At 46.5% G+C, this 60,948-nt stretch overlaps 1 long non-coding RNA gene across 1 annotated transcript; it reads left to right on the top strand.

The window, feature by feature from the left end:
- The first annotated feature begins 20,596 nt into the window (after positions 1-20,596).
- Positions 20,597-25,774, top strand: LOC106974171 (uncharacterized). Its single transcript, XR_001430114.3, has 3 exons — positions 20,597-20,739; positions 21,813-21,996; positions 24,344-25,774. It is a non-coding gene; the product is annotated as an uncharacterized LOC106974171 (long non-coding RNA).
- Positions 25,775-60,948: the final 35,174 nt, after the last annotated feature.

Raw genomic sequence — 60,948 nt, 5'->3', positions numbered from 1 at the left:
AAAGTAAGAGTTTGTGTTACTCTGTGCCAGGTGCTGGTCAAAGCTGTTCTCACTTTTTTTGGGAGGGGGAGGGGGTTGGGGGACGGGGGGGGGAAGAGAGAGAGAGAGAGAGAGAGAGAGAGAGAGAGAGAGGGAGAGAGAATCTAAATCAGGCTCCATGCTCAATGTAGAGCTTGGCGTGGGAATCAATACTGTGACCCTGGGATCGTGACCTGAGATCAAGAGTCAGATGCTCACGACTGAGCCACCCAGGCGCCCCACTTCTCACATTTTCTCTAATTCTCACAACAACCTCATGGGGTACTATTGTGGGTTGAATTTTGTCTCCCTAAAAGATACGTTGGAGTCCTAATCCCAAGTACCTGTGAATGGGTCCTTCTTTGGAAGCAATGTCTTTGCAGATGTAATTAGTTAAGATGAAGTCATACTGGATTAGGGTGAGCCCTAAATCCAATGACTGTTGTCTTTATAAGAAGAGGAAGAAAGGACACAGACGTAGGGCGAATGCCATGTGAGGACCGAGGAGGAGACGGGGCAACGTGTCCAGGAGCCAAGGAGCACCAAAGATGACGGGCAAACCCCAGAAGCTGGAAGACAAGGAAGGCCCTTCCCTTAGAGCCTCAGAGGAAGCACAGCCCTGCTGACACCTTGATTGTAGACTTAGAGCCTCCAGAACTGCAAGACAATGTGTTTCTGTTGTTCCGAGTCACCAGATTTGTGATAACTTGATACAGCAGTCCTAGGAAACTAATACAGATGCCATTTTGACAGAGGCAGAGATGGAGACCCAGAACAGGTATGGAGCCCGACAGAGTTCTCGCTCTGGTGCAGCTGGTGAGCTAGCTAGGGTTTGAAACCGGGCTGATGCTGAAGTCTGTGCTCTTAATACTGGATAATATTCAGTTGAGTTCTGGGTAACTTCATTGGTTTTTTTGGGTGGGGGGAACACCAAAGTTTTTATTTTCAATGTTTGCATTTTGATATATATTTCACTGTCCACTGTCCCAAGAGGCATCATTCTGTGATATGAGTGGTTTCATCACCTGGTTATCTGAAGCCTGTCCTCATTATCCCAGCTGAGTCTAAGTTCAAGTTATACAATTTTCACGAGCTTCACATAGCAGGGGCCCCGAGCCCCGCTGGGGACGGCAAGCTGGTGCTGAGGTGCTTCCTCCGTGGCTCTTGGGGAGAATGTTCCGACAGCTAGGCTCCCTGGACCAGGATGGAAGCAAGCCGGCACACGCACAACACATGACAGCCACTTCCGGAGGGCCTTACTGACTTGGAGAGAGAACGAGGAAGCGAATAAGTGACATCTGAATTACCCCTCCAATTCCATTTTGTCCCCCAAATTGACCTTCTTCTCCCATCAAAATGATGTTGCAATTTGCAAATATTAGAAGGATTTTCAGGCTGGGGTATCATCTTCGTTTATTCCATTGCCTCTCTTTCCCTCTCTCTCTCCCTCGCCCCGTCTCTGTCTCTGTCTCTGTCTCTGTCTCTGAAGATATTCAAGGAAATGCATGCCTGACAGAGACGACCTGCAAAGTAGAGGCAATCCAAGACTGCATTTCCAGCGCTGGCGCGAACTTGGCTTTGTGTCATCGGTCATACCTCCGGAGAACCGAAAGCTTACTGGGTCGCCGCCCTCTACCTCCCTGGTTCTTTTTACCCCATGACCTGCAGCTTTACCAAGAGCCTCCCCAACCTGGTTCCGCAGCAAATGTAGCCATACAGTCTATCCGGGAGCTCCCGTTCTTGGTTTTCAGAGGCAGGGCCGAGAGAAACCTCTTCATCCACCTCCGTGGGCTCTAGGCTACTGCAGGTCGTTATTCAGGTTGATAAAAACTTCCGTCCCTGGGGGAAACGCCTCCATCCTGGCAACCATGACCCTGACTCAAGAGTGTAAGCTGAGCCCAGGCACACCTGTACATCTGATAGATGAGCCAGGCACAGAAAAGCCTCTGCTGACAAGCTGATCAGACAGCAGACACCTGCAAAGGGGCCCACACCTTTCCTTCGTGAAGGCTCCAACAGCAGTTTCGATCCAACAGGTCTGCGTGCATGGTCAAAGAGAGACTACTTGGAGATTCACAAAGGGGATGGATTATGCCAAGCCTGAACGTCATGCTTGGAAGGAAATACAACCACCCGTTCCTGACGCGGGCCCTGTTTGATGGGATTCGTTGTACGCCCCTCCCTGGTTTTAGTCCAAATAAAATCCTATCTTTGTCTAGTGAGATAAAAGTGAAGGCAGAGGCCAGTTGCACATATGAAGACGACAGTCTGTCTCCACGGGAGCGGGAGCCGAATATTTAGTATCTGTTCAATACTCCGAAGGACCGAGGTGACGAAAGTGCCGTCACCCCGTATCCCGATTTTACAGACAGGAAAACTGAACTTAGGGATGTTAAGTCACTCCATGACACCAGGCATCTGATTAGCGGCCAGGCAGCACCCGAAAAAGGGCCCTTCCAGGGTTTCATGGCCACTAGAAGCTATTCCCAAGCAAATCAACCCAGGGAATCTGAGGCCCCGGGGCTTGGGAGCAATTAATTCTGTTTGGGGGCCTTTGTCTGGGGAGCTCGTACTGTTATGCATCCGCTCTATGGCGGGTCGAACCGCAGGCATGACCCTGTCACCAGAACTCGGGGCAGAGGTACCCAACATCCTGGGATGACTGACAGGGTAAGCCTTCCGACCCTGTGCAAGTCTGAACTAGAGGTGAGCGGTCCCACTCTGTCAATTTAGAGGCACATCCGTTCAGACTTCGGAACGGTGCTTCTCGCCTGGGGGCAATTTCGTCAATAACTGGAGATATTTTTGTTGGCGCAGACGTGAGGGGCTGCCGCCGAGCATCTTACAAGGCACGGGCCAGCCCCACGAGAAAGAATGATCTGGCACAACGTGGCTGTAAGTACGAAGGTTGAGAAGCTGCTCTGAAATCTTATCACCCCCATACGTGTGAAGTTCTTGGCACACAGGCTGGCAGCAAACGGTCGTTTATTTGTCACCCAACCTCTGTTTCCAAGTGTGGCTATGCGACGGCCGAGTCTGTGATCCCGGGTAGGTGATCCCTGGGGGTTCAGGAGGACCCGATCCTTCCTCCTCTGGGTGACCGCGCAGGGCACTGCGAACCAGCACACGCGAGAATCTGGCCAATGGGTTCGTTCTCTAACGCCAGGTCTCTCGTTAGCATCTATGCTCCTCATAAACTGACGTCTTCACGGGAGGTTTTTTTTGTGTGCGTGCTGGGTTTCTAAATAGAGGAGGCGAGGTATGTGACTGGCAGTGGGGGGCAAGGACTGGTCTCTAAAAAGCCACTTACGGAGTCTGAACTCTGAGACCGGTGGGCCCGGAGACTGTGCAAGGCAGCACCGCTAAGAGGAGAGAGCACGATCGTTTGGAGTCCAAACTGGCTTTTGACTCCTAGCTCAACCCCCTTCTCAGAGCTGCCATTTCCTCATGTGCGAAACAAGAGTGATAATTCTTACCCTCAAGGGTCGGTGTGAGGATTCATTGACATGATAAACGTAAAGTGCCTAACCCAGCAGGTGGCATGATAGACACTTCCACGGTACCCGTGGTCGTTGGGAAAAGATTAGGACAGGCTGGCCCTCGAGGTTTGCCCCGAGGCGTGGCCCACTGGTTAAAATCGTGGCCTGAAGGCTGTTCGGAGGGCTTTGCCCGCCTTCCTGCTGGTCCCCACATACCCAGGCACTCGCCTGCCACACTTTGGTTGGCCCCGTGGGTGGGGATGGCATCAGGACCACCTGGGAACTCTTCAGCAGGGGAGTTGAGTCAGCTTTTGCTGAGACAGGTCTTGAGGCTTGAGGAAAATTCTAGACCACCCGAGGGAGCGTTCAAGACGTTGTGGGCCATGACCGCGTCCCCCGACTACCTGTCCTGGGAGGCAACGGGGGTGTAAGAGATGGTGTGTGACTCTCAGCTGCACCCACACACTGTGCGACCCTAGGTGGGTGACACTTACTGTTGGAACCTCGATTTTCTTCCCTCCACCATGGAGAATATTGGCTACTTGGCGATAGTTGCATAAGGGATTCCCTGGTGGCCCTGGAGGCAATGTTGACAAGGGGGAATAATTGAAATGAAAGCGTCTGGCTCTACTGGAAATTTGATAGAAGTTAATATATCTGTTCTTCTTTGATTATCTTTTTCTTCTCAAGGAATAGCTCCATTCCTCATGCAGGTGAGGAGCTGCCCCCGTGGGTCTATGCACCGGCCTAAACATCCCTTCATTACTTATGCCCACGGTCCTTCTGCCCGATGTGGGCCCCCAGGCGCCTCTCTCTCTCCGCACATCCATTCTCACTGCCAACTCTATGCCTTGGCCAGTAGCGGGCGTCTCAGAGTAGCCTTCTCTCTCTCCTCATCCAAACCCCTTCCTCTCTGGAAGCACAGCTCCGCTCTCGTCTCTCCTGGTCACCCCATCAGCTTCCGGTCACCACCTCCTGAGCACCAGAGAGTGACCGCTATGCCAAGGAGGACCGCCTTGCCTCACGTGGCCACCGTTAAGGGTCGGGGTAAAGAATCTATTAGCCTTCCGCTTCGTTCAGAATGTTTGCCTCTGGGGGTTTCTATCAAACAGAGAAAGCTGGCGCTCCCCCCTCACCTCCTGTAGCCTGTAATTCCTCTTTGCCCAACAACTAACACTTCTTGCTGTAAAATACCACTTCACAGAATTCAGTGCGCCTACATAGCTCTTTCCTCCCCCTCCGCCACCCCACCTGAGCCTCAGGGGCCAGGTGATATTTGACTTTGTATCTCCGGACTTTAACAAACAGTCAGAAATAGGGCAGGCAAACTCAGCAAACGCTGAGGGACGACGGAACCATTGCAAGATTTTTGTGCTCGCAACCTCCCTCCCCTCTCTGCCACCAAATTACCCACCTCATCAATGTCCATACAGATGACCAAAGGTGTGGATGGGCAGACATTCAGGCTTCCTCACCACGTTCCTGAGGATCACACTTGAATTTCCGACATCTACGCGCCCCCCCCCCCACCCCCCCAGCAGAACCCTGATCACAGACACATCTCCCTATTTTCACAAGAGGTGGGGAACTGGGGCATTTTTTTTCCTTCTGTTCTCCCGAGCCTTCCTTCCACACACGCATTTTATTTTTGGCCCCAGCCAATCTACAGGCCATTGTCCAAATTAAGTGTCCCACAATGCCTCCGACGACCTCCGGGGACACGTTCTGGTGGCCCCAGCCTATCCGTTTTAATCGCTCACCTATTCAGCTGAGGGCTTCATGCTGGCTTTCATTATCCTCCAAGTGGCTTTGTGTATTTGTCCTTTGTTTTGGTTTACTTTCTCCGCTCTTCTTTGAAGAGCATGCTCCCTGCTTGAGGCTACTTTCTCCGAAGGCGTTCACTGAACCTGTCACTGTCTTCTTGAGAGCACAACACCCGGCCCGGGCTATTCACCTGGCAAGTGTTGCCGGATCCTGTGGAATCCAACAGACTACTACCTTCCTCCCTTCTCTTCCCCCACGCTTAGCCTGGTGGCGAAGGCCAGAACCTGATGAAGTCACCCTGGGTGGGGATGTTCAAAAGGAAAAGACAATCACGGGAACTGAAGAGCGGAGGATGGAAACACCGAGACCGACAACCACCCCACCTGCCCCTTCAGCTCCCGGTGAAAAGAGACCGATGTCATTCGATTCACTTCAGTTGCTCTCAGGGCCTGAAATGGCTCCCTCCCCCAGGCCTGTAGGAAAATTCAATTAAAGGGTCCATCTGCGAGGCAGCAGCTGAAGAGGGATGACTGTGGGGAGGCCCACGTTTTCATCAAAAAGACCCAGTGTCCTTCTAGAACGCCCCTCCCCTCCGTGCCCTATCCCCCCTTACTTATTAGGCCCAGGCCGCACCTCGCCACCACAATTCTGTCCAATTAGGCTCAGAGAAGCAGCTTCCATCTGCTTCTTTCAAATGCATGCATGTTAAAGACGTGGTATATCCCACAGACGCGGGACCTGCTGGGAGAGAGTGAGAAAACCCACAAAACGCCCACAGAGGTTGGGGATCGAAAGCCTCCTGGCCCAATTAATCCCATTGCAACAGCCGGCTTAGTGGCTGGTGCATCTCGGTGCCTGAGTTCTGCAGAAGCCTCCGAGCCGAAAGGCAGGATGCACTCAAGACAAGGATCACCACCGGGGCGCCTGGGTGTCTCAGTCGGTTAAGCATCCAGCTTCGGCTCAGGTCATGACCTCGTGGTCTGTGAGTCCAAGTCTCCCGCTGGGCTCTGTTGCTGACCGCTCAGAGCCTGGAGCCTGCTTTGGATTCTGTGTCTCCCTCTCTCTCTGCCCCTCCCCAGCTTGCTCTCTGTCTCAAAAAAGAAATAAATTTAAAAAAAAAGAAAAAGAAAAAGAAAAAGAAAAGAAAAGAAAAGAAAAGAAAAGAAAAGAAAAGAAAAGAAAGAATCACCACCAGGAGAACTTTCTGGGGTTCTGTGAAAAGCAAAGGGAAAGGCAGAAGGGAAGGGTTAAATGGAGGAAACTTCCAGAACGAGCCTTGACCCTTCGGAGCCCCCTGGCTCTAAGGCCTGGGGCATCCTCCCTGCCTTCGTGTTTGTTTTGGGTGAGGGGAATGGGCCGCCCCACTGGCTGCAGACAGGGTGGAGTTTGGTGGCCAAGGGGCAGGTGGAAACCCCGCCATCCGCTGGCTAAGTGCTGTTCTGCCAGCGTTCGCTGAGGCTCTCTGAACATGAAGGATGGTCCCTGCAGGGACCCCACGCCTCTTCCTTCTGCCCACGTTTCCTTCCAAGTGAGCAACGCTCATGCCAGGGTCTGTGGGGCAAGGCTGAGCACAGACCCCCACAAAGGCTCCTCAGCCCCGCATCCAACCGTGTCCCCCGGAGGACTCCTCGTTTATCTTGGGGTCTTCTTGGACTTCTCTCCCGCCTCCCTTCTGCAGCTCCATGATTATTTTTGATCAGACAACCCAGGGATAAGGGAGGCTCGCCGCTTTCCTCTGTCAACTCCAGTGAGAAAGGGTGGAGTCATTTTGGTAAGGGGGAGAGTTGGCTTATTAACGCAGGCTTGGTGTGAGGCCGGGCACTGGGGGTCCCCACGCGTGGTCGGGAAATGGTTTTCTGGAGCCGCCCTCACAAAGTACCACCGGCCAGGGGCTTAAACGATGGCAAGGGATTGTCTCTCGTTCCAGAGGCTCAGCCAGAGATCACGGTGCCAGAGGGCTGGTTGGGTTCTCCTGAGACCGCCCTCCTTGGCTTACAGATGGCCGCCTTCTCCCTGTGTCTTCTTGTGGCCTTTTCTCTGTGCACGTCTCGTGTTCCGATCTCCTCCTTGTACGAGGACACCAGTCGTATGGGATGAGGCCCACCCTACTGGCTTCTTTTTGACTTAATTACCTCTTTAAAGACCCTGTCTCTCGATATGGGCACATTCTGAGGTAGGGGGGCGGGGTTAGGACTCCAACATAAGAACTTGCTGGCGGGGCTGGGGGGACATGGTCCAGTCCATAACATATACCTTTGTAGTTCCGCCTGAAATTGATTTGTTATTGGCCAGGTTCATTGTTTCATCTCAGGACTTTTAGGACTTTGAGAAGACATCAGCTTCACAAAGGAATTGGAGCTGTCTCAGGAAAGGCCTTCCATAGTGGGTATTAGTGCCCTCCTACTTTATTAAGTGCAACATAGAGTCTGGGACGCGATTTCTGACGGTGATGTAAAATTGGACTGGACAGCTTCCACTGATGACCAGCATTCATTTGGTCAGGACAGAGTCTGGAAGATCCGTTTCCTACTCTGAAGTGGTTGGCACAGCTCACACGTACACACAAGTGGAGCCAACGGCCTTCCCTCCCGTTCCGGGCTCCTACCCGTCAGGCCCCACTAACCTCACCAGACCCCCGGCCTCGCTCGACGTTCCTGAATCCAAGCCTCTGTACGGGTTGCTCCCTCTTCTGGAAACGCCCCTTGCCTTCTTCAACCGTGGAGTATTGCGGAAGGAAAGGAGAGGACAAATTAGTTTTACATTCTCTGACCTCCCTACCAGGAGAAATGGTGTCTAGACAAATAGAAGCTGTTGGATGCCGCTGGTTCATGTTCCTTCCCCCACTCGCTGTCCCCTCCTCCTCACCCCCAGTCACAAATGACTCACTCTTGAGTGGAAAGACGTACATCACCATGCCGTAGATACATGTGCTGCATTGTGCGTGTTCTTAGTCACTGTCTTCTGAGCACAGCTCTTCCCAGGGGTCTGAGTAAAGCTCTTCTGCTTCCAACTTCTTTTAAGAGCCCAAACCACACACATGCGTTAACTCAAGTTAAACACGTTTGTCCAGTTGTTGGCTATAGTTTCGATTAGATGTTGCGTTGGACAGACTTGAACCCTTTTCTTCTTCTGGGAGTGTGAGTGTCCTAAGGTTCCAGGGAACGCCTGGCCCATGCTTTCCCATGTGATCTTCTCTCCTTTGGGTGAGGGGGTGTATGCAGACAGGCCTCTGATGACTGTGAACCTCAGTCACCCCACTCCTCCCACATGCTGGGCCTCAGGCTCCCCGGAGCTTGGCTCCTGCTGTGAGACAGGACAGTAAAATAGCTAAAAACTTAGGCTATTTCTGAGTCTTTCTGAGTGTCTGGGTTCAAACCCGATTCGACACTGTTCAATTGCATGACCTTACTCATTCACTCACCAGCCTGGACCTCCGTTACTTGTCTGTAAGACGGGGATCGTGAGAACCCACCTCGTGTAAGAATAGAGCACGCGTTCTCTGCCTTCTCATTGCTGTCGTTAAGTGTTCAGTGACATTTAAAGCTCCTAGGTCTCAAGGGACTTCAAGACCTTTTGAACTTCAACGCATCATGATTTGGAATGTTTGGGGACGGCATCCGGAAAGAAGCAGTCTTCAAAGCTGTCTGATGTCATGTTCTATTCATTTACCTTCGAGCAAAGCAAGTCAGGAAACCCTTTCCCCTCATGAGATCAGACGGCTACCTTCAGCGCTGCTTTCAGGAAACAGCCAGAAGCCCCACGTACAGCAAAGTCCTAGCGGTGCCCACTGAGATTTAGTTATTCTGTTATTTGTTTGAATCCTTTGGGAGGGCATCTGATGGGAGAGGGGGGGCACAGAGAGAGGAGAGAGGGGCTGTGCGGTCATGTGATTTGTATGAGACAAGGACACCCAGGAGAAGCATGGCCTCTGTTCCTTACACAGTACCTGGCCTAGTTTGGGGACCTGATGAGGGGAGGGGACAGAAGCCGAAGGAACTGTTTTCATGCAGGTCTGGAGGCTTTGGAAACAGCCCGGAGTTGGGAGGGAAACCATTCTTGCCACTTTTGCGCAGACTCTGGTGTTCTCGCTGCTCAGAGGTGATCAGCTATGAGGACACGAGGGCACTGAAGCATTGACAAGGACGTCATCCGACGATGGTCATGGTGTGGTGGGTGGGGATGACCCCCTGCGACGCGCAGCCTGGGAGTCAGGCCGAGCAGACAGGCTGGCTCATCAGGGACTCCCAGGGGTATGTGGTGAGCACGAGGAAGTATCAGATAAAACCCTGTCCGGTTGGGCAGCAGGTCAGAGCTTTCAGTGAGCAAACCTTAACATGTTCCAAGCCTAGAAACTCTGGCTTCCGAGGGACACTTGAGTTACATGTGTTTCTGTTGACACCGTGTTTTCTTTCAACCTCCACATCAGAGACATGTCCAGGAGGGGTCGCGTGTTATGCCTGAGAATCTAGAATGAGAAGAAAGGAGGAGGGGTGCGGGCTGCTTACTTCGTCACCCCGAGAATGCCATTCCCAAGTGCTCCTTGGTGTGTGTGTCCGTGAGCCTGACCTTCTGTGTCCATCACTCTGCTCTTGGCTAATCTTCCCTCCTTCCCTCTGGAGCAGGAGAACCAAAGGACGCATCAAAGGCAAGGGGGTGGGGCTCTCACTGCCATTTAGGGCCACCATTTTACCTGATCGAAAATGAGACACAGAGATCCCATTTCTTTCCCTCCGGCATCTTGGGTTACCTACAAAATGGCTTCACAAGGCAATAGGTAACGAAAATACACCACTGAATCTCAAACGTGGCTTGAGCCCTGGTTCCGTAATCTCGCGTTCAACCTCCACCCACCCACTCTACTCTTAACTTGCAAATCAGTCATTCCAGGAGACACAGAGTGAGTGCCTGCTGGATGCCAGGAGCTGTGTTAAACTTTTTTTTTTTTTTTTTTTTTTTTTAGCAAACAACTTGTTTAACTAAAGTTGAGTTTCTCCATTAGTAGCTGCCATTGTGGTCTACCCAGCAGAAGCATGAATACATGCATTGTGGTGGAGAGGTAGATATTGAGTTTATAAAATGTAGAAGAAAGACATACACACATAAAACAAGAGATCTGGATTGCCTGTGGCAAGCTCATGAACCCCCAAGTAAGTGAGAGTTGATGGTGGTTTTTTTTTTTTAATGTTTATTTATTTATCTGTGAGAGAGAGAGAGAGAGAGAGCACAAGTGGGGGAGGGGCAGAGAGAGAGAGAGGAAGACACAGAATCTGAAGCAGGCTCCAGGCTCTGAGCTGTCGGCAAAGAGCCCGACGTGGGGCTCAAACCCACCATCCGTATGACCTGAGCCGAAGTCGGACGCTTAACCCAGGTGCCCCTCTTTTTTTTTTTTTTAATGCTTATTTATTTTTGAGAGAGCGAGCGGGGGAGGGGCAGAGAGAGACAGGGACACAGGATCCAAAGCGGACTCTGAGCTGACAGCATGGGGCTTGAATTCATGAACCGCAAGACCATGACCTGAACCGAAGTCGGATGCTCACCCACCTGAGCCCCCCCAGGTGCCCAGATGGTGTTTTCTTAATTGAAGGTATAATTGACATGGAGTAAAAGGTACCGATCTTAAGGGTGGAAGGACATGAGTTTTGACCAATGACACGCCTGTGTAGCCCACACCCCTATCAAGCTATTGAGCACTCTGTCACCACAGGAAGTTTCCCTGGGCCCTTCCTCAACCAGCGCCCACCCGTGTTCATTTGTAAGACTTCTAAAGTGTCTTTATACAGGCATATCCCAGAGATATTGTGGGTTTGGTTCCAGGCCACGGCGAGCATTGCGATAAAGCGAGTATTGCAATAAAGTGAGTCGGATGAATGTTTTTGTTTCCCAGGGCATATAAAAGTTATAGTTATACTCTCCCATTGTCTGGTGAGTGTGCAATAGCATTATGTCTGAAAAACACTGGACACACCTTAATTAAAGAATTCTTTCTTGCTACAAAATGCGGAACATCACCTGAGCTTTCTGTGAGTCACGTCACTGGTCACAGGTCAGCCTAACAAAGGTGATGGTAATGAAAAAGTTCAAAATGTTGCAAGAGTTACCAAAACGTGATACAGAGACCTGCAGTGAGCAAAGAGTGTTGGGAAAACGAAGCTGACGGATGTGCTTAACGCAAGACTGCCGCAAACCTTCAACGGGCGAATAAAAAATGCACCATCTGCAAAGCACCATAAAGCAAAGTGCAATAAAATGAGGGAAGTCTTGGGGCGCCTGGGTGGCTCAGTCAGTTAGGCCTCCGACTTCGGCTCTGGTCACGATCTCATGGTCCGTGAGTTCGAGCCCCGCATCCGGCTCTGTGCTGACAGCTCGGAGCCTGGAGCCTGCTTCGGATTCTGTGTCTCCCTCTCTCTGACCCTCCTCTGTTCACGCTCTGTCTCTCTCTGTCTCAAAAATAAATAAACACTAAAAATAAATAAATACATGCATACATACATACATACATACATACATACATACAAAAAAAGAGCTAAGTCTGTATTTTGGCCGAGAAGTAGCCTGGACACCTGGGACACTTTCAAAGTGACCCTAAGATTGTGTATGTTTGCTTGGTGGGTTGTGCTAAGATGGCTGTCCAACACCTGCTTTGGATATTCAGGAGACTTTCACTAAGGGCTGCTAGACATTTCTCCTCAGGGAGGGATTCACAAAATTGACCCGTTGAATTAGGAGGAAACCGTCTTTCTCCTCTCAGGTTTACCCAGCAATAGTCCCTCAGCTGGCCTGGAAAACTATCAACTCAAAGACAGGGACGCATTTTGCCACTGCTGAATTCTGGCCCTCGGGCCTGCTCCTCTCTTATTTGTGAAAAAGGTGAAAACTTAACAGGCGGCTATTGGCAGACACTTCAGCGTAGGTCGCTCACGTTTCTGCATGTTTTGCAAACAGAGGCACTCGCAGATTTTGTTCCAGAGTCACTTCCAAGATATTTGCAGAGCAGACCACGGTAGAAGATAGAGGTAGTGTCGCGTTCCCAAACGAAAGGCAGATCCGTCCAGGAAGATAAAGAAAACGTCTTTCCCTCCACCCCCAGGGCAGAGAACAGGACTCTGGAGACCAATATCACACTATAGGTTAACTAACTAGAATTTAAGTAAAAACTGGAAACAAAACAAAACACAAAATACAAGAGAAGGGTCAGGTTTTCTAAGTTGAAAGTCCGCTCCTCCGATGCCGCCTGCTGACCGTGCTGTTGTCCTCTGGCCCTCTGTGCCTTATCCTGTGGGCACCAGGGCTCGGGGAACCGGCACGAGAAAATGATGATCCCCGGGATATCAGAGAAACCCACTCTTCCTCTGACTCAGGGGTCTCGTGTCTTCTGCCAGCATTCCGGAATCTGTCGTAGGCTACCCGGCTCGTTTGCAGGTAAAATCTCAGACTCCTTGCAGCTCTGACAGCTACAAGTCAAAACTGTGTCTCTGCCGTGTTCTGTTGTAGTCAAATCAGAACTTGATCGTAACAGTTGGCCAGAGGGGATGCTCGCGGGCTAAGAGCATTCACTTTCAGTCCAAGTCTCGGCACAGGTGTGCGTGTTCTTGTTCCCAAAGCAGAAAGAAGCCGAGGGCTTGGCTGCGGAGATAAGGAGTAAAGGGCCTGGGTGGGGGGTTAGCCTCAGCTGACCCAAGCTCTATCTCCCCTGTCTGACTTGCCCTCTGCTATCTTGCTTTGCTTCTTCTTCTTCTTCTTCTTCTTTTTTTCAGTGCTTTAAAAAGTTTTTACTTATTTATTTTGGGAGAGACAGGAGAGGGGCAGAGGGAAAGAGGGAGGTAGAGAATCCCAGGCGGGCTCTGCAGGGTCAGCACAGAGCCGGACGTGGGGCTCGAACTCATGAAACCGTCAGATCGTGACCTGAGCCAAAATCAAGAGTCGGACACTTAACCGACAGAGCCACCCGGGCGCCCCGATCCTGCTTTGCTTCTGATCAAAACTGATGCCACCCCTCGCTTGGCTTCTCCACTCTTCTCCACTTGGTCTGCAGGAAGGCAACGCTGAGACCACGAGTAGAATTTTTAATTCTCACTACAGCTTCTGGAGCTTTATTGTTTTGTATACTTGCGAACGTAACACATGATGATGGTAAAACAGTTATGATTGAGAAAAATCACGGGAAGAGTAATATGGAATGTTCATCATCACACTCCACAGGAAGCCCTGTGAACATTTCGGTGATATCTTCCTAGGCATTTTTCTACACACGTACATATTGCGTTTTTATTTGGGGTGTATTTTCTTCACTTTCTTTGGTCTTTTTCTAAGTAGAACTTTCTTTTCTCTTTTAACGGCGTAGTGTGGGGATCTTGCCCTTTTAACCGTCTAAAATGTGACATTAGTTTGAATGAATATGTAATGTAGGCGTATCCTTAGTTATTTAACCAATGTCTTTGATGTGGAAATGGAAGTTGTTCCTCATTTTTCAGTATCATAAATAATGCTTTTATAACCTCTGCGTGTGTGTCTCCCTACCTCTATCTATCATCTATCTAACTACCTATCTATCCACACTAGCTTGAACATTTCCTTAGGATTTATTCGCAGGAATGGAACTACCCAGTCAATTGCCTCCAAAATTTTCCTTGTCCCAGGTTTATTTGCCTTCGACTCCAATAATCTTTCCTTCTGATTACAAGGTTGTGATGATTTGTCTGGAGAAAACAAATAGGTATATTTCTTCATTCTTGGGTAGGTTTTGTTCGGTTCAAAGTGTAGAAACAAGCTCATGTTAATTTATGAAATGAAGAAAGTATGAGCCGAATCCCAGTCTACTCCTTTGACCTGACAAAAGGACACGTCTGAGCTTTAGAAAAAAACAAAACAAAACACAGAAGGGAGGGGTCCAATGCCACGAGACTCTTCTAACCACACATCTCCACTCCTCTTGATTTTGGAGGACTGGCTCGTTCTACAAGTGGTGAACATGGAAACAAATGGTCCCCAAGTTTTACATTGTATGGCCCCAGTTTTGAAAATCCTGGGCAAGTTGCTCATTGGCCTTGCTTGATTCCACCACCCACCCCTCGCCCAATCAACCTTGGCCTGGGGTCAGTCACATTGCTCTAACACAGCAGATCTATAGGGATCTCTAGGGCAACTATAGGAATCAGGGAGGGAAATATTCTCAGAAAAAACCTGCTGGGCAGACAGCTCCTTAGGTATCTGCTAAATCTATGGACATGTGTAAAACTAAGATGTAGTTGAAGATCAGGGGTGGCCTGAGTGGCTTAGTCGGCTGAGCGTCCAACTCTTGATCTCGGCTCAGGTCATGATCTCGTGGTTTGTGAGATCAAGCCCCACGTCAGGCTCTGCACTGATAGCATGGAGCCTGCTTGGGAATCTCTCTCTCCCTCTCTCTCTGCTCCTCTCCTCTCCCCCGCCTCTCAAAAATAAAAAAAAAATGTAGTTAAAGATCTATTTAGATTTCTTTTCCCGGCCACCTTTCTCAAATTGGAAGCTACTTTTCAAGTGAAAAATTTCAAGTGAGAAAATCTAAAAAGTCACATCTGAGACTATAGCCGAATGAGCTAAGAGAAGAGAAAGTGTAGGGACGAACATTGTGTTGACATGTATGAAATAACATGTATAGCTAGGCGGATGAAATAACACCTATAGTTACATGTATCAAATAACTCTTTTCTTCCTTTTCAAGGATGTCACCTGCCATTCTCCTGAAAAAAAAAAAAAAAAAAATCTCACTCCCAGGAAGCGCCCTAGTCTGTGAAGAGATCTTGTTTATGCTGCCTCTCTATCCTTATTTTAGAAAGTAATTTGTCCCCTCTTTTCTGGAGACTGCACGGGTTTGGGGATTATAAAGACCGAAACTTTACTCCCAGTTCTGCCATTAAACGGGCACCCTTGGCTGGTGCTTATATACCCTAAACCCGTTTCATGAACTGAACGTATCAAGGGTCTTGCCCTTTCCCTCGTTATTTGTTCCAGATTGTTCAAAATTCACCTCCCCTTACCACCTCACTCTGATGGTGTTCCTGTCCCCACCATTCGAATCTATTCCACACCTGTCATCTCTGTTACTCATTTAGAAGCTAAAGTTTATTGCTTTGCCTCCAGGGTGATGGTAAAAAATATTTAACAGCCTGTACTTCATGGTCACTGACCAATTACAATGGACGGGGTGGTGATGGACAGGGTTCTGGAGGAAACTGCAGATCCCAGAGTGAGGGAGAGGTCTGGAGCCCAGGGGAGGAGCCAGGAACACCGAGTAAGGGGAGGGGGCCCTCAGGATGCTTAAGGCAGTTCAGAGGAAAGTAATTCAATAATTTAACAACCAGTATGATGATAACTGTTTAAACAAATATAAGTTCTATTGATTTCTTATGGGTACGTTATTCTTCTTTCCATTTGGATTAGAAATTCCTCGAGGTCTAAAAGGACATCTGTAGGGGTTCCTGGGTGGCTCAGTTGGTTAAACGTCCGACTTCAGCTCAGGTCATGATCTCACGGTTCATGGGTTGGAGCCCCACCTCAGGCTCCACACTCTCTCTCTACCCCTCCCCCACTCGCTCTTTTTCTCTTCTCAAAATAAATAAGTAAAACTTAAAAAAGTAAGAGTATGTCTGAAATTTCTTGGTATCCATGGGATCCAGCCCACAGTCATCTTTTGAGTAAAGATGGCATTTCTGAGCCACATCGTTCAGGAGATGTCAGGGTGGGGAAAACACTTGGTGCTGAGAGACGGGTAGTACTTGACTAAGAAAATCAGAACTTAAGGGGCACCTGGATGGCTCAGTCAGTTAAGCGTCTGACTTCAGCCCAGATCATGGTCTTATGGTTTGTGAGTTTGAGCCTCACGTTGGGCTTTTTGCGGTCTGCACAGAGCCCTCTTCGGATCCTCTGTCCCCTCCTCTCTCTCTGCCCCTCCCACTGCTTCTGTCTCTCTCCCTCTCTCTCTCTCTCAAAATAAATAAACTAGAAAGAAAGAAAAGAAGAAAGAGAGAAAGAAAGAAAGAAAGAAAGAAAGAAAGAAAGAAAGAAAGATCAGAACTTAAGGTTGACCCTTCCCATACCCAACACCTATAAGGGTTAATTTTTGTATTCCCTTTGAGATCTGAGCCTTTGTGGGACTGACTACCTGACCAGCGACTTACTTCAGAACACCTGAAGTGTGAAAAACCCAGCGGGGATGCCTCGTTAACGCAGAATCGGACTGGGAGGAGTTTGTATTATTACGATTCCAGTGGAAAGTTGAGTTGCTGGTGTCCAGAAATAACCCTCACGCATCCTATTCCCCGCTTTTCCCCATTTGTGGTGGTGACGGTAAAGTCACGGAGGAAGGGGGAAAGGTGTGTTTAGAATAGAAACCTGTCATGCGAGGTGGAGACCGGGAATGCATCCTTCATACATGGGTTTGAGGAAGCAGTTGAAAGGGCATCAGTAGCACTTCGGGTATATTATGGGAATTGTATTATACTTTTACGCAGCTGGCCTGGCAACTTTGCCTCGATGCAGAACATGACTTTCTCAGCTGCCTGCTCTCTAAAAGCAAGATGTCGGACTTAATTTCAGTTCCCTGTTGCTGTGTTACCAGCCACCTCAAAAGTCAGCAGCTTTACGCCGACCCCCATTTATTTATTCATAATTCTGCAGTTGAGCCGGGCTTAGCTGGGCGGTTCTTCTGCTGGTCTCACTGCTGCCTACTCATGTAGATGCCACCTCCTGGCAGCCCAGTTGAGGCTGGGTAGACCGAGGTGACCTTATGCCCATGTCAGCCAGGATGCCTCAGTTCTGTCTCATGTGGGCTTTCCAGCAGAATGTTCTGAGTTTTTGACGTGGGGCAGCACCGTTCGGAAAGGAACATGGCCCAACACCGGAGCACTTATCAAGCCCGGTGACGAATGACGTGAGTAACGCATCGCGTTTGCTGGTGTCCTGGTGGCTAAAGCCAGATCCCTGGCTGAGCCCAGAGTCAACGTGGAAGGCAACTACACAGGGTGTAAGTCATGGAGGCCATTAAAGTCACAATCCATCACAGACTCCATCATCTCTAAGGCTCTTTCCGCTACAACATTCCGTCTCCCTGGGGATGTGAGTTCTCATTTCGAAACATCAAATTTGGAAACATACTGCTGGAGCCCAAGCAGCCTGAAAATTCCCTACTCTCACCAAGACGACAAAATGGGAGTGATTTTTCCTTTTCGTACATATCAGCACTTTTAAAAATATTAAATCTCCGGCTCTTTCAGATTGGGCTACCCATTCATTTTTGTTAGCTGTCACTTGGGCAAAACTGTAGCAGGAAGTGAAGAGTTAAAGAACGAAGCCAGAACCCGTGTGGTTAGGAAATGTTTGCACCTCATTCTGTACTCCGAGTGTATTCACAAAATCACAGAATCTATATTTTCTCATTCATGATAGCAGGCTGAACTCATGCGTATGCTTGTCCTCTCTTACCAGATCTTATTGAAATTACAAAAAACAAAAACAAAACCATATTTTAAAATAAGAAAGGCAGAAGTGCTTTCTGAGGAACAGGAAAGAGCACACTCAAATAGAAAGTGGGTGGGATTCGATCAGGGTTTCTCCAACTCGGCCCTATGGACATTTCGGACCGGATAATTCTTGGTTGTGGGGACTGTCCTGTGCATTTCAGGATGATCATCGGCCCTTCTGGCCTCCACCTGCTACAGAGTCGTGACACCCCCCCAGCCCATGACGACTAAATGTCTCCAATTGCTAAATGCCCCCCGGTGGAAGGAGTATAAAATTGCCCCCAGTTAAGGATCACTTGATGGGCTGGGTTGGGAGAACTAGAGTCCAGAACACGTGAAAGAGGAGGTCGTTTCAGAGGTAGGAGACTTTCAGAAATCACAGTCAACTCCAGCCAGAGCAGGAGTAGTCTTGTGAGTGACCTACACGGTGAGTAACAAAAGGAGGCCTGTCTCCAGGGCAGCAGGGACAATCACTGCCTTCTCCCTCATGGCCCCCAGAGGCTGGCTAGCTTCAAGGGAGTTGCTCCCAAACCGAAACCGCCCCCCCCAACCCTTACCCCCAGAGCTACTCTTCAAATAAATGGAAGGACCTAGTTTAGTGGTTGAGGCTGGAGAGCAAAGCTGGGACTCAAATGTTCACAACAGCATGGAAGAGAAAACACGGAAAGAAAGGCAACTCGGCTCAGAAGTCAAACAAAGACCCTTCTTGCCTTGGAAATGGTGAAGCCACTAGGCTGTACCAGCCCCCACCACATGCTCCTCGTTTCCACCCAAGCCCTCCAGTTCAGGGGAAAGACTCACTGACGAAAGGAAGATTAAATGAAATGCAATCCAGTCACTGATACGGCTGCATTTATTAATTGGTTCCGGAGGAGGAATGTTCAGTAAGACTGTCAGACATTTGATGACACCAACACATACAAAAGAGAAAAAAGGTAAATGAAAATGAATACTAATAAAAAGCGGTTGTTTTTTTTTTTACCTTATTACTAATCAGATGAATGCAAATTAGAACATCTCTTTTTATGTATTACGGAGGCAGACAATAAAAAGAGTGATAACATCCAGTGTTGGTGAATCTATGAGGAAATAGGGGCGCCTGGGGGGCTCCGTCGGTTAAGCGTCCGACTTCGGCTCAGGTCACGATCTCATGGCTTGTGAGTAAGAGCCCCACGTGGGGCTCTGTGCTGTCGGTTCAGAGCGTGAAGCCTGCTTCGGATTCTGTGTCTCCCTCTCTCTCTCTCTCTGCCCCTTCCCTGCTTGTCCTCTGTCTCTCAAAAATAAATAAACATTACAAAAAAAAAAATTGTGTGAAGAAAGAGACACTCTCAGATACTGTCAGTGAGAGGGCAAAGCCCCTTAAAAAGTTCATTTGAAAGTACCCATCAGTGGACGCCTGGGTGTCTCAGTCAGTTGAGTGTCTGACTCTTGGTTTCAACTCAGGTCATGATCTGAGGGGTGTGAGATCGAGCCTCAAGTTGGGCTCTACTCTGAGTGTGGAATCTGCTTAAAATTCTCTCTCCCTTGGGCTTTCCCTTTCTCTCTAAAATAAAAATAAAATAAAATAAAATAAAATAATAAAATAGTACCATCAAAATTAAAAGTACACAAAGTCTTTGCCCCAGATATTTTTCATCCAGAAACTGTCTTACAAAAGTATTTATATACATGCTCCAAGATGTATGTGCAAGGATGTTTGCAGAAGCACTATGTGTAATATCAAAAAAAAAAAAAAATAAGGTCCAACGTAGATGGCTTTTTAATAGAGGAACAACTGTGATACAATGCCCATTCATAGGATGACATACATCTGAATGTACTGATAAGGAAAGATGCCAGGTATTAAGTGAAAAGAGTAAAGCTCGAACAATACGTATGTTATAATGCCTTTTATGTCCCCAAAAGATTCCCGTGTGTTCACACGTGCACACATACTCACACGGCATATAGAAGTGCATAAGGGGTCTGGCAGGAAGAGGTAATAGGGAGAGGTCATTTTTATAAGGGGCATATGATACCTCCGTAAGCTTAGAAACAACTTTTACAAAGAGAAGTAAACACTGCAGGTTAAATCCTACACATTTCATAAAGATCACATCGGCTCCCTTTAATTTAAGACAAGGAAACTAAAGATTCCTTGAATGAGAACACCAGTGTTCTGGTTTCTACTCTTATACTCTTTGAATTTATCACGTTCCTTCAAAAAAATCTTTTTAATGTTTATTTTAGAGAGGGAGAGAGAGCACGCCTGTGTGCATGAGCGGGGGAGGGGCAGAGAGAGAGGGAGACACAGAATCCGATGCAGGCTCCAGGCTCTGAGCTGTCAGCACTGAGCCCAACGTGGGGCTCGAACCCACAAACCGTGAGATCACGACCTGAGCCGAAGTCAGAAGCTTAACTGACTGAGCCACCCAGGCGTCGCTCTCCTGTTCCTTTTAAGTGTCTAAGTATTTTATTGTTTATGTGAAGCCATTTACCACAGCTGTTATCTTAATCGTAGTTTTGCTTATTTAACAACCACTGTTGCTTATAATGTATTTATCTAATACAGTTTATAGAATCACCATGCCCTTTACAGAGATTTGAGTATTATCCAAAAAAATCCTTACCTAATATTTTTCTCCAAGCATAAAATTTTCACGCGATTTTTAGTCGCTTTTCTACCACAGCCGATCAAACAGTATACGTATTTCCGTGACTAGCACAAACACGCAGCGAGAGAGGTGGACAAGAACCGTGTGGGGCAGCTGGGGATAGAGTCCTGTTCTGGATGCCCCGGGGAGACCCAGGCTGCTGAGATCACATTCTAGAAACAGTGGGTGACGTGTACGTTTGAGAAAAAAACATCTCAAAGAGTCATCCAACCCCAAGGACGATTAAGGACAAACAAATATAATCCTGTCTGAGAACGTAGGAGATAACGGTGGGCAAGGTGGATATTTCACTTCAAGGGTCCAGGATATATATTTAGAACTGGCTTCCAGGTAGGTAAAATTTGAGCCAGACTTAAAAGGGGTAGAAGCGACTTCAGGGTGATAGAGGCTCTTCTTCTCCTGGAAGAATGTCAGATCGTTCGGACAAGATCTCAGATCACATTTCATTTGCCTCATCTTTATTTATTCAACATGGCTGATCCCAGAAGCCTTGTGAATTTCAGCAGAAACAAACAAACAAACGCGAAAACCACGGCTGACCCACTTTGAAAATATGGAAACTTAACGTTTTTTTTCCCTAAGGCTTTGACCAAAGTTTTTTTAAGTCTAAAAATGGACTCTCTTCAGGCTTGAAAACCATTACTCAATATTTTAAAGTGGGTGCAATTTCACAAAATTACTTAGGATTTGACCAAAACGTCTAATACTTATTTACTACCTTTGATCTGGTGTGAAAATTACCTTTCCCTTTTTCAAATCGGAGTCAATCAGAAGGACTCAAAGACAGGCCAGAGGTGGGTGAATTTCAGAGGCACTCGCCTCTTCCAGTGAGCATTTCTGCTCTCCATCCTGTTCAGAGCTTGGTGTAAATGCAGACAAAATGTGCTCATGCAAGCATGTATGTTCCATGTCATTAGAGCTGGAAACTTCTCTAATCTCTATCAGTACACTCCCCTGCTGTCAGATTAGCACCAAAATGTTCCATGGGGGAAATCCGTATACGGGAGGCTTTTCATTGTCTCCTTTATTTTCTTTGCATTACATGGAAAAGCTATCAAGACACATCCTTCGAAGGAGCAAGGCTTCTGCATCTTTGCAAGTATACGGTTTATCGGGGGTGGGGAAGGCGGGTACGGAGGCTTTGCGAGCTGGCACTCATTGCCCTCAGAAGTGCTTTCCGGGTTCACAGGTGGAGACGAAATGCCCGGCCGTGCTGATGTCACTCGCTGATGAGGCCAGGCAGCGATCCAAACCTGCAGATCAATAGGGACGCAGATAACTGTACCAGGCCGCCTTCCCTGATTTCACTTTCTCCCCAGTCACACAGCCCCTCACTACGGTCATGCAGGTCAAAGGAGAGATCATGCCTAGGTTTCAGATACATACAACTCTTGTCCCTGCAGAGCTGACCGTCGTGAACTCCCGACGAACAAATGGAAAACGTGGCTCGCCACCCCAGTCCGGACAGCATCGTCATCACGGCGTGCACCCAGTAGCCTTGCTTTTTGCAGGCTGGGCACTTCCATCAGGCCAGCTCCACGGGCATGAGACGCCACTGGCACTCTTGGATTCCTGACTCTGATTGCGGTGTGTGAGTGGGGGGGCGGGTGTAGGTTGGGAACGTTTTTTTGGATGCTTCGTCAGAGCTTGCTCTAAACATTCATGGAAAAGGACAAGACCCTCATTCTTCCACCACGGCTCACCCTCATATTAAGTGAGATTCCTCCAGGGGCACCTGGGTGGCTCAGTCAGTTGAGCGTCCAACTTCGGCTCTCGTCATGATCTCGCGGTTCGTGGGTTCGAGCCCTGCATCGGGCTTGCTGCTGCGGGTACAGAGCCCACTTTGGATCCTCTGTCCCACCCCCACCCCCCATCTCTCTGCCCCTCCTCCACTCACACTCTCTGTCAAAAATAATAAATAAACATTAAAAAAACCCCGAGAATATTCTCCAGACAGGCCTTTCTGCACTGCTTCTACCGATGAGAAGTATTTATCGGAGGGCAGGCTTGGAGGTTCACAGAAGCCTTGGAAGCAGGAGCTTGTCTGAGCGCTGGACCTCAGTCTTTCTTGGGTGGATGCGGCCAAAACCCCAGACTTGAAAGCATCTAATCATCTTGGAGCCTACTAGACATTTTGTTTCCCAGATGGATCATTTCCACCCATCTGGACAATTTGGACTATTTAATCGGATTGGGGATTTACAAACTGGGATTAAAAATAAACAAAACCCAAACCTCTCTCACTTTTTGGTCCACAAAGATATCCTTAGTTGTACACTCTCTACTATTCAATCAAGCAGGTAAGAAACAGGACATTGAGAGGGCGGAGAACTGCTCTCGCTCACTATTTAACGGTGCTTGTCTGGATGCTTAATTAAAATCTTTTCGTCCACCAGTAGTGTTCTCTTCTCGTGCCTGGTCATGGGGTGGAGACATGGCAGTCCCTGGGCAGTTCTAAAGCCCCAGGGCATGGGCTACAGAACCAACTGGTGGGCAAGGCTGAAAGAGTCCCTAAATTAAAAAAGGATACTCAACACTTCTCTTGAAAAGAGTTTAGCGTAAATGTAACTTGTATCAACTTCATATATGTACACAAATTGCAAGGTCAAAGAGTACTTACTACAAGACATATAAAGAGAAGAGTATCTTATGCCTCTAAACCCAACCCCATGCCCCAACCGCCAGGCAACCAATTTTTCATTCTTTTAGCGTTACTTCTGGTACTTAGCTCTGCTTTTCTAATGACCATGCTTGTTATTTGTTTATTTTTCCAAGTTAGATATTATCTATTGACTTTTTGTATCAAAGGATATATGGAGAATCTTGTAGGGAAAATCTTATAGACACCCACAGACACCCATACTGTGCATGTTCTCCCCACACCCTCATCATATGATAATACATGGTCACCTTACAATTAGGTGTTTACATGTGACCATAGAAATTCTGTTCACAATGGAGATATATAGTTATGGCACATTTCTTTCTTCCCCTCCTCCTCCCCTCCTTCTTCTCCTTCTCCCTCTCCTCCTCCTCCTCCTCCTCCTCCTTCTCCTTCTCCTTTTTCTTCTCTTTCTCCCCCTCCTTCCTCCTCCTCCTCTTCCTCCTCTTCCTCCTCCTCCTCCTCCTTCTTCTTCTTCTCCTCCTCCTGCTTCTCCTCCTTCTCCTTCTCTTCCTTCTCCTTTTCCTTCTCTTTCTTCTTCTCCTTCTCCCCCTCCCCCTTCCCTCCTCCTCCTCCTCCTTCTTTGTCTTCCTCTTCTTCATCTCCTCCTTCCCTTCCTCCCTACCTTGCTTCCTTCCACAACTTTCCTGGGGCTAATAACTGGTTTATTTACTGTTCAATGTTCTATGTTCTATAACTAGGACTTCTACCAGATTCCTCAACGAAAGAGATCCTTTGATTTTCTTGGAAATGTCTCCCCTGGAGCCCTCCACCTTCTCTAGACTTGATACACGGCTATTGTCCTGGTATATGTCCTCATCATCCTCTGGAGAATTTCATTGGCCGCTCTCATTTTGGGGATCCCCTGTTCCTGCACCCCATGTCTTCCTTTCTTAGTTTATTCTCTTGTTTTGGTGGAGCATGGGCACCAAGCCATTGAAGGCAAAGTTTTAGGCATTGCATATTTGAAAATGTCTTGATCACTTGGGTGGAACAGAATTTTCGGTTGGAAAAACTTCTTAGAACTTCAAAGGGCATTGCTACACCATCTTCCAGCTTACAGCTTTGCCGCAGAGAATCCACTAGCGATCTGGGTTCCTGATCCTTTCTAACTTGCTTTGAAAGCTTTGGGGGCCTTCAGAATTTTCCGATTCTCTTGTTTTGTGTTGCATCTTATCCGACCCTCCTTTGTGTCTGCTATCCTCAAGCCCAAGGCGCCTTTGCTTGAATTTCTCTAGAAATTAAACTTGTTTTTTTTTTCCTTTTCTGCAGGAATGGAGTGGTGAAGTCAGCTGGTGCTGTAAGACTTTCCATCAGCCTTCCTGCTGGCACCTTGATCACAGACTATTGCCTGTAGAACTGTGAGACCATAAATTTTGGCTACCCAGTTTATGGTACTTTGTCACAGCAGACCTAGGAAGCTAATATACCACCTGAAATTTGACCCGCTCTATAAAGTTGATCCATAAGAATTATGCCTGTGTCCAAAATCAGTTTGATCAAATTCAGTTTTTTAAAAAATTAACCATTGATCAGAACATACCAGTGAGGGTTCCTGGGCATGTGCTTCTGTCTGTTAACCCGGCTTTGTCACCAGAACCTGGTGCATTAACCCTTCCCCTTTGAAGGGAAGCACATGGTCCTTCCCACTTTGACTAGTCCCTCTGATGCAGGGACCACTGAGCAATCAGTGTTCCCTCCTCCTGGAATTGGGCAAGAGGCCACAGTGTGTATCTTTCGCTGAGCCTGAGGCCTTGACAACAGCAGACAGCAGGGTGAGGAGCTCAGGTGGCTAAGCCATGGGTCTTCTTAGGATGGACAGGATATGGCGGCACCGGAAGGCCGAGAGTGTCCAGCAAGGAGAAGTCAAGCTCAGAACCCTCGGTGGCACACGTGCGAGACTGGGCAGGAGAAGAAGAACCAGCAGAGGAGGCTGAGAGGCAGTTGGCAGAAAGGTGGCAGGAAAACCAGGGAGAAAACGTCTTAGAAGCCAAGGGAGAAGGCGAGGGCACTCATAGTGAGGGCAGCCTGTGCCCCTGGAAGGTCACAAGGTGAGGACCAAGACGAGGCACTGAATTTGCAGACTGGGAGCCACCGGCTTTTAGACACGCTATCTCTGTGCCACGGAAGCTGGGTTAACGTGGAACGAGAGATGGGCCAGAGGTGGTGGAGAGGAGAGAATACAAGTGGATATTTTGAAGGGATCTCATGGTACAAGGAGAGAGAAGACAGGAGGCAGCATTAAGGAGGGGATTGTTCTCCTGGTTTATTAGTTTATTTTTAACATTGAGGAAAGAATGAAATGTTTGTGTTCTGAGGAGAGAGGAGAGACAGAAGCAGAAAGAGAGAAGAGATCATTAGGAAGGAAAGTCCCAGTGGAAGAGGCAGGGGCATGAGCTCAACGATGGAAAGGACCATCTCCACTGAGCTGAGAAAGAAGCACATTCAGATATAGACTCAGCTGAAGGGCTTTGGTTGGGGGGCAGGGGCAGGCAGGAGACCGGCAGAGCTCTGGGCTTCATTTTGATAGGAAGTAAGTAGGAAGAAAGGTCAAGGGAGTCCTGGTTCCTTCCAATACTGTGACTTAGCACAAACTGCTGGCTCCCTTGCCCAAGACCAGTGTTGGAGAAACAAAAGAGGGAGACAGAAGGAAACAATGAAATAAAATTTGTTAATATAAAGATTTTAAAAATGACTTAAAAAAAAAAAAAAACCACCTCCAAGTAGCTCATGGGTTGAAGAAATCACAATGGGAAATTTAAAAAACACGAAAGGCGGCGCCTGGGTGGCTCAGTCGGTTGGCGTCCAACTTCGGCCTCAGGTCACGATCTCGCGGTTCGTGACTTTGAGCCCCATGGTGCTGACGGCTCAGAGCCTGGAGCCTGCTTTGGATTCTGTGTCTCCCTCCCTCTCCATTCCCCCCCACCCCCCACCACCCTTCTCTATCTCAATAAGAAACATTAAAAAAAATTAAAATAAATAAAATAAAAAATACAAAGGACCGCGTGATAACGAAAACCCTACGCACTGGAACTTGTGTCATGCAGTGAAAGTGCGATCACAGTAAAGTCACAACATTAAATGCTTCTAGGAGTAAAGAAGAGAAGCTGAAAACGCATGCCCTATGTTGTCTAGCTTAAAAGGTTAGAACAAAAGAGTAAACCCAAGAAAGTGGAAGGAACAAGATTACAAAAAATGACAGTAGAAAGCAATGAAGCCATGATTGAATAGAGAAGAACAATAAAACCGAAAGTCGATTTCTCTGAGTTCAAGCCCCGCGTTGGGCTCTGTGCTGATGGCTCACGACCTGGAGCCTGCTTCAGATTCTGTGTCTCCCTCTCTCTCTGCCTCTCCCCTGCTTGCACTCTTTCTCTCTCTCTCTCTCAAAAATACATAAACATTAAAAACAAAAAAAGAGGAAGAGGAGGCAGGGGCATTAGCACTGTCACTGTGAGTAAAAGGGGACATGGGACAGACAAGCAGGGTCCAAACAACAGGGTAGTGCAGAACACATCAACAAGTTTGTGTCAACAAATTGAAAATGTAGACAGAGTGGACGAAACAATACATTTTGGGGGAATGTAGATAAGTGGGATAAAAAAACTGTATTTTTAAAAAAATATTTATTTTGAGAGAGAGAGCGAGAGAGCGAGAGCATGAGTAGGGGAAGGGAATGGAGAGAGGGGGACAGAGGATCTGAAGCTGGCTCTGTACTGACAAAAGAGAGCTCGATGTGGGGCTTGAACTCATGAACCATGAGATCATGACCTGAGCCGAAATCAAGAGTCAGACGCTTAATGGACCGAGCCACCCAGGCAGCCCTATAGACTGTATATATTTTTTAAATTTTTAAATATTTATTTATTTTTGAGAGAGAGAGAGAGAGAGAGGAAACACGAGCGGGTGTGGGGCAGAAAGAGAGGGAGACACAGAACGTCAAGCAGGATCCAGGCCCTGAGCTGTCAGCACAGAGCCCAAAGCGGGGCTCGAACTCCGAAAGGCGAGATCATGACCTGGCCGGACGTTAACCAACTGAGCTACCCAGTCTCCCCGCCCGCCCCACTGCCCTCCCCCCACCAAATTGTATCTTTACAAAAGTAAAGCGCTTGTAAACCCCAGTTTTGGTTCTCATGTTGGACAAAAAGTTCAGGCGAGTTTATTTACATAATGGTAGTAATCAGTTATTTAATTCTTTTATAAGAGGGCCATGCGTGGGCCAATGGTCCCAGCGTTCTGATGGCCAAAAAGTATGATGAGTCCAAATCTGTACATTTGAGGCCTGAAAAGAAACTCATTCCTACCAGACCTGGGGAGCCGGGAGGGGGGGGACGGGCTGTCTAGCTGCGGTGCGGAAGAACAATTAAGGCATAGGGGAAACCCAGAGAAGAAAATGGAACGCGGTGAACAGCTTCTCTGTGACATGTAGTACGAGAAGTGTTTCACGGGGTAGGAGGAGGCTGCCTGTATAAGCCTGTATGGCCCCCTCCGTTCAGCTTAGTGATGGATCAGGGAGGTACCATCATCGCTGTGCAGAAGGCAAGTTATCACCAGATCGGTGACTGGAACTGTGGGAAGCTCACTACTGTCTACCCAAGGGTATTATCAACAGACCTCTTGTGTTTTGACGATCCCGTATTAACCTGCGAGGGCGGCCATACCAAAGTACCGCAGACTGAGGGGCTTAGACAACAGGAGTGTGTTATCTCACCGTTCTGGAGGCTCAAAGTCCAAGATCAAGGCGTCCCTACAGTTGGTTTCCTCTGAGGCCTCTCCTTGGCCGCTTTCTCCCTGAGTCCTCACACGGCCTGCCCTCTGTGTACATGTGCTCCTGGTGCTTAGCACCTTTTTAAAGGACCCATCTCCAGGGGCACCTGGCGGGGGGCTCAGTCCCGATAAGCGTCTGACTTAAACTCAGGTCACGATCGTGCCGATTGTGAGTTCGAGCCCCACGGGGGCGGGGGGGGGGGGCTGTGCTGACAGCTCAGAGCCTGGAGCCTGCTTCGGATTCTGTGTTGCCCTCTCGCTCTCTGCCCCTCTCCCATTCTCTCTCTCTCTCTCTCTCTCTCAAAAATAAATAAACATTAAAAAAAATAAAAATAAAGGACCCATCTCCGAAAGCAGTCACGTCCTGAGGTACTAGGTGGAGAGTTTCAGCGTAGGAGTTTTGGGGAGACACAATTTAACTCAGAACCAAGCCAAGGGAGAAGCTTCCAGACTCCAGGAGAAGACTGAGAGGAAAGAAGATTTGGGGGGTCCTGCGTCTAGGAGTTAGCACATGACAGACCGTTCTGACCACGTATTCCAGGAGGCGGAAGGTGAAGGTGAACGAGGGTGAGTGAATACATAAGTAACAGTGGATGGAGTAGAGACCCAAGCCGCTGGCCCAGTCCTCTGGGCCACTAGACCTTTGCCACCAATGCTCCTGTCACAGCCACAGAGGCAGAACCCCCAGAATTCCCCAGGCTCTACATGGATGGGGGCTGGTGATTCCAGCCCATAGGCACTTCTATGGGATGGGACAGACTGGTTACACCATGAACCACACAAGCGACAGACACAGCGAACGGAGCAGATAGCTATTATTGTCCCCAGTGGGCCATTGCCCTAACTGTGTCTCAGTGACGTCATGTGAATTTCCAGAGATCCAGACCTAGTAAGTGACGGACCCAGAATTCAGACCTGCCTGACTCCAAACCCATAGACTTCCCAGGGCATGCACAGGGGCAGGGCTTTCAATATTTCATTAGATAATCTTAGACTCTGTGATGGTGAATTTTATAGGTCAACTGGGCTGGGCCATGGTTGCCCAGATATCTGGTTAAACGTTATCCCAGGTATGTCTGGGAGGGCATTTCCGGATGAGATACCGAACTGAGTAAAGCGGGTTACCGTCCCTGATGTGGGCGGGCCTCGTCCAAGCTGCTGATGGCCCGAACGGAACAGAAAGGCTGAGTGAGAGAGAATTCTCTCTCTGCTTGACTGTGAGCTGGGGCAACAGTCTCCTGCCTTTGGATTCACCAAAGCCCATGAGCCCGTACCTTATAATAAATCATAAATATAAATGGAAATATAAATATATCTCCTGTTGGGCCTCTTTTCTCTGGAGAATATAGACCAATGCTGAGTTCCAAACGCCTTGTAAATGTTTTTCCACGTTATCAAGGGGTGGATAAGGTATTTACAAATTATTCTTGTTAGCACAATAAAAAAAAAAGCAAAATGTAATTGATGAACCATTTCTTTCTTTCATTTCCTTCTAGAGAGAGCGCACAAGCAGGGGAGAGGGGCAGAGGGAGACAGAGAGAGAGAGAGAGAGAGAGAGAGAGAATCTTAAGCAAGCTCGACACTCAGCACAGAGCTTCTCCAGTGAAAGAAGGAGACTGATGTTTGCTGAGCAGCTGCTTGGGGCTAGCGGTCGGGCGAAGTCCCCTGGTGTTGTGTGCCCACGCGATTCTCACAAGCCTCACCTTGTTCACTCCCTCTGGGTTGTGGGAGCTGGCGGATGGCACCTGGTGGGAGGGGGTTGGCACCTCGGGGGGCGCGCAGGGCAGTTACAGAGGCAAGCGGCTCTTTCGCCAGGAGGCGGCTGCAGTGGGTCAGGATTGCGCAACTCCACAGAGCATCTTTAGCAAGCGGGGGTGGGGGGGGGGGTGGGGGAGGGGGGTGGGGCTAGACTCCAAATCGGGCTGGATCCGGATGAACTTGTCATGGTTTTCCCAACCGGGCAGGTGGGAGACGGCGGCGCACCACGTGCCAAGAATCCTCGCAGGAGCCATTTCCTCCAGATCCCCCCACCTCCGCCGCCCCCACTCATTCTGCCACGTTATCTAGTTTGGAAAGCGCCCCGCGCCTTCAGCACCCCCAACCTCGGGTGCCGTGCCCGGCACCGCCTGGGCCCGGTGGCTGTCAGAACCCCGGGGTGTGCGTGGCCCTCCTCCGTGGCGCTTAAAAACGTAGTTGATGCATTTAACAAGAAACACATGTTTTCATTTAAATCACAATTAGCAATTAGAGAGTTGAGCGTGCCCTAGATAGAATGTATAATCGTCGTCGAGTTTTGTGGCCGATCTGCTTTCCTGGTGCCGTCCTCCTTTTATGCTTTGCTTTATGATTTTATAGTCAATTTATGCAGAACCGAGAGAAGCCCAAGCTAAATAAAGCCGCTGGGTTGGAGTTATCTGGCTTAAAAAAAAAGGTCACCAGGCTGGGCCCGGGCGCGGCAGGCTCACTGCCTGGTGTGATTCTCTTTGTTTTAGGGAAGGTGAGAAGAGATGTTTTATTAACCCTCCTCCTAGAGATTTAAGTTGCCTGGCTTGTTGGTGAGGGTGCCGGGGGTGGGGGGGGGGGGGTCGGGGTGGGGGGAGAATGGTGTGCTTCCCAGCGATACTTCGGGGTACCTGTCTACCCACTGCTTGGAGTGAGTTCCTGCAAATCCAGAAAGGAAGAAGCGAGCGATCTTCTCCTTCGGGTCTTTGGGAACGTTTCATGGAGAAATTAATATTCACTTCTGCTTTTCAGTAGAGATTATGTGTTTCTTTCTTTCTTTCTTTCTTTCTTTCTTTCTTTCTTTCTTTGAAGCAGGCCATGAAAAGGTGCCAATACATACAATTTGGGGGACAAATCAGGTGCGTTCCAGATGGGGGGGGGGTGCCTGGCTAATGGAACCACCAGGGGCAAATCCATACAGCACACCCACTCCTGAGCCACAAAGGGTTTCTATGGCGGAGCAGGTTTGGCGAAGCCATCTAAGGAGAAAGTAATTCTTCGTGAGGGGCCCCTCCCTCCAAATAAAATAAAATAAAAAGAGAGAGACCTGGTTTACGGTGAAATTACTCCGGGGGCTGAGTACAGAACAGACCATACCCAAGGCACATAATTGTAGGTGGCTGGGAGACCTGGATCCATAACTCCTTGGCACCGTCTGAGGAACCACAGCGGTCTCGAAATGTTAGCAAAGCAGACGCAGAGGTGAGGGGAGATTGCTGTTCAGGGACAGTGTCAGGAATCTGAGACTCTTGGCGGGTGTTGGTTGGGGTTGGCAACGAGTAGATGGCCACTGGTAGACACTGGAGAGACTCATTCCTGGGTTTCTTTAAAGGGGGAGGCAAGTCATACGGGCTGAGGGGAAAGGAAACAATCTCCGGTTTCTACGAAGCAACCAGTATTTTATTCTTGCTTCTCCTGTAGCTGCCTAGACCCAGTCACTCAAGACAATGCAGATGGATAGTCTCTCCTTGTTTCGCCAGGGTCCAGTAAGTGTTTCCAGGTGGAAATACTAGGCTAAAAAAAAAAAAAAAAAAATTGAGAAGATTCCCTAGGTTCCCTGTCCATCGTTGAAGGAAAGAAGTGGCTCGTCAGGCACTGTTGTTACCGAAGTGCACTGCTCCACGCAGAGAATGAAACGTCCTGGAGACCACACAGAGCCGAGTTCTCCCTTCTCCTTCCGCGTTGTTTTTCATCTCGTGGAATTGTGTGCGTTGAGCATCAGAGACAGGGAGTAAATTCTCCTCGACATCCTGACAGACCTCGCGGAACATCTGCATAACGATGGAATTTATTTTGTTCGTTATGACTGCCGCATCGCGCGGGGCTTTATTTTACTCCCCCAGACTGGTTCTGCTTCCCATAAATTATCCAGCGTGCACTTCGCGAAAATGGCCAGTAGTCCTGGGAGTCTGAGTTGTCTCTGCTTCTTCATTTTGGTTATTTCCGTGTCATAAAAGTTATGACATACCAGACAGAAGAAGGATCGAGAAGGGCTCTAATAAATACTTTTCAACAAGCTCGAGACAAATCTAATAACAGAGCCACCGAGGCTTCAAAGGAAACTTGGGACGTGTCCCCGGTCCTAACAGCTCAAAGGCAGACGCACCTTTCTGCGGAAATCCACCCATTTCCGCTCTGAGCGCTTTGTTTTGTGCGTAGTGACGGAAACTGTATCTTGCTCACTTGAAAAACCGTCCAGGTCCGTGGTCCTCTTTGTGTTCCTGACAATGGATCTCCCCTTTGATTTTTTGAATACCTAGCAGGTATAAATAGAAGCAGGCTGTAAGCACAAGAACAAACAAGGACCCCAAGTTTCTGGACAAAAGCGTGACCCACGCTGGAGTTCCTTCAGCTGTTGTCCATCGATCAAGGTTTCCCATGGCATTTTCTTAGAGGTAGGCGAGCCCCAAGATCTGCAGGATGAGTTCGTACCTGCTGGTAGAGTTTCAGTCCCAGGGCCAGCAGGCTCAAAACCCAGGGAGAGACAATGTTTTAATTGGAGTCTGAAGGCAGAAAACAGCCGGGGTCCCAGGCAGTCAGGCAAGAATTTTCTCTTGCTCAGGCCAGGGTTCACCTTTTGCTCCACCCACCCCAGGCAGGGCAATCAGCTTGACCCCATCTGCCAATTCAAAATGTGATCTCTTCCCAAAATACTTTCATAGAAACGTCCAGAAAAAAAATGTTTCGCCAGATACCTGGGTGTTCTGTGGCCCCAGGGCAACTAAAATATACAAAATTAACCATCGTGGGGGGTAGGGGGCGATGTGAAATTAGGCCCACCCAAAATAGCAAAACTCTTCTATCCTGAAACCCTCATTTTATGGTGGAAGTTTTCAGACTGCTGGATTGTTTGTTCTTATGGTCTCGGGGTTCCAGGATGGGCTAGGGATGGGCTGTAACAGGGAAGGCAGGGAGCAGGGAGGCTTGCTTCTTTGCCTACGGGGTCACGGACTTCAAGGTTATTGTTCTCCTGTGATGTTGCTGCTTCGTATCCGTTGGGCGATACCGGGATACCACAGAGATCCCCATGGACGCACTTGGGGCCATGAAGCAGAAAGGGGGGGGTCTCCCGGATGGCCAACCAGCTGGAGCCACAGAAGGGCTGGCCGCCTCCCCGACGTTGTCTCAGAGCAAAGCTCCAGTCTGCCATCATTGACATGAGCTGGCTCCTCTCCTTCCCCTCCCGCATTTCTTATCCTATCCTCTGGATAGTCATCTTTGGGTCCGTCCTGCCTGCTTCTTCAACATGAAGACTCATTCCCCTAGCTGAGCCTTGACTTGTTGAGGTAAGGCCTGGCTGTCAGTTATCTTTAAATGTAGCCCCCGAAACATGACAATCTATTGACTCCCCTTGGGGCAAGGATGTCCAGAGCTCAAAGACTCACAGAGATTCCCGAAGATGTGTAAGTGAGGGCAGGGGTGGAAGAGGGTGGGGTGCAGAAAAAAAGAGCCAAAACGTATTTTATATTCATTTCTTCAACTACAGACGTAGAGGTCGATAGCAATAATAATTATATAAATATGATGCCGTTACGATTACCATCTCAAGCTCATCCCATTAAACCTTCCGTATATCAGATAGGATGTTTGATGCTTTTAGATGGTTTTTGTTGAATCCCTGTAACTTCACGAGGCAGATATTTCCCTCCTGTTATAGATTGGGCTGGGGGAGAAGTTACATTTTTTGTTCTAGGCACTGTGCTGGGTACTTTAGATATCTTTTCAGTAGTATTTACAGCCCCTTAACATATCAGATCCACTTTACAGATGAGCAAACTGAAACAGCATCCCTGTTTAGGAATCAGGCGAAAAGTTCATAGCTGTCAATTTGGTCAATGCCAGAGGGAAAGCCTCCTAAACACCGGAACTTTGGGAAGTCAGCTTTAGGCTAAGGTGCTTTGGAGAGTCCAGTCTCTTGGAGATCCTTCCGGAAGTTTCTCTGAACCAATGTCCCTGGCCTCTTCCAGTGTGAACCCTCCGGCCGCTGGCGGTTGATTGGAAGTCAGGAAGGACAGTAAGAGGGGAGGGAGGATTAACTTCTCTGTAACGCACAGACAGCCGTGATACACGTCGAAGGCAAGTGGATGCTAAGTGAGAAATTTTATTTTTCATTCTCACTTCTGTCTGCCGGACTGCTTTACTCTCCCTACGGCGTAGCAATGATATTATGTACATAAAAGACTGCATAATTTCCTTTCATCATCACTGAACGCTATTTATCGAGTGTCTATGTGGATGCGCTAGCTGCCGTGGAAAATCAGGATATCTACTGATTGACACATTCATAACGTGTGCATGAAGCGGGGGCCTCTGGGTGCCTGGACGCAAAGCCGCAAGTTTTGAAATAATAAGTATTTCGGAATTCCTTTCCCAGTGCACCAAGCCGACTCTTCGGTCCCTTGCCAACCAAAAAGGCAGAATAAACAGAGCATGTTCTCTCTCACCTCCCCCCACTTCAGGTCCAAGGCGAAACACTGGGCTATTTGTTTCCCCCCAAACCACAGCGTGAACTTTTCCAGCAATGGCAGGAAAAGGTTTCCCGTTCCCCGCCTCCTCCACCCCATCCCCTTCTCCAATTAATACCAAAGGTTTCAATTATACTGGAAACCTGAGCTCCGGCATGTTATTAGAATCCTGTTTCAGGAAAACGCACTCCCGAGCCCCCAGGTCCTATGGAGATTTTTCCGTTCTCCACAAGCCGCTGGGGTAGAACTGTTATCTGAGATACTTCTCAGGAGGTGGTTCGGCTTTCCCCCTTTCCTAGGAAGGAACGGGATCCCGATCTGATGGGCTCTGGGCTGCCTGGTGCTTAGGAAGTTCGAGGAACTTGAGATTACCCTTTTGGTGCTTGACGTCATGAACTTCAGAGGACCCGCTTCCCCTGCCCTGGTAGTCTTCACCTCCAACCAAGAAGTGCGCTGCTCTGGGGAGGCAGATTTGCAAAATTAGACTCTTCTCTTTGTTTTTGTTTTTCTTATCCATCGTGTACATTTCTTAAGGGAAAGATCAAATACTTTATCCATTTTTTAAAGAAGAGTAATCACTGGGGCGCCTGGGTGGTTCAGTCGGTTAAGGGTCCGACTTCGGTTCAGGTCATGGTCTCACGGTGCGTGGGTTCGAGCCCCGCGTCGGGCTCTGTGCTGACAGCTCAGAGCCTGGAGTCTGCTTCGGATTCTGTGTCTCCCTCTCTCTCTGACCCTCCCCCGTTCATGCTCTGTCTCTCTCTGTATCAAAAATAAATAAACACTGAAAAAAAAAAAAAAAAGGAAGAGTAATCAGGAACCAAGCTAAGAGATATGAACCGAAAGAAACTACAAACCCCAAACTAGGAAGAACTACGCTCCTTTGTGAAACGTATCGTCTTACCTTCAGTAAACACTTGCAACAGGTTTGCTTAAATAATCAAAACTCCGCACCGGACAGACATATTTTCCAAATGATTGACATCAGGTTTGCTCCTCAAGACCGTTCGTTATGGACAGACCAGGGAAAATGGAAATTTTCCTAGTTAAAATACAATAGTTTCTTCATACGAACGTCAGCTCCCTCCAGGAAAGTTCCAATCTCTTGTGGTTCAGTCAATCCCTTTTTTGGTGATTATCGAATCGATTCCAAAATAAACTTGTCGCTCAGCCTTCAAGATGGCGCCCAAGGACTCCCAGCTCCTGGTATTCACACTCTTATGTAGTCCCTTCCACATCACATCAGGGTTGTTCTTGCGACCAACAGAATATGGCAGAAGTCCTGGTGTGTGACTTGAGACTAAGCCACTTAAAACATGACCGTTTCCACTTTGGTGTTTGAGATCACTTTCTCTGGAGGACGCCAGCTGCCATGTCAGGAAGATGCCTCCGCAGCGCAAGAAACTGTGACTTCCTCTCAACAACCGGCAGCAACTTGCCGGACGAGCGGAGGGGCCATCTTCCAAGTGGATTTCTCCAACTCTAGTCAAGCTCCCAGATGACTGTCATTCTGGCCAGCATCTTGACTGCATCCACACGAGAGAGCCCAAGCCAGAACCATCTGTGAAGCCACTCTCGAATTCCTGATTTGTAGCAATGGTGCGAGATAGCAAGAACTTACAGCTTTTTACTTTTATTTTTTTAAGTGTATTCGTTTATTTTGAGAGAGAGAGAGAGGAAGTGGGGGAGGGGCAGAGAGAGAGAGGGAGAGAGAGGATCTCTGAACCACCAGCACAGAGCCCGATGTGGGGCTCAAACTCACAAACCATGAGATCATGACTTGAGCCAAAGTGGCATGCTCAACTGAGCCACCCAGGAGCGTCCCCAAATGTATAGATTTTTAAGCCTCTCAAGTTTGGAGTCATTTGTTACGCAGCAATAGATAACTAATGTATCACCTGGGACACTCCTACCTCTCCCCCCTTGTCTGGCTTGAGACACGGGTTTGGAATGGAGAGAATGACAGTGTTGGGGCGTCGAGTCAGGAGGTTGTGTGACTGCAGGGGTGATGGAGAGGGCTCCTGGGTCTGTGTGGTATCCTGAGGGTGCTTCACATTGGATGGATGATCCAGGCAGGGATGGGATGCTGGTTGGATCTGGTCTCTGCCGCCAAAGACTCTATAAATGGTTTTTATGATCCGTTCTCGGCACGGTTGGTGGTTTGCCGAGGCTGGGCCAGCCCATTTAGCTCCTGCCAGTGCTGCAGAGCCCTCCTTGGGCTCAGCTTATCATTCCCAGTCAATCCCTGGCCCAGAAGTTCTGCAGCACCAGAGGTTACTGGCCCCATGGCTATGGTGGCAAGAACCTTCATGGCAGATGGTCAGTCAGCTGACGCGGCTACCTTTCTTGTTTCTTACAGGGTCGGAGACACTTCTGGATCCTTCCATGACCCACGTGCACCAAGGGAGGCTCAGGAGTGCTACCTCAGACTTTCACTCTGACCATGCCACCCCATCTTTTTAGCTTTTGTTCAGCAGGCTTGCCTTGTCACAGGCTCATTCCATCAACAGTCTCCTGCTGGAGTTCCAGAGAGGGAGCAGGGAGCCGGACCCCTGCTTTGGGCCTCGCTGCTTGCTCTGGCTTGCTGGAGGGCAGGACACGTGTTCTTGATCATTTGTCCCAATGCCTCTTCCTCCACTCCATAGGGGATAATTTTGATTAAATTAAATATGGTCCATTTCCCCTCAATAAACAAACTCACCCGCATGTGCACATGTACACACACACACACACACACACACACACACAAACACGTTCCAGTTCAAAGTGGAACTATACTAACCTACTTTCTTTAACACGCTCTCCCAAAGCAACTAAGTCTAGAGTATTCAAATAACCTCCAGGCTGAACATGAACTTCACTGAAATTCATTCAGTTCCAGGCCTTGTGCCCCAAGTCAGACTGGTATGGGGACACGTAGGGTCATGATACATCTGGACTTTAGATCCTGGGTTGACAGGAAATGAGTAAAAGCTATGAAGGGAACCTTATGGCCTCAATGAAAACCTCATAGGGTATATATTTTGAGGTCGATACGTGAAATCCTAAGCGTGGTCAGATTTGGGGACCCCCCTCCATAAAGAGCTTTTTTTTCCCCATACCTGCTAGGGTTCGTTAGAACGGATTTGAGCAGAACCAAAGAAATAATACAGTCCCCAAACAGAAAGAGGTTCTCTGATTTTTCTCTGTCTTTCTGAGTAATCAAAACACAGTGTCCTTAAGTCATAAACAGGTTTCTATTTGTTGCTACGAGCCTTTGAAAGATGTCATCAGGACACTGACCTAGGGACATCCTAACCGATGAGAGTTAGTATTGACCCAGACACTCAACATGAGCCGAACTGAGGGCCCCCATCTCCGCAGGATTCAGCAACACCGTGAATGAGGTTCCTTAAGCAACAGCACCTGCAATTCCACTGGTGTGTCATGCCTGCCTGGGTGATGTCCTCAAGACCTCCAGCCTCGCCGGGCGGCCCTCAAAACCTCACGTACAGACCTAGGAACAAGTCCTCTTAGGCTCCTTGTCCAGAGTAATATCTCCCTGTATCCTTAAGGCTACAAACTTGTGTGCTGTTAATGCAAGATAGTGTTCCTTTTGGTCCTACCACAGTAGAGACAGGCAAAAATCTCCCTCCCTTGTTCTGTCGGCCATTTTGTCACTGGAGCTCTGAAGCTGAGTCCCTCGGGGAGACATTCCCCTCTACCAATCCCTCTTTCTTCAAGGGCCCCGATGGGTCTGGTGTCAGACCCCATCTGCCTTTCCTGTGTTTTTTCTCTCTTTTCCAGGCACAAATCCTCTTGCGCATGGGTATCCTTTCCTTCAAGGCAATCTAGCACAAAAAGACTCTCACAGTCTAGTGGTCCATGAGACCATCCCACAGGATGATTTCGATCTCGTTCCAGGCTCACCTGGAAACCCCGGCAAAATTCAGAGAGAAAGTAGTTTGGATGTGCCTAGGAGTTTTTTAAGTTGGCCGGACTCTGCCCCGGCAGCAAAGCCCCTTATGGAAAATTCTAATAGGTTCTAGACATTTTTTTTCCAGCATACCTTTATCATTCTGGCAAGTTTTAATTTGATTATTTGCAAATGTCTGACTGTATCTGATAAAATCAGTTAGAAGAAGGAGCTGGTGGTGGGGAAGGGTGAGATGGGGGAGGGAAGAGCAGGGCCTTTGCACTGTGGTTACATTAGTCATCTGGGGCTGCCATAACAGATACCACAGACCAGGGGTGTTAAGTAACATTGTCCCACAGCTCTGGAGGCTGGAAGTCCAAGATCAAGGTGTCGACAGAGTTGGCTTCTCCTGAGGCCTCTTTCCTTGGCTTGTAGATGGCCATGTTCTGTCTGGGTCCTCACACGGTCTTCCCCCCATTATGTGTCTGTCTCCTAATCTCCTTGTCTTATAAGGACACCAGTTACATTGGAATGGGGCAAAGCCATATGACCCCATTTTGACTTAATCACCGCTTTAAAGGTCTTATCTTCAAATATTGTCATATGCTGAGGGACTGGGGGTTATAACTCAGACATATGAATTTGGAAGAACACAATTCAGCCCATAACACTGGCCTTGGGGGAGTCAAAGGAAGGTGAGCACGGTGAAGCAGAGCCTTTATGTGAGACCCCCTAGGTCTACTGGGCTGAGGGAATCTCTGTGGGTCAAGAGGCTAGCTGAGCTTGGTGGAGTGTCTGACATCCTTCACTATGACCGACTGCTAGGTTATTATGGGCAGAACTAAAGGTGTATGACTCTGAGTTCCAAAGAAGGGTTTGGAAAATCCCCCATGGAGCCTTGAACTTTTATTAATTAAAGGTATCCCAAAGCTCTACGTTCTTTGATCAAACAGATGACTCTCTTTGTGACCACAGTGAGCCCTGAAGGATAGGAACTGGCTGGGGGACATTCAGAGCCTCAAGACTCAAGACGAAAAGACACAAAGTGTTTGAGAAGATACAGAATATGCAAACTTCTTTATGGTGACAATATTATTAAAGCCATGGGACGTGAAAATTCTATAGCGTTTGGAATAATCAAGGAACGGCAAATGAAAATGGTACCTGGACCATATTCTCATTTAAGAACTGATAAATGTCACCTACAACCTATTGATTTATTGTTCTATCTTTATTGTTCTATTTTACTAAAAGCACTGTATCAAGTTTCATAGGTCCACCTGAGACCTTTCTGCCCAAACTCTAAGCTCTGTTTTCTCTACCAAGTCTTCAGTTTTGAAATGGCACGTGCTCGTGCGTAGCTTTGGCCGGGTTAGACCCGCATGGTATATTTTGAGACCCAAGCCCAAGATATTGTTTTGGGGGAGAGGAAGTCACAGGCTTAAGATATGCAGTCTTGTTCCCGGTTTATGGCTCAGCCCTTCAGGTACACATATTTCATTTTAATTTCAGGATCGACGTAACAACGTCTTTTAAGCCCATTGACTACTTTGAAAGAATAGACTATAGTATTCCTATTAGCAGCAGTGAAATATTCCTAATGGTATGCACCTGTCATGGCCCTGGTGTACCAATCCAGTATTCCCTCATTCATTTCATACATTTTTATTAAGTACCTGCTACATACCAGGCACCGTGTCCCCAGCCGTCAACACAACAGACAAGCCGCCGCGCTCAGGGATTTATAGAGCGTTAGGTGCCCAGGGTGACATCACAGGGAGCAACGGAGGGAGGCGGCAGGGAGAACAGCCTGGAGGGAAATGAAAAGGTGAGCAGCTGAATCACGCTATCCAAAGGCCCAGGACGATTTAACACAGAAGAGTGAGAGGCTCCAATTCATATTTTTAAAAGATTATTTGGACCGCGGTGCGGACAAAGGATTATGTGAGGTTGATGTTGAGCAGAGGAATGAACTGAGAGGCTGCAGTGGTCCAGGTGAGACGTGACAAAGTCTGGGAAGAGGGCGGTCGAGGTGGTCGGTTTGAGAAGGGGGCGCGGAGAGAGGAGATCGGCTCTGGTGCCTAAATGAGAATATTGCCCGCAGAGCAGGGGAAGCACTGCTTGCAAGAGAGCAAAACTGTAGCTAATGGAAACAGGCTTACAGCTTAACGTGTAAAATTTAGTTCAGGCTATGAAGGATCTCCTTACAGCAAGGGCTACTTTGTTCTGAAAAGAGTAGCAGGGGAAAAACAGGGATATCCCAGGAAAGGGGCTGAAAAAGCAGCCACATGTTGAATGATGGAGGAAGGCCCTGTGCGAAGACAGGGGGTTGGACTAGGAAACCCGAACTTGCTCCGGGCACGGACTCCGATCTGTGCTATTTGGTGTGTGCACTGAGCCAGCTCCTTCCTCTTCCCGCCGTGTTGCCCGGATTGTAGCCGCTAGCCATATGTGGCCATTTAAATCTAAATGAAAAATTATTACCTTAAATGTAAAATTCAGTTCTTCAGCTACACCAGCCACATTTCAAGCCCTTCAGTACCACCTGCGGCTAATGGCTACTTTGTTGGTTATCATAGTTATAGAACATTTTTTCACGAACAGTTCTATTGGACAGCCCTGTTATAGAAAGTTCTCACTCCCTTAGATTAAATACCTCTGGGAATATTTCTAGGCACTGCCCGCTAATCTCAGTTTCATCTTGCCAGTTCTCTGTGGCTGACCCTTTTGATTTGGGTACTAGAACGATCCCCTGCCCCCAGACCCCCAAATCGCATGTTAAAATCCTTTCCCCTGTGATGACGGTATCAGGAGGCGGGGCATTTGGGGAGTGATTAGGTCATGAAGGTAGAGCCCTCATAAATGAGATCTGTGCTTTTATCAGAGACCCCATAGAGCTCCCTTACCCCTTCTGCCCTAAGAGGACGGTGAGAAGATAGCCGCCTATGAACCAGAAAGTGGGATGTCACCAGATACCAACTTGCCAGGGCCTTGATCGTGAACTGCTAGCCTCCAGAACTATAAGAAACAACTCTCTGTTGCTTATAAGTCACTCGGTCCATGGTATTTTTTTTTAAGCCTATTTATTCATTTTGAGAGAGAGAGTGAAGATGAGTGGGGGAAGGGCAGAGAGAGAGGGAGAGAGAGAATCCCAAGCAAGCTCCGTGCTGTCAGCACAGAGCCCAATGTGGGGCTTAATCTCATGATCCGTGAGATCCTGACCTGAACCAAACTCAAGAGTCGGACATTTAACTGACTGAGCCATCCAGGCTCCCCAGTCCACGGTATTTTTGTTATACCAGCATGAACAGACCCAAGACAGGTGCCCTGCCTGCTCTTAGACTGACCACCCTGGACCATCCTTAGTGCATGGCTTGCCCTCACCTGGTATGTGGACCCCAGGTCCTCTTTACTCCATGTCCCATGGCCACACACCAGAGCCCTATCCACTCTCAGGCCAAGAACCAACTCTTGGGCCACATTTGGCTTGGTCTTGGGCCCCATTTGCTAAGCTTAGCAGTCTGCAGATTCCAGGAGAGGCTGTGACCTAGGAAACAGAGCACCTGGGCCAAGGGTGGGAGTCAGATACCCATGTTCAGTCTCCAAGGAGACTGGTTGGGTGTCTTAAGGGTGAGTGTCGACGTGTTTTACAAAGGCAGTATCCCATAGCGGGAAATGCGTGGGGAGGAAATGTCAGCCCCTGTGAAGTAAAGCAGTTAGGGCCTTCGAAGAGAAATGATAAATTAGAGAACAGGTATAAGAATTTCGTGCCTTCCCTGTGCTTCAGGAAGCAGGTTTCATATACATTTCAACACCCAGCACGCTCAAGAATGGAACAGACATTCACGTGCCTGCAGAACCCAAACACAGCTGGTTGGTCTAATTTTAGGTCCCTAAGCATTGGCAGTGTAGCCAGACTCAGCTGAACTCACTGGAGGTCCTGTGTGAGAGGTAGGACAACACCTTTGTGAGCCTGGGCTTCCCAGGAAGGGGCAAGAGGCCGTGTCTGCTCAGGTGTGACCTCTTAGGACCAGGGGAAAGAAAAACCTTTTTCACTGGCCTACTTGTGGGCCTCAGATTGCTTTGAACACCTCTGAAAAGGAGTCTTGGAAAGAAAGCTATGGTAATACCAGCTTTGTCTGGTGGGCTGAGTGGGAACATTCAGGAAGACAATGTTTGCCTGGGATAATGGTTCCATGGAATATGATGTTCACCATTTTTAAAATGTTTGTTTGTTTATTTATTTGTTTGTTTGTTTATTTATTTATTTATTTTTAAATTTTTTTATTGAGAGAGAGAGCAAGCAGGGGAAGGGCAGAGAGAGAGAGAGAGGGAGACAGAATCCCAAGAAGGCTCCATGCTGTCAACACAGAGCCCGATGTGGGGCTCGAACACACGAAGCGTGAGATCATGACCCAAGCTGAAGTCAAGAGTTGGATGCTTAACCAACTGAGCCACCCAGGCTCCCCAATATGATTCCCCATTTTGCCTGGACTGATCAGAGAAATAGGAGTTCTGGCTGACAGAAGCCTCTGGAACCATGTGGCTTGGGTTTGAATCCGTTTTCTCATCTACTAGTTATATGACTTGGAGTGAGTTATTTAAGCTCTCTGTGTTTCAGTTTCCTCATCTGTCAAATGATGCTTATGATAGGGTCTACCTCATAGAACGAGCCTGAAATGTTGTCGTAGAGGTAGATAGGGTTATGCATGCAAATTTAGAATGGCGCCTGGCACACAGCGAACATTTAGTAACTGTTAGCTACGATAATTAGCTGATTGTTCTGATCGGAGACACTTCGCACCGATAATATCACAAGACAGCAAAGGGTAGGGGTGAAATGTGTTTTCTGGAATCAAAGCCGGGTTCTACCCCTAACCAGCTCTGAGAGCTTGAGCAGGTTCCTTAAGCTCTCTGTGTCTCAGTATCTTCATTGATAAAATGAAGTTAATAATATGGGCTCATTAATAGTATCTTTTCCAGATGGTAGTTACAAGGATTAAAGGAGCTAATATACGTGAACCGCTCAGAAGAATGCCTGGTATTACAGAGTAAGAACTTGGTAAGAGCTGGTGGCTATTATTATTATTGTGTGATTACTATTGTATAAAGGCAAAGAGTGCAGTAAAGTTCACTGAAGGTTGAAATGAGACTAAGCCTCATTTACTCTTGCTCTGAAGAATCAGACGGAACTCTCAGATCTTACAGGCACCAATCCAGTTCATCGGCAAATGTTTGTGGAACGTGCACAGTGTGTCCAGAACTCGTCACTGTTGCCAACATCCGACAGCACCGTGCCGGCGAGTTCTTGGGTAACGAGAGTCTGGGTGCGGCCGTCAAACCCAGAGGTCAGTCTAGTCCTGTCTGTTTTGTCAAGGCGAAGTACGCCCAAGGCCGCAAATATCATGGCGTCTCTAAAACACTGCCAGGCTCGAGTCCAAGAAGACCCAAGGAAGAAGACCTTGTCTTAGTCCCTTAAACATCCTTCGTGTGATTCTAAGTGAGGTCAAGGCCCAGACCAAGGAGGCAGAATCAAGTCAAAGTCTTGTGGTGTTTCTCGGGCCTCCCTCTTCCACACCTGTGCCTTTTTCTCTCACCGGCCTGTGGTATGGCACAGGTGACAGAAGAAAGACAGGAGACTCGGGGACAGAGGCTCATAATGGTGACTCTGTGTCACCTCGAAGAGTCATTGGACACCCTTGTCCCTGTGTACCAATAGGAAGCCTCATCTATGGCAGGTAACACAGCAGTAAGACAGAGGAGCCCATGAAGGGCCTTTCCTCCTTCAGAACGTACAGCTCTCTCACTTTGCCCCACACCACCTTCGAGCCTGGCTAAGATGGAGGAGTAGTTCATAGGTCATGATGTGGCCTCTGGGTAGGCCTAGGACACCCGTTCTGTGAGGAACTGAGAGCTGAAAACAAGAATGTGTACGTGTATTCTCTGTCGGGTCCTGTCCACTTCTCCGGAAACAGGACCCCGGACACCCTCTCCTCTCTCTGCCTTTTTGTCGCCCTTGCGCGCCAGTTCAACCTCTCTCTACAGCGAGGTCAGCCTCATTTTCCAGGGCCAGAGATGCCTCCACATTTCCCAGGGCTGAGAGCCTTGGCTCCAAAGAGCCAGGCTGAACCGCCAAAAAGCAGTTGCCAGGCATAGAGACCTGTTCGATTCCCAAGCCCATCCTCTGCAGGACTCAGGGACAACAAGGGAACGAATGTAGGATTTTTCCCTCCGACTCACAGCGGAAAAGAAAGGCCACTTCTCAGGCTGGAGAATGGTTCAGAAATATGCCTCCCTCTTGCTCGTTTTCTCCTTTGCTTGCTTTCAGTTTAAGTCAATTAGACAGAAAATGAGATCCCAAAACCTACAGCTGAACATGCCCGGGGTTCTTATTTATCTACTTGTTTATTTATTTGCCTTTTTTTTTTTTCCCCCCTTTCTCCCTCCAGCACCTTGTTCTTGAAACTTGTCTGGTTCAACATTTCACCGGCTTGGTTAAGTATCTTGTAAGGAAATCATTTATAATAAAGCTGGTATGCTTGGGTTTATCATTTCTAAGCATGGGTCAGGGTTTGGTTCGCTATGTTAAACTCTCCATGCTGCATGTGATTTGTCAAGCTTTGTCAGGAACAAAAAGTTCCGGGATGTGCAAAGCAGGACTGCTTGGTTTCCATGGAGATACTGCTAGTTAGGCTATGGAAATCCTGAAAAGGCCAGAGGATAAGTGACAATACAAGGATTTAGCGGCTGATCTGAAGAGCCAGACTGAATTAATGAGATTTTGCACCGAGCGTTATTAGCAAGGCTATAGCACCGTATGGCTCTTAGGCCCTCATTTTCTCAGCGGCAGGCTTCGAAAACAGAAATGGAAAGATTTAATTGCTGTTTTTTAAACCCTTTAAGATTATTTTAACCTATAACATTTTAAGGTTGTAATAAAAAAACGGGATTCTTCTCCCCCCCCCATCACTCCGTTACTGTTATTACTGTGTTTTGGGGGGCGGTTGCCCTTTATCTGTGTGGAGATGGGAAATTCAATAGTACTTATTATATTGAGCAGTTAATTCCCACATACTGTGAACACATTACTGTTCAAAGTAGGTTATCTGGAGTTGCATTTAGAGCCAAGGGAGAGATACCATGTCATTGGCTTTATATCTCCTAGGGCTATATTAATTATTTATGATAGACTGCTGATGTAAACTGTTCACTCTGGCAGGTCATAGTTCGTGCACGTATCTTTCCAGGGCTCTAGGTTTTTGGAGTTGGGACGCAGATTTCTGAAGACCAGCAACCTGTGTGGTTGGTCTGTGTGTTTAATTTCCGCGGCTGCTGCCGGGGCCGTTACCACCAGAAGGAAGGAAGCTTAGAAGGGACTCTTCTAGATCGTCGTCAGGTAGCAGTTTCCCCCAAAGTTTGGGAGGAGGCATACAGTCCAGAGGGCCTTCTTCTCCGTCTTTCTGTGGGAGGGCTGACGCCAAAACTCCTAATTCCAGCTCCTTGTGCCCTTGTTCCACTCACCCCCCACCCGCTCCACCATCACGAACCAGGTTCGGGGCGTGGAAATTATGGGTGTGCTTAGCCCGATTGCCTTGTCATTGTCAGCATGCTGCCGGCTCAAACTCTTGGTAAAATATCGGCATCCTTCGCCCTCCAGAAATCAGCCAGCCCGGTGCAGGGAAGGCCCCGGGCCAGGCGCGGCTCTTTCTTGCTGGTTTGCAGAAGGGCGGCACAAGCCCATATGTTTCGGGGAGATGTAAAACCGTAAGGTTGCTGCCGGGTAACCCACAACAAAAAATCACATGCAGCCGCATTCCCCGGATTCCTGTACAGTAGACTAATCCACTTAATCTCACTGTTAGCTTCCCCGGGCGGGGATTTCACAGTCTCTTTTGATTTAGTGGTTTGTAAAATCTCTGATTAAGTGCCTTTGCCCTCCTATTGTCTCTCTATTCCCTAAATGATTTTGTGAAGAAGGAATCAGGGAAGTTGAAATAGGGGTCAACATACCCTCATCCTTCCTTATCTGGTTTTTCTTCCTTATTGTTATTGTTTTTTATTTTTTGTATTTTATATTTTATGTTTTTTATATTTTTATAGTTTATGTTGTTTATATTTTTATATTTATATTTTATATTTATATTTTATATTATTTTATATTTTACTTTTTATGTTGTTTATATATTTATATTTTATATTTGTATTTTATATTTATATTTTATATTATTTTATTTTTTGTTTTTTATATTTTTATAGTTTATATTTATATTTTATATTATTTTATATTTTATTTTTATGTTTTTTATTTTTATATATTATATTATATTATATTATATATTATATTATAATTATTTATATTTATTATATTTTATTTATATTATACTTTTATTATATTTTATATTTTATACTTTTATTATATTTTATTTATTTTTTTAAATTTTTTTAATGTTTTTTTAATTTATTTTTGAGACAGAGAGAGACAGAGCATGAACGGGGGAGGGGCAGAGAGAGAGGGAAACACAGAATCGGAAGCAGGCTCCAGGCTCTGAGCCATCAGCCCAGAGCCCGACGCGGGGCTCGAACTCACGGACCGCGAGATCATGACCTGAGCTGAAGTCGGACGCTTAACCGACTGAGCCACCCAGGCTCCCCATATTTTTATTATATTTTAAATTTTAAGGTCTTTTTTTCCCCCTTGACTGTAGTACCCCTCGACACTATTTTATTTTTCACCTTATCAAATTCCCCTCTACCTTGCCAGTTGATGCTGAGTCCCCCCCCCCCCGCTAAGCCGATCGTACCTGTATTTCTGCTGTGGATTTGTCTGTTACCCCTTCCGCTCGGAATGTCCGACTTCACTGCGCTGCGTCTCTCTAGAAAGGGCGGAGGCAAGATTTCGCCGAGTGAGAACAAAAAAATCCTAAACTTTGTATGGAAACACAAAAGACCGCAAGTAAAAAAAGAAAGAAGGGGAGGGGTAAGAGCAAGCGTGTTAGGGCCAGACAGGCTGGGCCTTGAGACACGGTTCTGTCACTTGCTAGCTGTGTGGTTGGGGACGAGGCACTTAACACCTCTGGTCTTCATTCCCTCATCTGAAAGCGAAGATTAAACGCGACAGCATATAGTGCGTGTAAAGTACGGCCGTGCCCACGTATTATGACAAGACTAGCTCTCATTCATATGAACGTACCTATTTTGCACACCAGCGATTTGTCTGGGGGCATTTTGTTAAGCCCTTTGATGTGTGTTTTTTTTCTGGTGTCTCTGCTCCGATTAAGCCTCTTGAGGTTGAGAGCCCAAGTTTTAAGATTGATTTCATAATTGCTAATTACATTTAGTTTGTGCTCTCGTGCACCTGATGCTCTGCCTCTTAAAAATGTTGATCAAAATATTTGGGGAAAGTTACGTTGGGTCAAGTAGTATAAATTTACCGAAACACAGTAATCCCTCCAGCCTCCTTACCTGTGGTTTCAGTTTCCCCAGGTCAACCATGACCCATGATCTGAAGATCCTCCTAACGTATGGTCGGAAGGTGGGTGGCAGCCTAATGCTTCGTCATGGTGCTTACCTCACTTTACCTCATCACATGCACATTTTCTCATCTTGCATCGTCATGAGAAGAAGAGGAAGTACAGTACAGTAAGATACTTTGAGAGAGACCACATTCATGTAAGTCTTATTTTAGTATGTGGTTATAATTGTTCTTTACTTTATTATTAGTTATTGCCATTAACCTCTTCCTGAGCCTAATTTAAAATTTTTAATTTAATGTTTATTTATTTTTGAGAGAGAGAGAGAGAGAGAGAGAGAGAGACAGTGTGTGAAGGGGAGAGGGGCAGAGAGAGAGAGGGAGACACAAATTCCGAAGCAGGCTCCAGGCTCCGAGCTATCAGCACAGAGCCGGACACGGGGCTCGAACCCGTGAACCGTGAGATCATGACCTGAGTGGAAGTCGGACGCTTAACTGACTGAGCTACCCAGGCACCCCTTCCTGAGCCTAATTTATAAATAAATCTGTATTGTAGGTATGTCCATGTAGGAGAATGGCGTATATAGGGTTTGGTTCTATCTGCAATTTTAAGCGTCTTCTGGGAGTCTCAGAATTCATCCCCCTTGGATAAGGGGAGGCTACTGGACTGGATACTTGGTTGAAAAACTGCCATTTATATTAAGGTTCTTACCTAAATTTAAAGTCGAGTAGCAAAGCAGTTGAATTTACATCCATCCAAAAGGAGAAATTCAAAATGCCTCACACACACACACACACACACACACACACACAAGGCCAAATAAAAATTAAAAATTGAAGGGTTTTTGATGTGGTTGCTGTTCTTTGTTTTTTTGATTTTCTTTTTTTCCTCATGGAATTCTCCTTAAGACCTTTTAGCCTACTGAAAGTGTGTCTTCTGCTCTTTCTCCATATCATGCAAGGAAGCAGAATTTGGAGATATTTTTTCCTCAGACACTTCGGAGGTAAACCGTTCTATCGGCGTGACGGCTGCCCTCAAGCATACTCCCATTCTACGAAAGAAGCCAGCCTCTCCTCAAGGCTGGTTGGTGCCCTGCTGCACTCGGGGCTCCACTGCTTAGTCACTGCCTGATGTTGGCAAGTTGCTTAACCATTCTGTGCCTCAGTCTTCTCATTAGTAAAATGCAGATACTAGTAGCTGTCTTGTTTATGGAAGGTTGTTGTGGAAGGATTAAATGACACTGTGTGTGTAAGTGCTTAGAAGAAGTGCCTGTTTCATATCAAGGGGCCAGAAAGTGTCAGTATGATCATAACTTTGATGATTAATTGCGTAAGTTGAGAAACTTATGCGATGCCAGCAAAACGGGGCAGTTGCATGACTTAGTCTATAACTATGGCATCCCTTATCATTTAACTCCTGTGTTCCTTGGACGCTCTATCCAATGTTGGTCCTCTGCCACCTGTTGGGCACCTGTGTGTGCTCTGGGCATGTTACAAAGTTTGGCCTCAGCCAAACTCAGTACTGGTGGATTCCCACCTAGAGCTGTGATCCCAGAATACGGTCCCTTGAAATCCACAGGTCAGTCCCACCAGAAGACTGTTACGTCCTCGTAGAAAACTCTGGACAACATCTCTTCTATCCACCCAGCTACCCAGTGTCAGTGTCTCTCTGTCTGTTTGTCTCTGTCTCTGTCTCTGTCTCTCTCCACCAATGGGCCCATGGCCTCCTGGGCAATCCAGTCCTGTAGCTTTCGGACGAGAGTCTTTAAACAAAATCTGTTAATTTTTCCCCGGAGCAGAAGGTGTTCCGCCTGCAGAATGGAAAACTCCTTCATTCACCATTCTCTTCAAGGCATAATGTGGTAGGAGGCTGTGATTGGGCTAATCCTTGTGATTGTGTCGAGCTTATAGCAGAAATCAGGACACAGCTCAATCCTCATTCAGATTCCGTGCTGGCTCAGAGGCAAGTTTTGGACCATGTGGGTCTGGTGCTTCTACCCCATTGTAGCCTGAGCCAGCAGTGTTCTGGGGGCTGGGCTGAAAGAGTTGAGGCACTAGGCACTTTGGACAGGTGCCTGAAGCAGAATCTTAAGGAGTTGGTGAGGCAGAACTGAGTATCTAGACCAAAGCCAGTCTATGAAACTCAGAGCAGCCGAAACAAGATAGGAAGCCAATGGATTAATGGGCCTTGGGGAGCCAGTGTATGAGAAGATTCCAAGAGGCAAGAAGGAAGGAAGGTGAATCTGAAAGTATTTCTAGTTGGTGGCAGTGGCTTTTTTATTTGACATATATGTTACTTGTTTCCATTCTTTTCTGTGCTTACTGTCCTCAAGTGGCCTCTACGTTTTCTTCTTTTTCCTCCCTTACCCCTGGCATGCTTGTTCCAATGTCTCAGGCCAGTTCAGGAGGCCAGCTTATTAACTGTGGACCCTTTGAAGAATATCCCAAGACTCACTTCTTTTTTTTTTTTTTAATTTTTTTTAATGTTTATTTATTTTTGAGAGAGACAGAGCAGGAACAGGGGAGGAGCAGAGAGAGAGGGAGACACAGAATCCTAAGCAGGCTCCAGGCTCTGAGCTGTCAGCACAGAGCCTGACACAGGGCTCAAACCCATGAACCCTGAGATCATGACCTGAACTGAAGTTGGACACTTGCTGACTGAGCCACCCAGGAGCCCCAGACGAGACTCCTTTCTTTATTCAGTACCCCTACCCCAGCATTCGATTTAGAAGGAAAGAGAACTGGCTTCTCTTGTTCATTCCTATATGACAGGCCACATCTATGTGCATTATCTAATTTAAACTCAGGTTCTAACCCTAGCCTTTCCATTCCAAGCTGTATGATATTAGGCAAGTTATTTAACCTCTGAAGGAATTGCCTCACTTGTAAAAAGAAGCTCTGGGGTGCCTGGGTGGCTCAGTTGGCTGAGCGTCCAGCTTCAGCTCAGGTCATGATCTCACGGTTTGTGAGTTTGAGCCACGCGTCGGGCTCTGTGCTGACAGCTTGGAGCCTGCACCCTGTTTTGGATTCTGTGTCCTTCTCTCTGCTCTTCCCCTGCTCATGCTCTGTCTCTGTCTCTCAAAATAAATAAATAAACATTAAAAAAAAAAAAGAAGCTCTAAGAACAAAGATCCTTTGACACTATCAAGCTTTGCTCCTTATCGTCATTCTCTCTTCGCAACCTAATTTTCTGATTCTATAATTTTATGTCCCCCATATTTTGGATTTCTGATAGATAAGAAAATAAATGGAAAACCAATCTTCAGATAAACTAATCAGCGTTAATGAATGTTAATGGTGTGAGAAGTGTTACCTCTCAAAGGAATTGGAGTTTAAAAGGTAAATTTCATTTCTTAGCTCAAAAAAAAAACCTACTAAGTGTTTAGTGTCTGTCAGATTCTGTTATTTATGTGGATTGGATGCTTTAACCTACAATCTCCCAAAGTAGGCACCATAAGAAAGAGTCCCGGAGTCAAATAAAATCTTAAAATGGGGCACACTTATTTCTGCTTCTGCCAAGGTGGAGGTAAGGGGTCTGGATTTACTTTCCTTTTGAAATAACAACCAAAAATATACAAAATACACAAAACAACAATTTTCAAGACTGCCCATCAGGCAATAAAGGACAGACAGAAGACAAAAGGGTGTCCTATGAATGCCTTAGCTTACTGTCTCAAGAGAATTTCCAGGCTGCAGTGCAGGAGGGGAAACCCAGGCAGAACCGAGGACATGAAGCTGAGGTTAGGAAGGTTATTGTGGCCACAGCTCACACGACAGTATGCTAGAAAGGAGAGGGCTGCACAGAGAGAAAACCCTGGAGATCTACAAAGGTCCCCCCTAAGTATATAGTGAAGTATAGATCTACATCCAAAACTATTCAAAAATGGGGGGAGGAGACAAAAGAACAAGAGAATGGCACCTGGCACTTGCGAAAGCTGGGAATCATAACTGTTCCCATCAGCCACACTGGAAAATCTCCTAATCCATGAGATATTTGGGTAGAATACTCAGGAATGGTGTCTCTCCTCCAGGGGAGAATAATTAGCTTTAGATAGATCATGGCTATGGACCTACTTAACAACTCATAAAAGTTACATGTGAAAGATTCAAATTGCTTCCAAATAACTGCATCCCAGAACAAAGGTAAAGATTATATAAACACAAAAATATCAGGAACCCAACAAGGTAAAATGCACAATGTCTAGCATTCAAACAGAGATTACCAGGCATTCAAAGAACAGTAAAACAGAGGGAGAGAATAATCCATTGAAATCAATCCAGAACTGATACAAATGTTCGAATGAGCAGAGGAGGTCACGGCCACTAAGATAGTTGCCAGAGCTATATTATATATGTTCAAATGGGAAAGTAGAGATATGGAAGATATTTTTAAAAGACCCAAATAAAACTCCCAAAGGTAAAAACTGGAATGTCTGAGACGAAGTGATACATGAGATGGGACGAGCAGTGTATTAGGCATGGCTAAATAAAGATTAGTGAACTTGAAGATAGGAACGGAAACTAGCAGGAAGCTCAGAAGAAATAATGCAAACAAATGTAAAAGCATCAGTGAGCTGTGGAACAATTTTACATAGCCTAATATGTGTGTAATCATAAAGATATTTTAAATATTATTATTCTTTCTGAGAATATCTCAGACTATTTATCCTTATTTTATTGAAGTATAGTTGACATACAATATTAGTTTTGGGTGCACAACATAGTGATTTAGCATGTATATACATTATGAAGTGATCACCATGATAAATCCAGTTACCATCTGTCACCATACAAGGTTGCTACATATCCCAACATTTATTTTGGCTGTCTGGAAAATTTTCAAAGGGATTTTTCAAGACAGGATAAAAACAAAAGACAAAAACAAAAACAGAAAAAGAAAAGAAACGAAACGAAACGAAACAAAACAAAACAAAACAAAACAAAACAAAACACCAAAACCAACCCCTCCCCACCCTACACCACCACCACCACCGACTATACTAGAATATCACGGTGAAGCTGTTGACAATCAAACAAAGATGTTAAAAGCAGCAGAAGAGAAGAGAGGCACAGTACATTTACGAGACCAATAACAGCACTAACAATAGACCTTGAGAAACCAGAGGAATGACATGATTAAAGTGTTAAACATAAACAAATAAGTAAGGGCATAACTTCTCCCTTAGGAGAGGTAGAATTCTGTCCTCAAACACAAGATCTTTCAAAATGAAGGCATAATAAAAACTTTTTCAGACAATTCGCTTTTGGCTGGACCCTGAGAATAAAATACCAAAGAGAGATCTTCAGATAGAAAGAAAATAATTCTTTAACAAATGGTGCTGGGAGAACTGGACAGCAACATGCAGAAGAATGAAACTAGACCACTTTCTTACACCATTCACAAAAATAAACTCAAAATGCATGAAGGACCTGAATGCGAGACAGGAAACCATCAAAACCCTAGAGGAGAAAGCAGGAAAAAAACCTCTCTGACCTCAGCTGCAGCAATTTCTTACTTGACACATCTCCAAAGGCAAGGGAATTAAAAGCACAAATGAACTATTGGGATCTCACAAAGATAAAAAGCTTCTGCACTGCAAAGGAAACAATCAACAAAACTAAAAGGCAATCGATGGAATGGGAAAAGATATTTGCAAATTACATATCGGACAAAGGGCTAGTATCCAAAATCTATAAAGAACCCACCAAACTTCACATCTGAAAAACAAATAATCCAGTGAAGAAATGGGCAGAAGACATGAATAGACACTTCTCTAAAGAAGACATCCAGATGGCCAACAGGCACATGAAAAGATGCTCAGTGTCAGTCCTCATCAGGGAAATACAAATCAAAACCACACTGAGATACCACCTCACGCCGGTCAGAGTAGCTAAAATGAACAAATCAGGAGACTATAGATGCTGGCGAGGATGTGGAGAAACGGGAACCCTCTTGCACTGTTGGTGGGAATGCAAACTGGTGCAGCTGCTCTGGGAAACAGTGTGGAGGTTCTTCAAAAAATTACAAATAGATCTACCTTATGACCCAGCAATAGCACTGCTAGGAATTTACCCAAGGGATACAGGAGTGCTGATGCATAGGGGCACTTGTACCCCAATGTTTATAGCAGCGCTTTCAACAATAGCCAAATTATGGAAAGAGCCTAAATGTCCATCAACTGATGAATGGGTAAAGAAGTTGTGGTTTATATATACAATGGAATACTACTTGGCGATGAGAAAGAATGAAATATGACCTTTTGCAGCAATGTGGGTAGAACTGGAGAGTGTTATGCTAAGTGAAATAAGTCATCCAGAGAAAGACAGATACCATATGTTTTCACTCTTATGTGGATCCTGAGAAACTTAACAGAAGACCATGGGGGAGGAGAAGGGGGGGAAAGTTACAGAGAAGAGAGAAGGCAAACCATAAGAGACTCTTAAAAACTGAGAATCAACTGAGGGTTGATGGGGGGTGGGAGGGAGGGGACGGTGGGGGTGGGCATTGAGGAAGGTACCTGTCGGGATGAGCACTGGGTGTTTTATGGAAACCAATTTGACAATAAATTTCATATTAAAAAAAAAGAAAATAATTCTAGAGGGAAACAGTGTAAAACAGATAAGGGGTGGAGAGCCCTGGGAAGGATAAATGTGTGGGTAAATCTACATTCATATTGCTTGATTAAAACAAAAATAACAATGTCTTGTGGTGTTTAAAATATATGTGGAATTAAAAAACATGAAAACGACAGCACAGAAGACTATAGAGGAGTAAATATAATGACTACTCTAAATCCAGAAAGTGGCAAAACCACATGTTGAGATTGATTCATAAATCAAGGTCGCATATTGTTATCTCTGGGGTGACCACCAAAGTAATGATACAAAAGGGTATAACTAAAAATCGAATAGGAAATGGAATGACGTATACTCAGTAAATGCCAAAGAAGTCCAGAAAGGAGAGAAAATGAGAACAAAGAACAGAAGGGACAAACAGAACACAAGTAGTTGTAGGTCATTATAAATCTGCATTTATCAATAATTATGTTAAATGTAAAGAGAACATTCCAATTAAGACAAAAAATATACAGACCGTATTTAAAAAACCCACCTATATGCTGCTTACAAAGACATAACTCAAATGTAAGTAAATTTGAAAGTATCTACTATGCAACCACTAAGGAAAGCTCTAGTGTTGGTAGAAAAAAGACACTTGTTACGGCACGAGATTGTACTAGAGAAAAAGGGGAATTTTTTGTTGATGGATGGAGGGAACAAATTCAGTTAGTGAAAAAAGGGCCAATTCAACAGGAAGATGTAACAATCCTAAATTTGTGCGCACCTAACACATTACTTTATTTTTTTTTCAACGTTTTTTATTTATTTTTGGGGACAGAGAGAGACAGAGCATGAACGGGGGAGGGGCAGAGAGAGAGGGAGACACAGAATCGGAAACAGGCTCCAGGCTCCCAGCCATCCGCCCAGAGCCCGACGCGGGGCTCGAACTCACGGACCGCGAGATCGTGACCTGGCTGAAGTCGGACGCTCAACCGACTGCGCCACCCAGGCGCCCCTTAAGACATTACTTTAAAACATATAAATCAAAAGTTGGTAGAACCCAAAGGCGAATTGGACAAATGTACAAGTATAGTGGAAGAATTTACTACTTTTCTAGTAATTGATAAAACAAGTAGATACATAAAGTATTCGAGTGATACTTCTGATGAACTTGATCTGATTGACACATCTTGAAAACTGCACCTTCAAACTGCAGAATATACACAAGCGTCCAAGGAATATTTCACCAGAGCTAAGTAAATACTGGGCCACAAAGGAAGTCGTAACAAATTTTCAAAGAATAGCAATCAGACAGAGTGTATTCTCATAGCACAGTAGAATTAAGCTAGAGAGATCAATCACAGAATCATGTCTAAGAGTGTCTTCAAATGTTTGATAACTAAGCAATGAACTGCTAAGTAATCCAAGAGTCAAAAAAGAAATCATATTGGAAAGTATTTTGAATGAAATAAAGATGAAAATCCTATATATCAGCGCCTGGGTGGCTCATCTGGTTGAGTGTCCAACTCTTGATTTTGACTCAGGTCATGATCCTGGGGTCGTGAGATCAAGCCCACGTCAGGCTCCCACCTGAGTGTGGAACCTGCTTGGGATTCTCTCTCCTCTCTGCCCCTCCTCTGAGTTTTCTCCCACACGTGCTCTCTCGGTCTCAAAAAAAATCTTTAAAAATTAAATCTTTAAAAAAAAACAAAGAAAATACTATATATCAAAACTTGAGGCGTGTTGCCAAAATAGTTCTAAGATGGAGATGTGCAGATTTAAACGCATACATGGGAAAATAAGATTTGTCATGATTCCAAACTTAAATGCTTATCAAGAGTAGATGGGTATGTGTATGTGGCATATTTACTATAATAAAATACTCACGTGATGCAACAACGAAAAAGCACAAACTCTTCATGCAACATGAATCTCACAGACATAATATTGAACAAAGGAAACTGGACATGGGAAGTACTTATGTGTGATAACATCTATATAAAGTTCAAAAATAATAAAAACAGGTCTGTGATGATTCAAGTCAGAAGAATCACTACCATAAGGAGGAAGGGGGTTAATAACTAAGAGTCATTACAAGGTTCTGGCACGCTAATAATGCTCTATGCCATTATCTAGGTGGTGAACCCAGGGGCAGGGTCACTTTGTAAAACTTCATTCAATAGTAACAATAATAATATTGACGTGATTTGGACGTGATTATGGACGTGATTTTCACGCTTGGCAGAATGGCTAAGGAGGTTGCTAGGACCCAACCATCTATTCCATGTTTCTCTGCATGTAAGATGATGCAAATCTGAGCCAGTGGCTGAGGGCGTTAAAACCTAGTTGCTGTTCACAGATCTGTCAACACTGCTTTTTTCCATCTCCCCTGGCTGCACATTAAGCAAGTGTTTGCATTAATTTTGGTTCCTGGCATTCTTTTGCCTAGCCTCGTTGCTTGAGGCTATCGACCAACACGAATCAAGTACTGCGTGAAGACCAGCTTGGAAGTTCTACTTCTTTCTGGACCTACAGTGGGGAGGAGCTGCCACCTTCAACGCAGATCTTGCCGGTGAAGGTGAAAAGCAAGTCACCAGGAGAATGTCTGCCTTTCACAGGAGCCTGTTCCACGTTATAGGAGCACAAACTAATCTTTGTTGTGCGCAACTGTGCCCTGGGTGACTAGTCCAAGTCTTTGAAATGTACTAACTTATTTGCTGTGATAACAACCGCGTGAGGTAGTGTTATGTGCTGCATGTTTGTTTCTTATTTTGAAACCCTAACCCCCACCCCCCCGGGTTGGCATTAGGAGGTGGGGGCCTTTGGGAGATGGTTTGGTCATGAGGGCAGAGCCCTCGTGATGGGATTCTCGTCCTTTCGGAAGTGACGAGAGACAGCTTGCTTCCTCTCTGCTCTCTGCAGTGTGAGGTCGACCAGAAGGCAGCTGTATGCACACCAGGAAGACAGAGATGTCAAAGAGGATGCCACACTGGCATCCTAGTCATGGACATCCAGCCTCCAGAACCTTGAGAAAAAAAGCCACCTCGTCTACGGTGTTTTGTTAAAAGAGCCTAAAGTAAGACGGGAAGGCAATACTGTCTGTCCCATGTGGCCGTTGAGGCATAGAGTAGTTGAGTAATCTGTCAATGATCACTGCTAGCAACAGGGAGGCAGGGAGTGGGGTTCTTTCTAGAGCCTTTGCTCTTTATGCACACACGACGCAAGACACGAGGAGCCACCTTCCTACGTTGGCATCTTCAGTTTCAGAAGCTCCAGGAGGAGGTCCTAGTGTGCAGATCTCTCAACAGAACCCAGCCCTTTGTGAGAGGTTGGTTGTGAGACACAAGAAAGCCCCCGGGATTCAGTGCTCAGGCTTGAGGAGGATGAGGGAACTTGAGGAATGTCCCTACCCCGTCTCTGGGTGGCGGCGGCTGGTGAGCAGGATTGAGGGTGTTGTTTGCATAAAAACTGAAAACACATCACGGGGAAATGTAAACATGGGTCAATCAAGGTTCTGAGTAACAACGACAAACACTTTTTTAAAAAAGGAAGCATGGCTTTTCTTTATCTCCAGATGCTGCTCTCCAGGACCGCCATTTTCTGAGCCCTCAGCAGTAAACGTAATAAAGATTGATATCAGCGACAAATTCTGTCAACTTCCATGCTGCAAAACTTAGTCACTGTGCAAAATGGAGCAAGGAAAATAAATAACCCGAGGAATGATGGAGTGTGTAAATATTGATGTGGATGCCGGGAGCAGGGAAGTTGGATGAAGCCACAAGGAGCTGAGTGAAGGTGAGTCCCCCTCACCCTGGCCGAATGCAGGGAGGTCTTTTCACACTGATTTTAATTCTCTGGCATTACGTCCAGAGTGGGAGTGTATGCTGTTTGTTGTGGGAGAAGTGGTAAGACTGTGAGTTCCAAAAAATCATTCTAGAAAAATCAGTTAAGAAAAAAAGAAAAAAAAAAAAAACTAGATGCAAAATTACTCTCACAAAGATAGCACTGTCTGCCGAAAAAAATTGAGAATACGTACATGAAAAAATGGAATGATAAAAAATCCCCATGATTCCCTCACCCAAAATACTAGCTGTGAGCATCTTCCAGACTTTTTTCCATGCTTATGTATACATTTCCTAGTCTATATGATGTAAGTACCTCAAAGTTTAGTATTTCTGAAATAGTTGAATGTGAACTGTGGGTACACATACTGTGGCTTCCTCTCCTCTCCAAAAAGGCTTTTATTATGCTAATGTTGCCACCCACAAATGATGACACTTATTTTTAAATTTTTTTTAATGTTTATTTATTTTTGAGAGAGAAAGAGAGAGAGAGAATGAGCAGGGGAGGGGCAGAGAGCGAGGGAGACCCAGAATCCAAAGGAAGCTCCAGCCTCTGAGCTGTCAGCACAGAGCCCGACGCGGGGCTCGAACTTGTCAACCGCAAGATCACGACCTGAGCCGAAGTCGGACGCTTCTGACTGAGCCACCCAGGCGCTTCTACAAATGATGACATCTTAAAACCAAAAGTGCATGTGGGAATTATACAGTTGTAGAAAGTATATTGTACGTACTATTTTCTCTTTTTTCCTTTTTTTTTTAAGCCTTCTTTTCTTTTCTTTTCTTTTTTTAGGTTGAGGTATAAACGACACAACATTATATTAGTTTCAGGTGTAAAGTACAATGATTCAATTCATATTGAAATGATCACAGTAATTACAGTTAATGTCTGTCACCATACGTATTTACAAATTTCTTTTTCTTATGATGAGAACCTTCAGGATCCATTCTCCCAGCTCCTTTCAAATATACAATAGAGTATTATTAGCTGTAGCCCCCATGCTGTGCATTACATCCCCATGACTTGCACATTTTGCAACTAGAAATTTCTCTCTTTCACACCTTTACCCGTTTTTCCCGCCCCCTCTCCCCCTTTTTCTTCTTTTCACGAAGTACACATAACACTAAATTGACCATTTCTCAGTGGCATGAGGACTATTCACGAGGTTGTGTAACCATCAGTGTCTATTTCCTAAACTTTTTCATTATCCTAAACAGAAAGTGTCTACCCATTAAGTAATAACTCCACATTCTCCCCTCCCTGCTGGCCACTGATAACCACTATTCTACTTGTTATGTCTATGGCTTAGCCTATGGATCTGTGGATTCCATAAGTGGAATCATACTGCATGTAAGTTGAATCATACAATATGTATTGTGTCTGGCTTATTTCGTATGGCATACTGTTTTCAAGGTTTGTCCATGTTGTAGCATGTATCAGAATTTCATTCCTTTTGATGAACGAATCACATACCACATTTTGGTTATCTGTTGGTGGAGACTTGGGTTGTTTCCATGGGGGGGGGGGCTATTGTGACTTACGCGGCTATGAACATGGTACGTGGTATTTATGTGAATCCCTGTTTTCAGTTCCTTGGAGCTCAATCCCTTGGGTGGAATTGCTGGATCCCATGATAATTCTGTTTGACTTTTTGAGGAATTGCCGAACTGTTTCCCACAGCAGGTGCACCATGATACGGAAGGTCCCTGACTTGGGATTTTACGACTTTATCTTTGTGTGAAAGCCCTACACATTCACAGTAGAAACCGCTGCGAATTCTTGGTTTTGCCCTTTTTCCCAGGCTAGCGATGTGCAGTATGATCCTCTCCCGTGATGCAGGGCAAGGTCAGCGAGACAACAAGAGGGTGAACAACCGATATGCTGATAACCACTCTGTCCCACACAACCATTCTATTTTTCACTTTCAGTACAGTATTCAGTCAATTATGTGAGATGGTCAACACTTGATTATCAAGCAGGCTTTGTGCCTGAACATATTTCCATGTCCGTTACTATTCTTCTATAAGCCGTATCAATTATCATCTTAATGACTGTAGTTATTCAGTTGTACATATGCATATACATATTTTTATTTTTTTTAAGTTTATTTATTTATTTGAGAGAGATAGAGACAGCGTGAATGGGAGAGGGGCAGAGAGAGAGAGAGAGAGAGAGAAAGAGAGAGGGAGAGAGAGAATTCCAAGCAGGCTCTTCGCTGCCAGGGCAGAGCCGGATGCGGGACTCAAACACACGAAGCCGTGAGATCATGACCTGAGCCAAACCAAGGGTCTGATGCTTAACCAACTGAGTCACCCGGGCACCCTACACACATACTTTTAAAGATAATCCTCTATTGTGGAAAAGTTAGGTTGTTCTCGGTTTATTCCTATTAGAAATGGTGATCAAATGAATACTGCATGGCTATTTTTTGCACACATTCTCAATGACTTATTGACAGAAATTCCTAGATACGCTATTGTTGAATCAAAGATGTGAATGTGGAAGGCATTTAATTCATAATTCTAAATCGCCTTCATTTCATTTCAAAAGGGAAAAAAAAAACCCAGCAGCCCGTGGGAGGAACCACCCACACCACTACTGCCAACCCCCCAAATTTAACTGGAAAATATTTACATTTATGAGGACAAGAGGAAATGGATATGAGGATTTGGTCAATAAAATAGAAATTGTATCAGTCAGCTCTTTTGCCAGATGGCTTGACAATTCTGGAAAGATGAGCTTCTTTACAATATTCATCTTGGGTCTGGGGATGAACTTTTTTTCAAAGAAGTGTGATTACTTTCTGACTCGTCTTTCAGATTTCTCATCGACCATTCTTGCCTGGGATGTAGCAGGAAAATGAAAAGAAAATGGAGACTCCACCAAA

The sequence above is a fragment of the Acinonyx jubatus genome, chromosome B2, assembly GCF_027475565.1.
Source record: "Acinonyx jubatus isolate Ajub_Pintada_27869175 chromosome B2, VMU_Ajub_asm_v1.0, whole genome shotgun sequence".
Taxonomy (NCBI): domain Eukaryota; kingdom Metazoa; phylum Chordata; class Mammalia; order Carnivora; family Felidae; genus Acinonyx; species Acinonyx jubatus.
Note: the sequence above shows the minus strand (reverse complement) of the source record. Positions and strands in the feature narration are given on the sequence as shown.